At 42.4% G+C, this 72089-nt stretch overlaps 1 protein-coding gene across 2 annotated transcripts; it reads left to right on the top strand.

Annotated features, from left to right (window-relative positions):
• Nucleotides 1–24896: 24896 nt before the first annotated feature.
• Nucleotides 24897–43873, top strand: LOC110291615 (Fc receptor-like protein 5). Of its 2 annotated transcripts, XM_021158841.2 has the most exons (12): nucleotides 24897–24960; nucleotides 28618–28638; nucleotides 30420–30683; nucleotides 31959–32216; nucleotides 32479–32763; nucleotides 34648–34929; nucleotides 36147–36425; nucleotides 40825–40932; nucleotides 41778–41805; nucleotides 43138–43220; nucleotides 43407–43469; nucleotides 43821–43873. In XM_021158841.2, the coding sequence occupies exons 1-12, from the start codon at nucleotides 24897–24899 to the stop codon at nucleotides 43871–43873; spliced, it is 1788 nt and encodes a 595-aa protein (XP_021014500.1). The 2 variants fall into 2 exon arrangements, with proteins under 2 accessions (XP_021014500.1, XP_021014501.1); XM_021158842.2 differs by lacking the exon at nucleotides 30420–30683.
• The last annotated feature ends 28216 nt before the right edge of the window (nucleotides 43874–72089 follow it).

The following is a 72089-nucleotide window of genomic DNA, read 5'->3' as shown; positions in this document are numbered from 1 at the left end:
GAGGATATGGAATCCTGAAGTGGCCATCTCCTATGGCCAGGCAGAACTCCCAGTGGAGGGAGAAGGACAGCAGCCTGCCCACAAAACCTTTGACTCAAAATGTGTCCTGCCTAAAAGATGTACATGGACAAAGACGGAGCAGAGACTGAGGGAATGGCCAGCCAATGACTGCCCTAAATCAAGACCTACCCTATGGGCAAGAACCAATCCGCGACAGTATTAATGATACTCGGTTATGCTTGCCGACAGGAGCCGAGCATAACTGTCTTCTGAGAGGCTCCACCCAGCAGCCAATGGAACAAATGCAGAGAGAGACTCACAGCCAAACTTTAGAGGGAGCTCAGGGAGTCTCACGGAAGAGTTGAGGAAAAAAACTGAGGGACCCAAAGAGGACAGGTACTCCACAGGAAGACCAACAGAGTCAACTAACCTAGACCCTCAGGAGCTCCTAGAGATTGAACCACCAACCAAAGGGTGGGCATGGGTTGGACCTAGGCCGCTGCCCGTAAGTAGCAGATGAGCAACATGATCTTCATGCTGGTTCCCCAACAAGCCCCGCCCCGAATCCATTGCCTGCCTGTGGACCCCACTCCCCTAAATGGACTGCCTTGTCTGACCTCAGAGGATGCACCTATTCCTGCATCATCCCGGTGTGCCCGAGGGAGTTGGAACCTAGAAGGGGCTCCCCACTCTCAACGGAGAAGGTGAGGGTGGAGAAGGTGAGGGTGGACTAGGGGAGGGTCTGTGTGAGGGGGTACTGGGTGGAAACAGACAAGGTGGGGCTAATATTGAGATAAAGTGAATAAATAAACTTAATAAAAATTAAAAATTAAGTACAATAAATGTTTTCCTAGGCTTGTTCTCTGAAAAGGCCTGGAAATAATTACCAAACGTCAGCCATGAACAAGCACCCCATGCCTAGAGATGGTCTCTAAATACTATTTCCTGCTCATAGGCTTGTAGGCAGCAAACTGCAGAAATACTATGGAACAAATGACTCCATCTCTTCAACAGACACGTGGAGAAAGGAAGGAGAGAGGGAGGAAGTGGGGGGTAGGCTGGAGAGGACGGGAAGGAGACAACAGGGCAGGGTTCAGTTGGGTTTGGTTGGGTTTTAGGAGAGCAAACCCTAGGCTGGAAAGAGTAGGCATACATTTTTTTTTTGCAATCTACTTTTAGTAAGGGTTCAATCTCTCCTCTAGCCCACCACCCAGCAGGGGGAGTGGAAGAGGAAAGTTATTAGGATGTGGGGGAAGTGGACCTGCTCAGCACTGGTTCTTCAGGAGTGATCTTGATCTTCTCTGGCAGTAGTTTAGTCCCATAGCAAATATGACTTAGCAGCTGCAGACCAGTCCTCTAGGCAGGCAGACACCAGGCACAAACCAGCAGCTACAGTCCAGTCCTTTCAGCAAGCAGACACCAGGCACAAACCGTTCAATCCTAAACAGAACCCACAAGGCTCCCCAACTGGCCTGAGGTAAACTGCCACTGGGACCTCAAGAGCAGTTCTTGGCCGAGTGTCTTCTCTCAATGACTGTGTTACCACAAGCTGAGCCCAACCATGCTATGGAACCAATATGTTAGTGTCTTTAGGGAAGAATAGCAAGGTGGAGCAAACCAAAGCTCAGTGCTCATCTCCCACTGTCTTTGGGGTCATATTTATACTCCTTCATCAAGAAGAGTTCTTTCATGTGTCTGCTATAGCCAAACATCCTTTCACCTGTGTCTGCTTCAGGAAAACAGTCTTTCACTTATTTGCTTTTTAGTAAGACATCCCTTCATCTGTGTCCCCCAGGAAAACATCATTTGATCTAACTTTCCAAAGAACTAGAAGTTTCTACTTCAGGAAAGATGTCCCAGTGGTTAGAGCACTGGCTGCTCTTGCAGCAGACTTGAGTTCAGTTCCCAGTGCCCATGTGGCCTCTTAGAACTGTCTGTAACGTCTCTTCCAGAAGAGCCAATGTCCTCTTCTGCCCTTATCAAACAGCAAGCATATATGTGGTGCACTAACATATATATCCAAGCAACACACACACACACACACACACACACACACACACTAAAACACAAATCTTTAATTTAAAAAAACTGAAGCGAAAAGCAAAGAAATCACAGAAGGCAGGATATCATCAGACATTATTTTAGTCCTTTCTCTACAGCCCTGCTGCCTTTCAAACACATGAAAATGTGCTTGTTTATAATGCTTATTGTGTCTCAAGAAAAATTTCAACCTTGGTCTTTGATTTACTAAGACATTTCAAATGCCTGGAACTATAATGGCATATAGTGTATATTTAATATGTACTTGGAGAATGGTCTCTATCCGTGAGAAACATTGCCCTTCCTGTGTTGTATGGGACCCAGTGTGAACGATCCATATGGAAACCACCCTGTAGGCATCCCGCATAGTATGAATGACAGCTTTATCCCATCTGTCAGGTGAGGGAACTTAGCAATGCTAGAGAGAGCTCAGATATAGCCTTCCACCAGCCCACTGTTTGTTCAATCCCTTGGAGCAATTTTCTTGCAGTGACAAAAGGGAAAAAGCATCAGGCAGGTTGCCATGTTCCTTCAAACCCTGAGATCCTTCTCCCAGGAAAGCCATGGGCAAGTATTCATCGAAGACACGAGTGTTTCCATCCACTGACTGGGTTTATTCAGAGAAATCCACCAATAGAACATTCCCTTAATCTCCCATCTTCTTTCCTATCCATGTGGCTGCATTCACTAGCCCCTGTTCCTGAACTCAGGTAGCTCTGCAGCCTGGCTGTGCCACCCAGGCAAAGTGGAACTGTCCACACTTTACAGTCCTCAGCACTGCATGGCCATCTCCAGAAGATGCTGCCATATCTAACCCAGAATCTTTCTTTCCTTCCTCTTCCAGCTGGTGATGGAGGAAGCTTCCACCTAGCCATACTTATTTGGGAAAGAGATGCAAAAAGCATCAGAATGTGACACAGTCATTGTTAATTCTATCCACTGTTGCCTTCGGGTCACTCTGGAGCAGGCTCTTGTGTACCCCACATTCATGTAGCAGTAGTGGTATTCTAGAAAACACGGGGCTTTATGGTTAATGGAGCAGAAACTTCCAGTACATGATGAACATCTCAGGTCTCTGATACACTGTGCTCAAGTATTCAGTGACTGTCATGATTCGATTCTAGCCAAGAATTTTCTCAAAAAAGAAAAAAAGAAAAAATAGCTCATACATATTAACACACATATACAGATAGTTATCTGAAGAGAGTGTGCAGCTTTGCTTCATGACTCTCAACTTAAAGCTTGCAACAGATTTCACACATTTTGTTTAACCATGGCATTCTTAGGCCTTTTTTTTTTTACACAAATGTGGGGGAAAGGGTATTCTAACAGCCAAGGACAACTTTAACTGAACTGTAGGTTGCTCAAGGATGCACACACACACACATGTAGGATCTTTGCTGACTGCTCTGTCATTGAGTCAGAACAGAGCAGCCAAGAAGATATGGATGTTTCTGATACCTTCTAACTAAGCTTCCATGTGCTGAGCTGCATTCTTGGTAGAACAAGAGCATTGACCTAACATTCTTAAAAGTATTATCCCAGTATGCTACAAAAAGACAGTATGCTAGCTAGTCTTGATTGCTGATTGGGTTAATAAACAGCTAGGAAATTAATAAAGCACACCTCTGGCCATGTCTGTGATGGTATATCTAGAGAAGATTAGATCATGGGAGTTCTGGTATAACAAAGGATGTCATCGGTTTATGAATTCAAGCTTTTAAGATTGCTGGAGGTTTGAGATCTTTCTGTCTGCTGTTAGCAGTTGGTCACTTATCCCTGGGAGTTATATCTTGCCCTGGCCCCTTTCTATTGCTTCCTCACTATGTTTTCTGACTCTCACAAGATAATTACTCTTCCACCTATTCCTGTCTCTGTGGTCTTGCACCCAAGTAGTTGAGTGAAGGCTTAGCTCTCTGAAACTGAGACAAAACATCTCTTTTCTCCTGTAAGTTAATTTTGTCAGATATTTGGCCACAACACCACAAAAGTAACTGAGGGAAAACTCAGGGAAAGGGGATTGCATGTTAATAGCAATAAAATAAGTTACTAATCATAGCAGAAAATAGATAGTTTGCTGGGATAGGAGAACAATGAATGAATATAATTTTAGTCTAAATGGATTAATAACAGTACACACTAGGTCATATTATAAACACAAATATCTGGGTGATAGCATCGCTGGCTACTTTTTGATTAGATTGAAAACTGAACTCAGCAGTGAACTGAGACAGATAAAGTTGAGACAGTGTACTGTCTAGTTGTAAGCCAACTGACACAAGCTAGAGTCGTCAGCAAGGAAAGACCCTCAATTTTGAAAATGCCTCCATAAGATCAGGCAATAGGCAAGCCTTAGGACATTGTTTAAATCAGTGATCAATGAGGGAGTCCTCAGCCCATTGTAGGTGGTGCCATCCCTGGGCTGGTTGTCCTGGGTTCTATAAGAAAGCAGGCTGAGCAAGCCAGGGGAAGCAAGCCAGTAAGCAGCACCCATCCATGGCCTCTGCATCAGCTCCTGCCTCCATGCTCCTGCTCTGTTTGAGCCCCTGTCCTGGCTTCCTTTAGTTATGAACAGTAATATGGAAGTGTAAGCCAGACAAACACTTTCCTCCCCAACTTGCTTTTGGTCATGGTGTTTCATCGCAGCAATAGAAACCCTGACTAAGACAGTGATATTCCTCTTCATAGTGTGGGGAGGTAAAACTGTCAAAGCAGTTCACTATGCATGACCCACTCACATACACCATAACTGTTTCCTAACAGGACATTCCTTTCCATACAACATCTTAATACTTACTAGTTAAACTATAATAACCTGAGTAGCAGTATTTGAGAAGAAAAGTGAAAACAGGTCAGGACTGAGCAAAGATGCTGCTGATGACATGAAGCAGTGCCAAGCAAGGAGGTACTTAGAACAAATTCTTTCCTGACAGAGGAATCTGGATCGCATGACCACATAATAAGCAGGTCATCTCTTTATGAATTTGAACAAACTCAAATCATGCTTGTATCTTTATGCAGATTCACAGCTACTCTGTTTCTTTAGTGCCAATGACAATTGTAACTGGACCCCAGACCTTAGTAGGCCCTCAGACCTAAATACAACCAACTCCAGGATAGAAGTATTCAGGCCACAAAATTCAGCACATGGACAGCACCACCTGCCAAAGGAAAACAGACCTACTCCATCAAAGTTCATAATTCTTTTACAGTCTCTAAATGTACTAACCTCGCTTTTTGGGTTCTGAAGTTCTGCTTCTGGCTAACTGCTCTTGTTAACTGATGTATGTCAAACTAGGAGGTGGTTTGGTGCTTATAAAGCTCACCCTGAGAAAGGCTTGAGGCTACACTGGGACCGCAGACACCCAGTGTGGTTGCTAACTGACTAATGAAGATTTTCTGTTGGCTTACACCCATGGCCGAGTACTCTTCCCTGGTAGATACTCTCCACAAGATTTCAGGAGATCCCACCAAGATTACCGAGGCCAAGTCTTGAGAAATTAGGGGCCTTAGAGTCCCTTGGAGCATATAAGAGTACAGTGGTCAAGAGACACCTAGGGAGTACACAATCTCAGATGTTCTAGGACTTCCTTTGATCAGGCCCTGCCTAACACTTCAGAGGAGTGTAACACCTTCACACCAAAGGAAACACATGAAAGTTGCCTGGTCTGTTGCTTCAAGGGGTAAGTCTGGTTAAAGCAGATGCTGGACACAGGAGAGGTGAGACAGCAGCTGCTGACCCAGTGGGAGTGCTGCTGGATCTCTCCCAAACCCTATTTGTTCAGGAATGAATGTGTGGTGGCCACCTCTGGTTTCTTTACCATGTGTCTCTCTATGTGTCTTTCTATGTGTTTCTGTTGGTTCCGTTTCCCTGTTGGCTTTCTCTGGAATGAGACTCCCCACCCCACCCCCAGCTTAAGACCTGTGTGCTCTTGTTAGGGACCTGAATACTTTGGTTCTGCGAGGTCACTCAGAGAAAGCCCCCAAACCCCTGCCTGTCCCCACTCCTGGAGTAGGTGCTTGTTTCGCCACTTGGCTTCTGCTCATGTTCCCAGGGTTGTCCCTATCCCTGTGTAGAAGCAGGGAGAGTCCAGCCCTCTCATCCAGGGACTGCTGCCATCCAAGCAGAATGCACACACCCAGGGCTTTCTCTTCCTGGTGCCATGGATCTGGATGTAGGACTCTTGGCTACTTCTCCAGTACCACTTCTACCTGCATGCCACCATGTTCCCCGCCATGATGAAAATGGACTAAATTCTGAAACTGTAAGCAAGCCCCAAATAAATGTTTTCTTTAGTTGTTGTGGTCATGGTGTCTCTTCACAGCAATAAAACATTGACTAAGACAGGTAACCTGGTGACCTGCCAGTTACCCTGGAATACACTTCTGGCTGTGAAGAAACCTGAGACTTCTGATCCCCATGAATCTGATTCTTGCAGGTAAACAGGTATACACTATCTTGGATCTGAAAGATGCTTTCTTCAGCCTCCAATTGGCAGAGGTGAATCAACCCATCTTTGTTTGTAAATGGGCAGATGAAGAGGGAGTTTACAATGGGCAATTTACCTGCCAGGTTGCCCAAGGATTTAAAAATTCTCCAATCCTGTTTTATGAAACACTAAGTGTTAATCTCCTGCCCTTCTGCCAGAAGTTTCCCAGGACCATACTCTTACAATATGTAGATGATCTCCTCCTAGCCTTTAAAACCAAAATAAAGTATGAAAGGATTGCTACCGGAGTTACAGACCTTGATCTACAGAATGTTGGCTAAGAAGGCCCACCTTTGTACATCAGAGGATTCCTGTCTTGGATACCAGCTGAGGGGAGGCAGCCTGTCTCAGCGTAAGATTGCTGCCATTCTTCAGATCCCCACTCCAATGACTAAGAGACAGATTTGAGAGTTCCTAGGTCAGCTAGGTGATGCCCACGGATGCTGGACACCAGAGTTTACAGAAAGAGCAAGGCCTATAAACACCAGCACAAGGAAGTGCCTTAATCGGGACTGAGACTGAACAAAAGGCACTGGAGGCTTTAAAAACAGCTCTGAATTCAACTCCAGTCATGGAACTTCCAGTGTGTCAAACAAAGCCTTTTCATCTGTTTGTCCATGAAACAAAAGATATTAGAAAGGGGTTCTAATGCAAACATTGGAGCCACGGAAATGCCCTGTGACATACCTATTGTTTGAACCCCATAGATGTAAGATGGCTCATCTTTTTAAGAGCTGTGGTGGCTACTGCTAGGCTAATACATACATACATACATACATACATACATACATACATACATACATACATTAACTCTGGGTCAGGATCTTATAGTACTTCACCACTGAGGCTCTCCTCTGAGGAATGCCAGAATATTGGCTGTCTAATGCCCATGACACCCAGTACCAGGCCCTACTCATAGACCACCATCCATTCCTGCTGAGAAACCCACTGCCATCAGTCCTGATACCCTCTTGTCTGCTGATGCTCTGCAGGCGCTCATCCATGGATGTCACTTGAAATATAAAACCGGGTATGTGAGAGCTGCAGTGGTAGCTTCCTTTGCTTTGTTTCAGGCCCTCTGTGTTCTATACAAGGATGGATTTCCTCTCATGAGATTATGTTTGAAAGAACATACATACTACTTCCCCAGCTCAGAGACCAGCACTTGGCAAAACTCTTGCCATCTCTCTCTAAAGTCACTACAGATCCTCCAGACCTCTATAAAGGCTGTTCCTTGAACTAAGAGATCCAGCTAAACCCCAAGTCTACCATCAATTTCCCCTTATTCCAGACCAGTGATACCATCCAAGTCAACAGGTAGCCAAAAGGGCACTGGAACCAACAAGGCTTTCCCTATCTACAGCTGTGAAGGTTGCTGGCATTAGACCCTGAATCCACCATACCCAGGTCAAGATAGTGAAAGCTTTCTTGATGCCAAATGGACGGTCTCCAAATCATATACCCATTAAAATTGGGGCTTTAATAGGCTCCAGACCCTTTACTCCAGCCCTTCTACCTCTACCTCTTCCTGAGTCTGGTATTTTCGGTAATAGTATAGGATCATGGATCAACCCACATCACCCTCAGGCCTGGACCGAGGAACTGAGAAAGACAGTTATAGGGGAGATGATACATGAATTGTGTACTAGCAACCCATATTCCATCCTGACCTTTACTCACTGATGCCCACTTTAAGCGTTTGGTACTAAAAGTTTCCTGAATTAAACAACAGTTAGATTCCCCTGCAGAAAAATTCCTACAAAATCAGAAAAGCTTAGGCTTACTTCTTGTGAGAAAAAGAAGACTATGTATGGCTTCAGGAAGAACCTGTTGTTTTTATGCTAATCAGTTAGGAGTAATTTTAAGAAGTCTTGCCAGGGCTGGAGAGATGGCTCAGAGGTTAGGAACACTGACTATTCTTCCAGGGGTATTGAGTTCAATTCCCAGGAACCACATGGTGGTGCACAACCATCTGTAAAATGATCAGATGCCCTCTTCTGGTGTGTCTGGAGACAGCTACAATATACTTAAATACACAAAATAAATAAATAATTCTTTAAAATATATGGCCAATTAGCAGTGTGTCCATGATTTGACTCATTCACTAAGACCAGTGAGGAATGTAACTGGCCTCTAGACCTTAATAGGCTCCCAGATCTTAGCACAACGGACTATGGGCTGGAAGTACCATAAAAGTCAGCATATAGACAGCACCACCTATCTAAACAAAAACCAAAACCTACTCCATCAAAGACTATAGATCTAGGAAAGTCTCTAACTGTACTAACCTTGCTTTCTGGCTTCTGTAGTTCTGTGTCTGGCTAACTGTTCTCATTGACTGAAGTATGTTACCCAGGGTATAGTTTTGTGCTTAAAAGCGCACATGCAGGAGGATTGGGGCTATACTGGGATCCCAAACACCCAATGTAGTCTCCGAATAGCTAATAAAAACTTTCTATTGGCTTAAACTAGTGTCTGAATAGTTTTCTCTGGTGAGTACCCGAGTACCCCATAACACTGTCCATCAGGCTTCAGAGTAGACAACAGAATCTACTCTAGCTCATTTGTGAGGAGACGGATTTAGTGCAGGATATCAAGGAGGAGGCTAGAAAGGTTGACACCAAACAAGGCCTCCAGGTTCAACGCTGAGGATCAAACAGAGCTAGCAAGCTGGCTCCAGACCCTTACAACTCCTGCTGCCATTGGGAATGCTCTCAGACAAAAAGGCTATCATCAGCCTACAGAAACTCAGAAGAACAAACCCACCCATCTCTGCCATCCAGCTTCCTGGAGGCCCAGAAGGCTACAACATATTACACCAAGCCCTCACCTGAGTCTCTCTTTAGTGGAATAGAGGCTATGTGCAGAGACCTTGGCTTACTGAGCAAAAGGTCACTCTAAAAGGAAGTTGAGTTATTTTAAAAGTAGGCACTTTTCAGTATTTGACACAGAATCCATTTTAAATTGTGTGTTTGTGAATACATGTGTGTCTCTGCACACACACTTCTGGCATAACTAGGAAAACTGGGAGACAGGAGTGTGTCAAAGTGGTGTCTGGATTTTGTGTTTGTCCTTCTGTCTTCTATAACTCTCTCCCCTGACACCAATAGATTGCTTGCCCGTTTCTACTTCCAGTCTCTATTCAAATACTGCTTCCCCAAGAGCTTTTCTGCTCCCATTTGATTCGAGGCATGCCCCAGGCCCTACCAAGCTCCCCCACCTGTTTCCATATTTCTCTGGGCACTTCTCACCCTCTGACATTATTTTATGTTGATTGTCCTACCTAAAATTAATCTCTCTGAGGACAGGGGCCTTTACCTGCCAGGTTCTCTCACATGTCCCCAGTGAATCTTTCAGAGGCCAAGATATGGCAGGCACTGAAGCAACAGCAGTGAGACATGAGGCTTATGTGAGGCAGAGAGTGTCAGGAGGTGAAAACTCTATTCTATAAACTCAAGTATTTGTATTACCCCATTCATATTTTTTTTAAAACCATGAGCTCTCTTTTTTTTTAAAGATTCATTTATTTTTATTATATATAAGTACACTGTAGCTGTCTTCAGATACTCCAGAAGAGGGAGTCAGATCTCATTACGGATGGTTGTGAGCCACCATGTGGTTGCTGGGATTTGAACTTTGGACCTTCGGAAGAGCAGTCGGGTGCTCTTACCCACTGAGCCATCTCACCAGCCCCCCATTCATATTTTATAAAGCAACAAATGTTTATTGACATCTAACAGGTCTAACAGATAACCCCAGAGATCTTGGGGTTTCCAGACTAAAGGGAGACCAGGCTTCACCAATCTGGCAATCCTGCCATCAGGTTCCCAAATTCTCTGCAAAAGCAGAGACAGGATGGCAAGTGACCCAGGAGGCTGTGGGGCCAGCACTGAACATGGCACACGTGCATTCCTCATATAGTCCATCAGCCAGAGCTCCGCCACAGTTCCCTGCCTAATTCAGGGGAGGGAGATGACCTAGTTACAGCCCATGAAGCAAAGGCTGCCAGTCTGGACAGCACTACTATAGTTTAGCCAAGGGAAAATTTCAAGGACATTTTCCAAGAGCTTATCACTCCCAGAAGAAAGAGTTGACATATGGAACCAGAAAAATCTGAATTCAAATTTAGGCCACCCTGAACTATGTGACCTTAGTGGTTATTCAAGTGCTCTGACCTACATTCCAACTCTGATGAACTGAAATTGCTAAAAAATTCAATTAACTTGAATTCAGAAACTTGTATTGAATGTGTACAACTTTGAGTGCAGTACATGGAACATAGGAACATTTAACAAACGCTAACCATTAGGAAGAAGAGGGGGGAGGAGACAAGAGCGAACAGAAGCAGTAAAAGAATGAAGTTATAAACATAGGCACAATAAAGGTGGGCTAGCGAATATTCCTAAAGGCTTTGAACAGAGATAGATGCTGTGTAGAAGCATGAGAGAGCAGGTGTGTTCCAGAAATCACAAGGTTTCTAGTAGTACATTTACATAATAAAATTGGTTTCCTGGAAATCACTCAGCCCTGAAAGATTAGAAACAAAGAAACTCTAAAGTGCTCAGGAGCTGTGTCCTGAAAATACAGGAAGCCACCAGCATCTTACAGCTATGCGTTCAGCTCACTACACATTCAGCTCAATCTACAGACGGCCTTTCTGGGGGCTGTAGAGCGATGACTCTGCATAGCTGGTGATAGGGAGAGTTGGCTGCCGTCACTGCTATCTAGGTTCGGGGAGCAAGGCCAGAGCCACAGGTGTGCTGGATGGAAGAGTGTGACACTCAGTTCAAAGACAGCTGGGAAGACCGTTGTTGATTGGATGTTATCGAGGAAGTCTAGGATGATAATCCCAGATACTTGTTTGGGGCAGTCAGGCAACAATGATACCTTGAATGCATCGAGCAAAGCAGACCCAAGAGCTTATTAGCCACTTTGCGGTCTCCACAATTGTTCTTCATGTTGCTCTTTATTCACCAAAATCTAATGTTCTAAATATGCTCCCAAGACAATTAATTCCCTGTAGACCATCACTTTGTGATCTTAATCTTTTCCTTTTAAAGGAATTATATATATATATATATATATATATATATATATATATATATATATATATATATATTGCAACTCTTCACCGCCAGTACTTTTGAATAAAGCCACAGTCTCCTTGTCTCCACAATCTTTGCAGGTTGTGTATCTCACAGCCTTCTTCCACATGTCATCTTCTGTCAGCTCACAGCAGTCCATCCCAGACGACAAAGCACAAGCTGAGAGGAGATGTATGAACATCCCCTACCCAAATGTTAGTTTAAAAGCCACAGGAAGAGGAACCCCAAGATAAATATAGCATCCATGTTTATGCAAATGTAGGGTGAGTTATCACACTTCCCAGAGGCATGGGAAAAATAACACTCCAAATATTTACATGAGTTCTGGGAAAGAAGAAAGTCTCAGACCAGTGGCTTCTCATTTTTTACTCTTTTTTTCCCCCTGGTTTAAATATTAGAATTTCCACTAGAAAAAGAGGTTAGTTGATCTGCACAGGGTCTCTTTCTAAGAGCACAGCTATTCCAGAAGCCAGAGTTCTACCCAGAAAGCTACTCAGGAACTTCAAAAGAGAGAATAAGATGACCTTGTAAACTGACTGATGTACAATGAAAGACAAAATCCCTGTTCAAACCTCAAGGCGAAACAAGCAGGCAGGAGTGCCAATATCCAAGCCTTTGGCTGTCTTTTGTGGACTCTCCTTTGACATTTTCTATTTGGTAACTAATGTCATCCTAAGAAAAACCACAATTTTAAAATATGAATGTGAAAACTCCTGCTCTCCCTAAATTTCCCAGTACTAACATTACCTCTCAGGGTAAGAGTGTCTAGTTCATAATATGGAATTGGCAAAGTGAGACAGTCCCTATATGCTGTTTACTGCAGCTTGTAAACACATGCACTTTTCTTATTAGAACAATGGAAACACAACTTTTTAAAAATATATGTTTCATCCATTAACTGTATACATTCTACCAATAGTTATTAAGGAATGAGAAAGAGCTGAAGGTTAAAGCAGCCCCAAATGCTTCCTCTCCCTTCCTCCTGATTTACCAGACTGACTGTTTAGTTAACATAAGGAATAGAAATGACAGCGGTAAGAATATTCTTCATGGTGGTGCTTCTCAGAATAACACTGTCTTCTTTATGCAAGAAACACAAGTTCTGTTTCAAGTGGAAAGTACAGCTCCTTGGGGGCTGTCAGTCTCCCATGTTATACCAACTCTAAACTTGCTTTGAATTCCCTGACCCATCTATGGAAGATGGGTGTACCTGGACACCTGTATTCAGAGGACATCTGTACTAGCGCTTTTCTCAATGGTGTGGTGAAGTTCCAGAAAGGAACAACTTATGGGATTTTAGGTCATGGTTCCAGGGGATACCATTCACTGTGGCAGGGAAGGCATGAAGGGTTAGGGTTATGGGGTTAGGGTTAGGGTTAGGGCTAGGGTTAAGGTTAGGGCTAGGGTTAAGGTTAGGGTTAGGGTTAGGGTTAGGGTTAGAGCTAGGGCTAGGGTGTGAGGCAGGAGCAGGGGGTTTGCTCCCAGTGTGGCAGGGGGAACAGAGGCTGCCTGCTCACAAGTAGACAGATTGGAAAGGAGAAAAGGAGGATGCCAGCACTCTGCCAGCTTTCTTCCTATTCAGTTGTGCTTCCCTTAAGAAAAGTGTGAAACCTTCCAGTAGATTTTTGTTTGTTTGGCTAGCTCGTTTTGTTTTGTTTTTTGTTTTTGTTTAATGTGGTTGTTGTTGATGATGATGTTTTTCAAGACAGGGTCTCACTATGTAGTTAAGGCTGATCTAAAACTCACTATGTAGACCAGGCTGGTCTGGAACTCACAGGGATCTCCCTGCCTTTGCCTCCTCCTAAGTATGTGTGGCACTACACCCAGGTATTCAGAAGGTTTTTAATAAATCTTACAGTATTGCTCAAAATCGATTCAAGCTAATTCTCACACCAGCCCAGCAGCATACAGCTTACAGGTGCCTCTCTTCCCACCCACCTCCATCCCCTGGGAACTCTACCAAGCCCTCAATTTTCTCCTTCCTTCGCACCCTCTCCATCCTCTCTTCTGGCCTATTTCCATTCCTTTGTACCCACCTGCAATATCGAGGAATAGTTTCTGCTGGGGCTCCCAGTGACCACACTGGGATGGAGCTCAGGTTGATGCTTCACAGGATCCTTCCTGACCTCCATTATGATCCCTCCCATTCCCACCTTCAACCCTGTAATAACAGTTGTCTCTCCTCCTACCTCAACTCCACTCACTGGAGACTCCAACTCTGATAGAGACCTAGGGTCCCCCTGACACTTTCAGCTTTGCCTCTCCAGATTATTCTGTGTCTTATTGCAACCATATCCCTTGCGACCTACTTGCAGGAACCCCTTCTCCACCACACTCATACCCCTGAAGAACCCTGCCTCTAATGTGAGCAGGATCCCCTTAGATTTTTCCTCAACTCTATCTCATCATTTCCTCCTGGCCTATTGCTAGCTATCCCTCTCTGCCATCACTGACCTGCAGAAGCACCCTACACCATGGAGTCCACATCCACCACACATTCCTAAGATCCAGAGAGGACAACAGAAACAAAAGATTGAAACGCCTATGGACTTGACAGGGTGGTATCCCTGAATTTAGGAGACAAAAGCAGGCAGATTTCTTTGAGTTCAAGGCCAAGCTGGTATACAGAATGGGTTCCAGGATGTTCAGAGCTACATAATAAGACTGTCTCAAAAAAAAAAAAAAAAAAAAAGCAAACACCTCCCCTAAAACAAACAAACAAACAAAAAAAAAAACAAAAAAACCAGAGAGAACACCCACACAACAAAGACAAGACCAGACATTAACATCTAGAATCACCTTAATCATCCTAACTCCAGATGCTTAGACTCCAGTGCAAAACACAAACATTAACTCCCTAGACACTATGCTTCCACCAATGCAGTGCACTCACTACAAGAGTTAGGCCCTAAGAGATGTAATACAACTAAAGCATAAGATAAGGACTTCTAAAAGCAACTACAAATATGTTCAAGGGCCTTAAAGAGGATAAAAATCCCCTAATGAAGTATGAAAATACAGAGAGTGGAGTGAAAGAAGCAGACCATGTCATGAAAGTAGAATTTGACAAAGAAATAGAATCAGTGAAAAACCTAAGCTGAAAAAAAACTGAAAATGAAAAATTTAAGAAGGCTAGCAAAAACCTCAGAGATAAAAGTCACCATGTACAACATGAAAGACAGAATCTCAGGCATAGAAGACAAGGCAGACTGGTTGAAAGTTCAGTCAAGACAATGCTAAACTAAAAGTATCTGGGCACAAAATACCAAGAAAATCTGGGACACTATGAAAAAAAAATCTATGAATAATAGAAATAGAGAAAGGAGAAAAACTGAGATCAAAGTAACAGGAAATATTTCCAACAAAATCATAAAAAAAAAAAATCTCTCTGACCTAAAGAAAGAGGTTCCCATCAAGGTACAAGAAGCATACAGAACACCAAGTAGAACTGACCAGAAGAAAAAATCCCCATGACACATAATAGTCAAAACACTAGACATATACAACAAAGAATATTAAAAGCATCAAGAAAACTCATCAGAATAACAGTTGATTTCTCAGAGGAAATTTTGAAAGACAAAAGACCAAGGGGCAATGCCTTTCAAGTACTAAAAGACTATGTTAGCCAAACTAATATACCCAGCAAAACTCTCTGCCTTTATTGAAGGAAAAAGAAAATTTTTCCACAATATAAATAGCCTGTAAAAAATTACATCCTACAAACCAAACCTAAAGAAAATACAGGAATCATTTGCCACGCACTCCGATCAAGTCAGCTTGACAGGCCTGAAGCCTTAAAGCCACTCACGAGGCAGAGAGTTTCATGGAAACTCACCTCCTGGAGTTTTGGCGTTCTCATTAACCCATATACTCATACCCTATTCCCAAGTTAATCTAGTGTATGGATCCACGTGCTCTCTTTTAGTAAGTATTATCTTATTATAAGTGCCTTTTAAGATTGAATTCTGACATAGCTAAGCCTTCGCCAGTGTTCCAATGTCTTAGAAAGTCCTTGAGCTGACCATGGGCTTGGAATTCAGTAAGAATGTTGCCTATTCAGTGACATTCAGAATTGCCTCTGGTATTATGCTATCACTTTGAATAAAAGCTAAGTCACTGCCCTACACAGGAATTTACCATCATCTAGGAAGAAGGAAGTTTAAGACTTAAGGAGGAACCAGAGTAGATACTTAGAACTATAGATAGCTGAGTTACACCCATATACACGTATTTACAATGGCCTAGGGGGGAGGTGGACTATACAATAAACTAAAATAGGAACTATGGCAAGGGCACGAAGCCCTTGACCCTGGCTTCTAAGATTAAGTGGACCTTAGGTGGAGCTCTTTTTGATCCCAGTTATTAACAATGAATTCTATCCCAAGTGGTTCCTGTCAGACCTTCTGTGATTGTATTCCTCTGTTTTGTGTAAGAATCCAGTAACCTCTTTGTACCTTGCTGGTGTCACTCAACTTCCCTATTTTCTTCTGTATAAAAAGTTTGATGCTCGATTTGACAAATTACATTCAGATTCTACACAACCTCTCCTGTGTGCATCTGTCTGTCATTTCATCCAATGCTTTGCCCACCTGCAACTAGAGACCCGTTCCACGCAGACAAAGGGGCCCAGAGGGTCTGCAGCAATCATTAATTCAAGCTGAAGAGATGAATGTGCATAACAGAGACAGAGGAATGAAATACAAAGACAAAGAAATTATTGAAACATAAAATATCACCGAGAATACAAGCAACAATACAAATATTAGTAACATGATATCCACAACTAATATTCACATTTCAGTAATAATTTCAAATATCAGTGGCTTTAATTCTCCAGCCAAAAGACACACACTGACAGAATGGATTAAGAAACAAAATCCATCTATCTGTCGTCTAAATGAAACACATGTTAGTTTTAAAGAGAGGTACCAACTTAGAGAAAAGGATAAATAAAAATTTCCAGTCAGGGATATGGCTGACTGGAAGGTGGAAGAGACCCAAAGGCTCACCCGCTACTATGTGGCCTGCCCACAATAGAAGCCACTACAGTGCAAATATGCAGTGAAGAGGTGGGAAAGAAAGAGAAGAGGAAAGGTTTGAGCACTCTGGAGAGGCCAAGGTAGAGAGAAACAGCCTGATGGGAGTAGCTTGCCCTGCCACCTGAGAATAAGCTTAAGTCTATGTGAAGCTGGGTCTATGTGAAGCTGTGTCTATGTCCATGGTTCATATTACCACCAAAGGCCGTGCAGACATCGCTGGTCTGAGCTGCCTCCTGAGAACATGTTTATGTTCAAGAGCTGGAGCTGTGCAGGGCCCGGGCGTAGTGGCGCACGCCTTTAATCCCAGCACTTGGGAGGCAGAGGCAGGCGGATTCCTGAGTTGGAGGCCAGCCTGGTCTACAGAGTGAGTTCCAGGACAAGCCAGGGCTACACAGAGAAACCCTGTCTCAAAAAACCAAAAAAAAAAAAAAAAAAGAGCTGTGCAGGGAAGCTGATTCCACCCTTCACTGGATAAGAGGAAATGCAGCAGACAATGGAAAGGCATCCCATACTCATGGAGTGATAGAATAAACATTATTAAAAGGATCATTTTACCGAAAGCTATTTACAGATGCAAGGCAATCCAAATCCAAATCCCATCTCATTCTTCACATAGAAAAAAAAATAAATTTCCTAAAATTTATATGGAACAACAGAAGACCTCAGACAGAGATAGAAATTAAGTTCCTATTGCTGAATATATGATTTTCTTCAGATTCAGGGCTTAGAGGCCCTTGACCTATAACTAACCTGAATACCTTATCTCTGACGACTAGTGTTCATGGTATCAGAAGGCATCATGCAAACTTCCAACGGTGAGAGGCAACCAACAGTCCTAGTCAGCTATGACCAGCATGACACAATAGCCTATGAGTAGCAGTGGTACATGTCTTAGTCAGGGTTTCTATTCCTGCACAAACATCATGACCAAGAAGTAAGTTGGGAAGGAAAGGGTTTATTGGGCTTACACTTCCATACTGCTGTTCATCACCAAGGAAATCAGGACTGGAACTCAAGCAGGTCAGAAAGCAGGAGCTGATGCAGAAGCCATGGAGGGATGTTCTTTACTGGCTTGCTTCCCCTGGCTTGCTTAGCCTGCTCTCTTATAGAACCCAAGACTACCAGCTCAGAGATGGTCCCACCCACAAGGGTCCTTTCCCCCCTTGATCACTAATTGAGAAAATGCCTTATAGTTGGATCTCATGGAGGCATTTCCTCAACTGAAGCTCCTTTCTCTGTGATAACTCCAGCTGTGTCAAGTTGACACAAAACTAGCCACTACAGTACACATATGTTGGCAGTAATCAACAAACAGCTCTGTCATTGGACTTGAGATATATTCAACAAGAGAGATACTATGCTTAATACTGAAAACCTTGCTAACTACTTAATACAAGTGAAATCATGGTTCTTGGATGAGTATCTCTCACCACTAATTTACTAACCAGCATAATCCCTCCACTAACCTTTAATTAGTTGTCATTTATACTCATGGATAAGTGTAGTCTTCTCTTTGGGAGAGATGGAGATCTCTACAGAAAACCACAGCCAATCAAAATGCAACATTGTGGAGCCCAGTCCCAGTGAATACATCTGAAAAACACTCCCACACCTAAGGCTCAAAGAACACAGCAGAAACTGGGGCAGAAAGATGGTAAAATCAGAGGATCAGGGGCTTTGCTGTTGATTGTGTCTCCTACTAATATCAGAAGCTGCACCCATAAAGTCTCACCAACTTGACTACCCAAGCATGATCTGAACAGAGATGACATCAATAGACATGCCAAATTAAACGAAGAGATGCTCAGAAGGCCTCCGCCCTACACAAAGAACTGCAGGCAACTGAAGTCAGAAAAAACTTGAAGCAGAGCGATTGTCCTCCCCAAGGAAGAGCACAATAACTGGTGGTCCAGTGCTAAATGACCAGCCCTGAAAACATGCATACAAGTGACATTATAAGGACCTGACAGGCTATACATAGGAGTATATATATATATATATATATATATATATATATATATATATATATATATATGCAAATACATATGTGCATGCAATAACAATTAATAAAGAGAACATGAATTTAAGGGAGAGTGGAGAGGGGTATATGGGTGGGCTTTGGGGGAGGAGAGGTAAGAGAGAAATGTTTAAATTAAAACAAAATCTCAAAAATAAATATCAACAAAAAGGACATGTCAAATCTTGAGGAAAGATAACTATTTTAAGTGTTGTCACATTTCACAAAATAACTCCAAACTTTAAAACAAAAGAAGAGGTATGAACAAAAGGAAGACAGAAAAATTCACCATTATGGTGAGAAATGTTACCATAAATTTTCTCAATAATTGATTGAAAACAAACTGAGACCAGGATATTTGAACTGCCATACACAATAGATGATCATATGATTGACAATGAAAGTCAGCACCAATACTTAATCCATTTTTTCTCTAAATAAAATACAAAATATTTAGGAAATCTTGCTTGTGCTAATCTATAAAGCAAACTTCAATAAATTTGTAAACTGAAATTGTAAAATGTGTTCTCAGACCACAGTAGAGTTGAACTAGAGATCAATAATAAAAGAAAAAGATTTCTAAGAGTTATAAAATATAACAATATGCTTCAAGTTATACCACTGACCACAAAGGAAATCTGAATGAAATTTAAGTATTTTGAAGAAAATGACCATAGAACTATGACATGTTGTTGCATGTAGTTTAAAGAACCAGGCTATCACCTTTGCCCAAGACCACAGCAGTGCTACCAGCCCCTCCCAGCTCCCTTTTGTTCTACCAGCTTAGCTCCAGGATTGACTACAGCCAGCCCTAATCCAAGACCCTTGAATCCGTGGATAAAAGGCACACACATAGCTTGTCACTTTACAGTTTGCCTTCCATGGCACAATTGCTGGACACAGATAACTCCTACATGGAAAGGTGTGCCCTTACCAATTTTTTATCTTTGTTTCTCCTCCTGCCCTAAACATAGTGGCTTGTTCCACCAGCCCCTGCCAAACATCTTTGGCCACCCGCCTGTCACAGAGGCCGCAGGCCCTAGCTGCCCCCAAGGCCTTACATGATAGCTTCATTCTTCTTCCTCCAAAGCATGGCAGAAAAAGCCCCTCTCCTTCTTTGCATTTCCCTTGTCCTCCTGGGGCCCAGAAGTCCCATCAGTACCCTGTGCCGAGCAATTGGCCCATGACCTTCTTTATTAACAAATCAAGAGCCAATTGGTGAAATGACTTTAGCGACAGAACCTCTCCCCTTATAACATGTCAAAACAGCTGTTGCAGTTTCAAGCCTCACTTAGATGAAACGTAGAGCATAAACATATTCGTTAGAAAAGAAAATTGGTTTAAAAAAACAAAGGCATAAATGTCTCTCTATGAAGTTCTTCAAACACGAATTAAATTTTAAAAGGAAGAATTAAGAAAACAACAAAGATCATAAATTAATGAAACAGAACATGGAAACACAGTATGGAAAGCCCACAAAGCCGAAGGTTCTTCAAGGGAGCTAACTCAATTCATGAGTCCTTACAGAGACAGATAAGAGGCAAAAGGAGGTTTTTTTATTTTTTATTTTTTTAGCAGACATGATTATCAACTAGGAAAGGAAAGGGGACTCCCTGCTGTGTCCTGTGAGATGATGCGGACATCACAGACATTGGGGACACTGTAAGACAGTGTAAACTGTGTTGTGATTTGGAAACACAGTCAAGCAAATTCCAGGAAGTGCAACCCTACACACACACAAAAATAAGGTATCTGAATAAACCCATATTACTTTCAAGACCCAATCTGTAATAAATCATCCTCCTACCTCCACACCAAGAAAATAAATAGTTAGCTTAAATAGTGAATCCATCCAAATATTTAAGGGACAAGTGACAGTCATTTTACAAAACCTCTTCAAAAGAATGCAAAAAAAATCTGGTTTATGAGACGACTATAATTTTGACACAGAAATTAATAAAGAAAGAATTGCAGGCTTGTCTTTCTTGTGAACACAAGTGCCAAAATCCAAAAACCAAACTTACACGCCAAAGTCGGTAGACATATCACAGACAAGCAGAATGAAGAGCTGACCTCACATTTGTAATTATCGATGTAATTTGCCATATTGACAAAGAGAGAGAGAGGAAAGAATCATGCCATCATAACATAAATGCAAAACTGGTGGTAACAAAAACTCAATAGCCATTATTTAGGACAAACTCTTATGAACTACAAAATAGAAGTCTATGTTCTTAATCTGTTGAAAAATATTTATTAAAGTGCTGTGCCCTGAATGTGAAATGTCTCTCACTGGTCCAGGTCTTTGGAAATTTGTCCCCAGTTGCAGTAATCCAAGTCTGCAAGGCCAAGGTCATCCAGCTCCCCCACAAGATGTGCATCCAGTTAACCTTTCTGCCATGAACTTGCTTCTGTTGGGTGTCTCAACAGAAAAGTTACTGATTTATAAGTGTTGGGCTGATGAGAAGCTCAGGCTGGGGAAGTTGACTGATAACATCTGTGGGCTGTCAGTCTGCTGATAGGTGTGCACGTCCAACACCACAAGATTGCCCTGGAACAGACTTGCAGGCAGATGCTTCCATCCCAGTCCTTTTCTGCACCACTTCACTTGCACACAGTCCCTACTCCCACATAGACTGTGGGTCTTCCATTGTTCTGATTGAGGGACGAATTCTGCTACTTGAAATGTCTGTTTGCTGCCTTTATTTCCAAGTTGTTTCCACCAATTCCAATCTGACAGTTACTAAAACACCGTACATCCTCTACTGAAGAAAACTATAACTGAACTCAGTACAGAAGGAAACTTACTCAAATGAATGAAGAGTATCTGCCAACAACACTTCCAGAAAACATTGCATTTAATGGTGGGCTATTAATTGCTTTCCCTGTGAGACTAAGAGGATGCTGCCACCTCAACACCAGGCTGAAGTTCAACCTCAGGGTGCTAGTCAGAGGGAAAGGGATTTAAGTATTTAAAAAGTAACAAAATTGTCAGTATTCCCAAGCAATCGAACTGTGCATGCAACAAATTTAAAAGAATGAATCAAATTTCTGCAAGTCCAGCTGCATAACGTGTTCAAACCATGGCTTCTTATGCTTCATTTACTCACTACCCCAGGTAGTCGGTACGTAAACCAAATACACATCTCAAATATTTACTGGTAGGAAATTATGAAGAAATTTATTTTTAAACAATTCTTTTATATGCATGTTGTTTTACCATTTAACAAAGATGAAAGCAACTTTGTATAGTGATGAGATGGGTGTGTTTGTTTTACATGAAGAATCACCTCTTGGTTGAATGTTCACATACATTCAATATTTTTCAGAGCTTGCTAATAGTTTTATAATCATCAGTGTATAGAACACTGCTTTACAGAATTATGATGTCCAAGATGTCAGAAGTATTTTGGTGCCACTTCAGAAACTGGAAATCCTGTACTGGTTCAAAGCAGAAATCCATCCAATGAATCAGCAACTCAGGCAGCCATTTTAAAAATATGTATGTACTTCCAGAAGCCATGGCCATGCACAGGGAGGCCAGCAGGGTTTGGTGCCCTCCTTCTACTCTGTGGGTTTCAGGAATCAAAGCCAGCTCTTCAGATTGACCATAAGTACCTCTCTCTACAGAGACGGGCCAATCCTTTAAAAAAAATTTACAAAAAAAAAAAATCATCAAACTTCCCAACGTAGTACTATCCAAGTATGTGCTAATCTGTCACATGCTCCAAGTATGTGCTAATCTAACACATGCTGAAGAAGGCTGTTAGGAAAATGCTCCGTCTTTGTTTTCCAGAATTAAACCATTATATGTACAGTAAGAATGCTGCAGCTTATAATATATAAAAAGCTTCAGGGAGAGCTTGTTGGTGCTGGGTAGAGTGGTGGCATACACATTGTAAACCCACAGGATGCATGTTCAGTTCCAAGGCCAGAAGGAACTCCCTTCATGCAACAGGGGCAACCACTGCCAGAATGTCCTATATTTATCACGTTTGTTTTGAGTTGATTTGGAGTCAGTATATCTTCAAAAACATTTTGCTGTTGCCAACGTTCTCACAATCCCCACAACCAGTTACGTGATCCTGTATGAAACTGTTGTGCAAACTCTATGCACTAAATACAAATAAACATGCTCACTTACAATACACACAAAAATTAGCTATAATGATATTATAGATATCTAGAGACAAGCTGAGAATGTCCTTACCACCTTTGCAGTATACAAAGTTTATGAATGGGGTTGTAAAAATCCCTAGCCATAAATGGAAGGCCTGTGTGATGGTTTGTAGATGCTCAGGCCAGGGAGTGGCACTATTAGAAGGTGTGGCTCTGCTGGAGTAAGTGTGTCACTGTGGGTGTGGTGTTTAAGACTCTCATCCTTGCTGCTTGGAAGCCAGTCTTCTCCTAGCAACCTTCAGATGAAGATGGAGAGCTCTCAACTCCTCCTGCACCATGCCTACCTGAATGCTGCCATATTCCCACCTTGCCATATTCCCACCTTGATGATAATGGACTGAACCTCTGAACCTGTAAGCCAGTCCCAATTAAACATTGTCCTTATAAGAGTTGCCTTGGTCATGGTGTCTGTTCACAGCAGCAAAACCCTAAGACAGACTGATAAATTCTTCTATGTCAAATCTGAAATAATAATTCATAAGAAAGCAATAGCAATGACCAAGAAGAGAAGCCAGAGTAAGAAAAGATGTTTCACAAATGTGCCCAAAAAACTTATCTTCCGGATAGAAGAAAGAAGTACAAAACAAGATGAGAAAGGTGAGAGATTTGAACAAACACTTCACATTTTAGGAAAAGTTACCTAAGATACCATTTAAAACATGAAAAAGTCTGCTAGGCATAGTGATACACACCTTTAGTCCCAGTGCTTAGGAAACAAAGACAGGCAAATCTCTGTGAGTTCAAGGTCATCCTAGTGTACAGCATGAACTCCAAGCCATCCAGAGATATATAGTAGTAATACCTTCTCTTTTAAAAATTAATAAACCATATAATATGAAAAAGTTAGAATCTCATAATTCATTGAAATGAATAAATAAAATGTACAAGATGAGCACATATCTGCTGGGGGAGGGCATGAGCTCTCCTATGCTGCCTGGTGGGGTCCCATTGACTTGGTCATATCGGAAAGTCATTCAACAACACTGTCTGAACTGGACACAGTATTACATGATCTATAACCAGGAATACCACCCTCAAGTGTATGCCCAGTAGAAATGTGTGCCCATATCTACAGGAGACACGCAGAATATTCACAGCCATCCCTTCTGTCTCAGCTTCCTTTTGAAATTCTCCTCCTGAGCTCTGACAGATTAATCTCCTTATCCCTGTATGCTTTCCTCAGGACTCAGTGATATTGATGTGACAAAAATACCAGAGGCATTGATAAATATGAAATTAAATATCTCTTTGGGAAGATCCAGGTCTGAGTCCAGAAAGAAACTAAGAAAAGTTGTCTTTAAGAAAAAAAAAAACTATCATTTTTTCATTACAGGGAATTTTGTTGACACAATGTCAGAATAGAAACTCGACTTAAAAAAATTAGATTTAAATTTAAAAGCAATCCATTCACACGGTAATTTACAGGGGGAAAACAGCAGAGAAAGACAAAATGAAATACCTATTTCCCCCTTAATTTCTCAAACACAACTGTTGATTTTGTGCATTCTCTAGGAGAAAATGGTACCCTTAGAGTTGTTCATATACACATACATTCCATTTCTTACCTCTGCTCCATCAAGGATGCTCTGCAAATTCCAATCCACACCTCACTTTCTCTCTCCCAGCAGCTGAGATGGTGTTGCTCTTTTACGTGTATGTAGCTTCGCCTTACCATTAATGGTGTTATCATACCAATACCACAGCCATGATCATGTCTGATACTTACGTGCTCAGACAGTGATGAATGACAGCCATTTTTTATAGAACCATCTTCTCATAATCTCCTTAAGGTAATTTCCCCAGCAGCCAAAGTGTGGTGTTGAAAGCATGTGATTATTAAAACCCCAAAGTTTTCACTTTGTCTGTAGGGCAGGAAACTAATTAACCGTTAAATACGGCTACTTCTACTTCCTTTTTCTGATTCAAGCTACACTCAACTGTTTTAGAAGAGCAGTTCCCCAGATTTCTCCTTGGAGCCGTGACTGACTACCATTGTGAGCCAGAGGAAAGCACTACCTGTGAGCAGATGTCTGGTTCATTCTCACCCTGTGTGGTGTTCACGCAGATGTGGCTGACTCTACTGGTTGTGAGTGAGTAGATGGCTCAATATGGGGATAGAGTGGGTCGGACAGCATCTCTCTCCACCACAGGCCTGGTACTCTCTTAAGTTTTAGCTCCTCAGTTTCCTCGTGTGAGGCTGTATTCCCCGACTTTACTGTACAGCTTAGAATTTCCTCTCCTGAGCCCAAAGAAAGTAGTCACAGGTTGAAAAAAAAAATCCTTCAATGGACAGAGGAAGAAACAGTAGCAATGGCACTAGAGTTTCGCTTGCTTTCTTTTCTTTAACAAATATTTTATGAAGCACAGAAAGTGAATCACACTTGCTTGTTTAAATGAGAACTATATTTTAATCCCGTGTAGACAGGCTAGACCCTGGTCTTGTGCCTAAGATGATAAGGGATCTACATAGAGGACAGCTCCTTCTGCACATTAGCGAGAGCCATGAGCAGGACTGGGCACCTTAAGAACAAGAGGGGAAATCAGGAAGGAGAGGTACCTACAGCAGTGGCTATGTCACTGCCCATGGATATGCATGCATTTGTGTCAGTTCATGCCTACAAAGGGTTTGCTTCTTACTAAATTTTAAATGGAATTAAATGTGGGTTCATCTATTTAAAAAAGTTCGTAGGCCGGGCAGTGGTGGCACACGCCTTTAATCCTAGCACTTGGGAGGCAGAGGCAGGCAGATTTCTGAGTTCGAGGCCAGCCTGGTCTACAGTTAGTTCCAGCACAGCCAGGGCTATACAGAGAAACCCTGTCTCGAAAAACCAAAAGGCCAAAAAAACAAAAAACAAAAAAACAAAAAACAAAAAAATGCTCTCGGCAAAGCCAGTGCACACACAAGAAACAGCTGAGAAACACAATTCTAGTAAAATAAAATCCCAGTGGATGGCACAGACAGATAATCATCTACATACCAGTCAGGTGATCAGACTAAGCAACAGATAGGGCAAGGCCCATCAGAAACAGAAGCATATCCAAACATGGTACTTAAGAAGGCAGGGGAAAGGAGGGAAGGAGAAGGGAGGGGAGGACAGGACAGGACAGGACAGGACAGGACAGGACAGGACAGGACAGGACAGGACAGGACAGGACAGGACAGGACAGGACAGGAAGGTGTTCATACAGTGTGCTGTGGGCTAAGGTTAGAGTTTGGATTCAAATCTGTGTTGTCACCTACTAGCCACTTAACAAGCTTTCTTCTTTCCTTCCTTCCTTCCTTCCTTCTTTCCTTCCTTCCTTCCTTCCTTCCTTTTTTCTTTATTGAAAATAGATTTTTTTCTCTCATAATACATCCTGATTATTTCCCTCCCTCTACTCTTCCCAGTTTCTCCCCACTTCCCCTACCATGTCAATCCACTCTCTTTCTGACTCTCATTAGATAACAACGGGCTTCTAAGAGATAAGAACAAAAAAATAATAATAAGTAAGATAATACAAAAACTATCACATCCAAGTTGAACAAACCAAACCAACAGAAGAAAGGAGTCTAAGAGTAGGCACAAGAATCAGCCCCACTCGTTCTCACGCTTAGGGCTCCCATTAAAAGCACAAACCCGGAAGCCATAATATATGCTCAGAGGACCTGGTGCAGATCCATGCAGGCCCTGTGCTTGCTGCATCAGTCTCTGTGAGTCCTGGTGACCTCTGCTTATGCTGATTTAGAGGGCCTTATTTCCTGGTGTCCTCCTCGTCCCTACTGGATTTACACTCTTTCTGCTTCCCTTTCCTGAGCTCTGAAGGGAGGGAGAGACTCCTACCCCGATAATGTCAGGTCCTCTGATTTCGTTCCCATCTACTGCAGGAGGAAACTTCTCTGATGATGGCTGAACAATGATCTACAAGTAGATCATTAGCAGACACTCACTACATTTCTACCTTGTTTTTTAACACTAGTAATATTTGGTGCTTTCATTGAGACCTCCTCCATATATGTATATATTTTATGAAGTCTCTACTGCATTAATTTTCCATACCACCCCTCAAATACTCCTTAACTTTAGCTGTCTCTCCCTGTGTTCCCTCACTCAGCTCCCTCCCCATGAGATCCTCCCATCCCAGCCTCTCTCCATCCATCCATAATTATATATTCTATTTCCCTTTTCTAATGAGATCTCTGTTCCCTCTAGTCTCTCATCCTCTATACCCACCTTCTGTGGTTCTAGGGATTGTAACTTGGTTATCATTAACTTAACAACTAATATTCACGTATTAGTGACTACATACCATATCTGTCTTTCTGGGTCTGAGTTACCTCACTCAGGATGATCTTTTCTAGTTCCATCCATTTGACTGCAAAATCATAATGTGGGTTATTTTTTGTTTTGTTTTGTTTTTTGTTTTTAATGGCTGAGTTATACTCCATTGGGTAAATGTACCACGTTTTCTTAATTCATTCTTCTGTCTGTTGAGAGACATCTGGGTAGTTTTCTGGCTATTATGAATAGAGCAGCAGTAGACATAGTTGAGTCTTTGTGGTACACTGAAGTGTCCTTTGAATATTCCCAAGAGGAGTATAACTGGATCTTACAGTAGATCCAATCCCATCTTCCTGGGGAACTGCCACACTGATTTCCATAGTGCCTGTACAAGTTTGCAATCCACCAGCAATGGAGGAAGAGTCTTCTGCTTATTAAATATACTTGACAGCATGGACTGCCACTTGAGTTATTGATCTTAGCCATTCTGACAGGTATAAGATGAAATCTCAAAATAGTTTTGATTTTCGTTTCCTCGTTGGCTAAGGATGTTCAACATTTCTTTAAGTTCAATCAGCTTTCTTGTCTATGATATGGAACTTAAGTTAGAATGTTTCTGCCAAGATTACATAGAATGACATGAAAATGCATACCAAATAAAAACCCTCAAATACAAAAGCCATGATAACCATGATATGTAGGTAACAGTGACTAATTATTTGGTCTCAATAAAAATAAAATAGCCGGGCGTGGTGGTGCACGCCTTTAATCCCAGCACTCGGGAGGCAGAGGCAGGCGGATTTCTGAGTTCGAGGCCAGCCAGGTCTACAAAGTGAGTTCCAGGACAGCCAAGGCTATACAGAGAAACCCTGTCTCGAAAAACCAAAATAAATAAATAAATAAATAAATAAATAAAATAAAATAAAATAAAATAAAATAAAATAAAATAAAACTTGGATTTAAACTGTTCTTCTATCATTTCCAGTAGACAGGGACGATGTGTCCCTCACTCACAGCTGGATTTTTATTGCATTTCCCAACAAATGGATGGCATTCCAGAAATTTCTTTTAAGTGAGAGGATCAAATCCATCCTTCTTCTAAATAATGCATAAATTAATAACCCTGCTGAGCTCTGCTTACTTCCTCTCCTCGATACTCATGTCTCCAACCTGACCGATTTCTACTATTGCAACCCTAGGGTTTTGCCTTTCTGGGTTTTGGAAAGGTGTTTGTTTGTTTGTTTGTTTGTTTGTTTGTTTGTTTGTTTGTTTGTTAATTGATTCATTACTCAAGAAAGCTTACAGCTTTCATGGGCAAAATCTTCACAAATCTGAACATTTGACTAGCAATTGTCAATATTTTCATAAATGAATTTTTAATGAGAAGTAATTTGTAAAATGGGTATGGAAACATTATCTTTTTGAATAGAAAAAAAATAAGGTCTTCCTCTGTGCCCTCATCTCTAATTCTTGGTGTTTATTTTCCAGTCCCTGTCAATGGACAGTATGGTGAGTCCTTTCTACTGCTTTGGGAGTTCTTGGTAAGAGCTTCTCCCTAATGTCAACATTTTTCTGCTCAGGCCATCAGGGACTTGAAAGTGATGGCTACCCCCCTGGTATGGCTCCAAGCCAGAGCAACTTCATGCTGCCCTCCAGCACTTGCTGGGTTAGGTGGTGAATGCACAGGCTGGATGGGTCTTTCTGAGGCCCTGAATTGAATCCCATTGACAATGGACTCCACTTAGCAATGAAAAAAAAAATCATCTTTGTCTCTGCCTTAAATACGAAGGGCTCAGGATGGAACCCTTTCTGATCGGTCAACTAGGCAAACTGTGAAACATTCGAGAAGCCAACAGTAACGCTGTTTCCTTTGCTGTTTTAAGAGTAAAATTCTCCAGGAAGCGCAGGAGGAGTAAGAGAGTATCTAACCGTTGGAGCCTGGAAAAGCGTAGAGGAATAGAACTAGAATGAAAATGTATGTGTATACACACACACACACACACACACACACACACACACACACACACATTTGTATATAGCACAGAACTTAAGTGTGTTTTAAAATAGCAACAGAAGCTAAATCACATCCAAGAAGCTGAGAACTCATAAGCCACACAGTCAGAGTAGGTCCTAGAATAGCTGTCTCACACTAGAGTGGGGTGACTAGTAATTTATTCAGTCTAAAAGGCAGTAGGCCCTAATCTGGCATTCAAAGTCTGGATGGTTCCTGGAGCCTCTGGTCCCCAGTCCATGATGGAAGCTTGGAATGCTGGTTCTGCTGTCAGTGGCAGAAGCAGAGGCAGCAGCTACAGGGCAGATCACCTCAAAGGGAAGGCCAGGAGAGCAAGGGCGGGATAAGCTTCCTTCTGAAAAACTGTTCTATCTGGGCTGCTACCCAAGAGTGCTGCCCACAATCAAAATGGATCTTCTTACATCAATCAAGACAGTCCATACAGCTCTTCAGGTAAATTCCCTTCTCCAGTGATTGTGGCAGGTTAGCATGAAAGCAAAGAGAATTATCACACATTTTCTCAATCCGGCATCATTACCAATTTCCTGGGTCACAGGGGTCTTGGGTATTTGAGGATCCAAAGTAATATCGAGAAGTCTCTCCCTTCTCCCCATAGCTAGCCACCGGGTCACTCGAGTGTCTAGTTCCCCTGGGGATCAGCAGGTGACTGTCCATTCCTTATTCTGACACAACTAATTACTGTGGGCTATGTAGTTATATCATCCTCTACGAAACAGCAGTTAAGTGCACGATCTCTCAAGCTTTTCTAGTGTAACGCCCGATGATAAAACGATTCACTACCTTAGGGGAAAATGCAAAGTTGTGATTGTAATGATTCTGAAATTTTTTGAGGGTTTCTGAATGACAAGATAGCAAAGGAAGAAGAAATGACTTTATCTAGGATCCATTCTCAGAGCAGGCTTACTAACCACACAGTGTTTCAGTGCTAGAACTATCTCCAGAAATTGTCTTGCTCCTTGCCATCCCTGGGCAATCACTCACCCTGTGGGTGGTGAGTGCTCCTAAATGATGCTTCTTCAGCCTTCAGTGAGCCTCTAGGTGGGCAGGGGCAGGGCATGAATGGGGGGCACGGGTGACACAAGAGGACATGGAGGGGGGATGGACATGAGACAGGGGAGGGGGAAGGAACACTGTGTTCTTGGGAACTGTCCAAAGCCAGGTCCTTCTCTCTCTCTCTCCCTCCCTCCCTCCCCCCAGGGCTCTTCTGGATTGGAAACTGTGGGGACATCTGCTACAGACTCATTTCTCTCCTCCTCAGAAGCTGCACAGCAGTCTGTGGTTTCCCTTCAGCCTCCATGGACCACTTTCTTTCAAGGAGAGGCCGTCACGCTGACTTGTTATAGATTCGGCTTCTACAAACCCCAGGAAACAAAATGGTACCAGAAAGGAAAAACAATGACGCAAACCCAAGGTGATTTGGTAATTAAAGCACCTACCTTAAAGGTCCGTGAGTCCGGAGAGTATTGGTGCCAAGCCGACAGCTTACTTCCAAGCATGCACGTGAACTTAAAGTTTTATGAAGGTGAGACAGAAGTAAAAGAACTGAAGCTTCAGACACCACATCTGTCCAATTTGCCCTGAAGAGTTAATTACTACTTACCACAAACAACTCATGAACAAACCATGCTATTTCATGCTATGGTTACAGAGAGATTAAAAGTGTCTATAGAGAACCAGATATGGCACAGAATTCATGTAAATTTAAACATAAAAATTAATAAAATTTAAGTAGTCTGAATAAAGTCTGCTCAGCCCAGTAGGCAGTGACTTTGACAAGTGCATACAGAAGGTCATAATTGTCACTAACTGCTCACTGAGTTCTAGTTCTATACACACTCACTCCTATCCCTGTGGTCCTTAAAGTCTAGCACAAATGAGAAGGCTTGCTCAGCTTTGTGACCACACAGAGACTCAGGAGCTACTCAGGATTTACAGACTCAAATCTTGAGATTATTGAGCCCCAAGAATATGTACTGTTTATAAGCTGCTCATGTAAATAAAATTTGAGAAGCAATTTACTTGCATACTTCTTGAATCCATTTTGTTTATTAGGAATAGTAAGCACCATAAGGACTTTTGTGTGGTGTGTGTGTGTGTGTGTGTGTGTGTGTGTGTGTGTGTGTGTGTAAATGTTAGATAGATAGAAATAAATGGATTGATTTTATAGGTACACAAAGAGAGGAAGGGGAGAAAGGGAGGGAGGCATTTTTGGTTTTGGTCTTGAAGCCTTCTGTTTTAAAGTTGAAGTAGTGTCAGCCTTGTGAAAATAGCCTTTGATTTTGTGAGCAAGAAAACATACTATTAGCAAGGAAAAGAAAAAAAGTAATACTCTTTGATCTCATGATTCTCTTAAACATTTACCTACCAAAGCACACAAATCTGCACACCCCAAAATAAAAGGCACTCGATTGAACGGGAGACCCCATTAAATGATCTTGAGAGTATTGAGAGAAAACTGTGGTTTCTGAAAATTTAGCTGCAGTGATGGTTCAACTTGAGGGGGCACTAGACAAATGAAAGACAAGCCGGCATCATTTAAATCCCCTTAGAGCGACAGACATACAGAAACTCTGGTGTACTAACATGGAGAAGGGAAGACTGTGTTCACAATGATGCAGGGAGCTTTCTAACTTGCCTTCTGCTGCCCAGCTTTTCTCAAAGTGCAGGTGTTTATTTTTAGCTCAGAAAAAGAATTCATACTTTCTCCACTTCCGCTTCCTGTAAAGCCTGTGTAGAAAGGCAACAACAAGGAGAACTGGGAGGATGAACCAAGTGGTGTGCCTGATGTGTTCCACAGATTTTCCGATACTGCAAGCTCCACCTGCTGTGTTTGAAGGAGACTCTGTGTTTCTGAGGTGCTACACAAAGAAAGGCAGAGAAGCAGAGACCCTGACATTTTACAAGAATGGTGAAGCTCTGAGATTACCTTATAAAAGTTCTAAGCTCTATATTCATCATGCAAATCTGAAGGACAACGGTCAATACAAATGCACTTGGAGGAAGTGGCCTTTAGGGTTCCTCTATACTTCCAATACGGTCAGAGTTCAAGTCCAAGGTAGGGCTTTAATTATTCTGAACAGGTTAGTCAGAGACAGGCTTCCTTTGGTTGTAGAGGTAGAATAGGAAGAAAGAGTGGGCTGCCAGTCCATTGAACAGAAGGGAAATCTTTGGGTGGAAGGATGCGGGTAATCAAAAGCAGCACCTCCCTCTAGTCAGCACTCGGGGAGCGGTACCACTCCACACCTCAGTGCTGAGGATGAAATGGGGTTTTCTGCAGACTACTTAACTGCTCAGTGGATGATTGTGATCCTTTGTAGAGTTGTTCCCACGTCCTGTGCTGACGGCCAGACCCTCCCATCCCATAGATGGAAGTCCAGTGACCCTGACGTGTCAGACCCAGCTCTCTGCCCAGAAGTCAGATGCCCGGCTCCAGTTCTGTTTCTTCAGAAACCTCCAGCTTCTGGGGTCAGGTTGCAGCCATTCCTCAGAGTTTCACATTCCTGCCATATGGACTGAAGAGTCAAAGAGATACCAGTGCAAGGCAGAAACAGTGAATTCCCAAGATGAAAAACAAAGTACAGCGTTCATAATTCCAGTGCAGAGTGAGTATCATTCTGAGTTTTTTCCAGGCATGGAAGCTATTTAGAAGCATTCACCAGTTTGGGTCACTAGCCTCTATAAAAGGTATTTTCCTCATGCCTGTGGGAGTTGTATGGCCGTTGTGGATAGCTAAACTGAGGAGCTTGGAACCAAGAAAGAAAAACAAACCAACAACAAAAAACATGTTTGTTTTTTCTCTCGATGCCTTTAGGTAAAGGCTTTTCTGGTCTCAGCCTGACATAAGTTTTCCTTCCAACGCTATGATCCTAAACTGTAGACTACTAGGTGTTGCATGTAGCTTTTGCTACTCACCATAACTCCAGGAATGGGCCACACTACCAGCCCCAACCCAGCTTCCCTTGAATCCATAGATAAAACACACACACAGAGTTGTTCATTTTCAACTTGCCTTCTGGGCACAATTGCTGGGCATTATTAAACTCTCGCTGCTAGTGTTATCAATTTTCTTAGCTCCGCACCTCCCACAAGCCCTAAACTTTAGTTGCTCTGTTAAATCTCGTCCCTACTAAACATCTCTGACCACCTGCCTGTTGGATAGCCACTTGTGTAGCCACTCTATTTTGAGACCTCACATGACCTGTCAACTTTTATCCATCAGAAGCATGGTGAACTCTGTTTCTTTCCTCCGGGAACCTAGAAGTTCACCTATTCCTTCTGCCCAGCAATTGGCCCATGGCCCCTTTATGGACAGATCAAGAACCAACTGGGGAACAGGATAGCATCAGAACCATCCCTACGATGGGGTCAGCCCTCAGACTGGGCTGAATGTTCTGTTCAGCCAAAAAGACAGGTGTCCAGAACATGAGGTGCCTGATGCAGACTGGTTAAGGACAAGAAAGCCAAAAGATGAAGTCTTGCAGAATAAACAGATCCATCTTGATGCCCTTAGAGATGGTCTTTCACAGACTAACACTTTTTCCTAAGGCTCAAAAGAAAAAAAAAAAGATAGCTTTCTTAGGCGTGATCATTAGTGAGTGGCTTTGCCCGACTGAATTTGGTCCATCTCACAGGAAATCTAGTTGAGCATAGTAGGGGACACATAGTCTAGAACACCCAGATCCTGGGTCTGGAGGGAAGGGAAGTGAGAGCATCACCTATGAATTTGTTCCCATTGCTAAGAAACCAATCTGACTGACTAAATTCTATCAGTCTACTCTTTGGTTGTAAGCAATGGGTGCGCCTGTGGCTACTGATTTAAAGATGAACAGTTCAAAGAAGAAAGAGAGGGCATTATCCATCAGTCACATCACAGTTATTCTTAGCACAGTCTTTCCTTCAACCTAATTGCTGAACCATCCCACCATTCCCATCCTCTAGTCAACTATCATAGTTTGTTCGTTAAGTCTGGAAAATAATCCAAAGGCACTGTCCTAAAACAGTATGCCTAAAATCGTTCCCAGGATGGACAATCCTTCCATGTGAGTCGATCCTGGACACTAGAGAAGTTAAGAAGTGCCAACTCAAGGCCAGCTTATTACTTATGACAATGCTTCATTTCCAGTCATACACGACTGGCACTGTACTCAGGACTATCATGTTTGATGCCAACTCTCCTGCTTCCTTCCTCCACTTTTCCTAAGTGTTGAGCCATGGGTAGCAGCTCTGGAATTATCAGGATAGGGCAGACACGAGGTCAGGTTAGGCAGAATAACCTATAGTCCCGCCACAAATCCTTGACAAGGCCCTCAAGGAATGTGGGGCCTTATCAGCTGGCAGAAAACACAGTCTCCACTGTCTTCTCACTTCCCAGAGACAAGCCTAATGTTACTCTAAGGCCCTTCCCCACGTGGTAAAGCAGGTTTTGTCTTCTTCCCACCCCTTGCCCATTGCCAAAAATCCCATACATGTCATTGTTATTCATTTAGGAGCTTCTGCGGAATTCCAAACACACATCATCCCAGCCTCAAAGTTGGTGTTTGAAGGGCAGTTGCTGCTACTCAACTGCTCAGTAAAAGGCGTCCCAGGACCACTCAAATTCTCCTGGTATAAAAGAGACATGATGAATAAAGAAACAAAGATTCTTAAGTCCTCCAAAGCAGAATTCAAGATCTCCCAGGTGAACATCAGTGACGCAGGGGAGTATCACTGTGAAGCTAACAACAGCCGCCGAAGCTTTGTCAGCAGGGCAGTTCCCATCACCATAAAAGGTGCGTGTTGCCAGTTATCATCTGAGGAATGGATCCTTCACATTACACATGGAGATCCTTAGGGAGGACTTGAGACAGTCAAGTGGAAGTAGATGTTATCAGTTACCAATAATTCAATGTTCTGAATAACCTGCCAAGCATTAGTCAAAGACTAATAGGAAAGACTTAGAAATATATGGAATGGGCTGAGGGCAGTGGGAACTCTCAGAACATCAGATGGAGGAGAAATGCTCAGTGACTAGGAACATAGCCTTTGTAAGTCCTCCTCAGTTAAAATGAAATGGCTCTTTATAAAGGAGGAACAGATGGGATGCTAGAAAGAGTATATCTTGAGAGATGCCACTTGGCATCTTACTGTAACCAGAAGGATTCTCAGGGACCCATCCTGACCATGCTGCTATGTCTTCAAACCCTAGTAGCTCTCTTATTCCCACTCTTGGTCTCCTACAGTGAGATGCTATGGAGAATGTAGTAGAGCTTCACCAAGAAGCTGAGGGCTTCTCCCTCTGGCCCAACATCTGCCTGTTGGTTTTAACATGAGACTGAAATCCCCTGTTCACTGAGCACTTGCAAAATTATTCCCATGTCCAGGCCAGTGGAGCAAGGAGAAGCTATTGTCCACCAGAAGTAAGCAGCCTCCAGAAGTCATATACAGGGTCAGGTTGCGTGCTCCTAACAGGCTACAGTTACCATCCACAGAGGCTCCTTACTTATCCTCCTCCTGCTCAGCTTCTAATATTCTGATAGAATGGATGGTTCTGGGTACCTGGAAGAAGGTAGTACTTGAGGAGGGCATCCTGCAAGAGTATGTGAATTTAGCAGCTTAAGGGTCCTGGAGCAAAGCACGGAAGCTACCCTAAGTAGAGAAATGGAGAGCAGAGACTGACACAGAGACTTAAAACTCAGGAGAGGAAATGGTTCACAGGGGAGCAAAGAGTTGATTGGGAAAAGGGTATCAGTCCTGTAGCAGCAAGATACAAACTTGTCCCCTGAAGGTACCATCTCTGTAAAACTGAGGAGAGTTGGCTGACAAGGGAGCCAGAAGGGACAAGGCAGATGGGAAAGGAACTGATGGAAGGCCAGCATGGACGTCAGGAGATTGCCGATGTCCATCTAGCCTGGGAGGTTGAGCTGTCCCAAGATCTGGAAGAATGGAAACCAAGCATGTGCATTGGAACAAAACAGAAGTAACCTGCAACCCACTTTCTCTCCTCCAGTCGCAGTATCTCAACCAGTTCTCACCCTAAGCACGGGCAAGACCCAGGCCCTTGAGGGAGACTTGATGACACTTCATTGTCAATCCCAGAGGGGCTCTCCATGTATCCTGTATGAATTCTTCTATGAGAATGTCTCCCTGGGGAATAGCTCTGTACTCTCTGGAGGAGGAGCATACTTCAATTTCTCTATGAGCACAGAGCGATCTGGAAGCTACCACTGCACAGCAGACAATGGCCTGGGAGCCCAGCACAGTGAATCTATAAGGATCTCTCTCTTTGGTAAGTCCTGGGTTCCTGCTGATACCCACCGCTATACAGATCTCCCTCTCACCAAGCCCTTTTGGAAATTTGCCCCCACACCTTTACTTCCTTCCATAATCATCTCAATCCTGTTCTAGGCTCCCTTCTCAGTCAAGCTCGTTGTCTGTGCTTATCTACCTCCTCGCTAGGCCTGACTTTTGCCTACCTCAGAAGCCTCCACAGCTCTTAATAAATGTGTGTGGTCATCACACGCTGTCTTCTTATGCCCTGTAATGTTTAGTTCCCAAGCTAAGAGCACCAACAGGGGCACCCAGTTCTCTACAAGCACCTATCAACTTCCCTACAGAACAGTGGTATGAACAAATATTATGCAAAACCTTAGTTTTTCCAAAGAGTTCCAAGCAATTACAACTCAGTGTAGGTTAGGAGGAGACTGGATTTGAAAGAAAAGGAGAAAATGGCTTCCTTGGGAAATGTGTTCCTTATTTTCTAGGGGTTTCATGAGCCTCTTTCTAGAAGCCCATTTAAGCAAATTTAAGTTTACTGCATGATGTAGTTTTCTAGACCTTTGTTAGAGGGTGACAGGATATGCATCAGATCCAAAAGAATAGCTAACTCTGGTGCCTATTAGCATACCAGAGTGCATGCTGGCCTCTAGGCTCCCTCAGCAAGGGCCTGTTACAGAGTCCTGCTCTGGCACCCTGGCTTCTCTCAGTTCTTCTCACCCCATCCCCTGCCCTAAACTTCTCCAACCCATGAGTTTCCCTTGCCCCAGCTTCTCATTTCTATATATAATCCTGCTATTTGACCATGCACTCTCTTGGTTCTCTTTGCCCTTTTGGCTTTTGGCTCTCTCTCAGTCTGCTTGCCCCTCTCTCTTTTGCCTCCCCCTTTTGGTCTTCCTTTCTTGCTCCTCCTGCGCTCCTCTCATGGCCCAGGTCACTCTCATGGCCATATGCAGACCACTACTTTCTCTCCCTGCTCTGAACTCTTCCAGGTGTCTTTGGCTGTACTCTCCCTCGTAACTACAATCAATCGGTCAGTCGATTGATCAATCACTTCTCCTCAGCCACACCTTAGATCAGTTATATTCTCCTTTTGTTCAATATCTAGATCATGGTTGGTCTCTGTCAAGGCCACTGGTTAACATCATCATGGAGCCACTGAAGGAACAAACGTGCTTGTATTTGCACTCAGGAGAAAGTAAAAACCTAGCTGGTGTTTTGTTTTTGTTTTGTTTTTCAAAGCAGTAGAAGAGCATTGTAGAAAAATATTGAGTCTGATATGTCAGACACATCTCCTTTGTATCACAAGGAAAAAGAAACCCAGGAGCCCTGGGTAGGTGCCAATTTTTCATAAGGCTGTTTTGAGAGTAAATAAATAAGAAAGACAATAGAGGCGATTCAGGGGAGAACTAGAAGATTTCTCACAATGGGATATATTTCTCAAAATAGAATTATTGGGTTTTGTGGGGGCGGGGTTGTAAAGTCTGAGGATATGAAAGCTTACATAATGAGGATCTAAGAAAGTGTTTTAGAGTTTAAGTTAGATGTGCAAATGCGAGTTATAAAGGTTAGAGGATGTGAAAGCTTAGAGTGATAAGAAAGTGAGTTAAGGTATACAAAAGGAGGGAAAATGCTTCCGATTTCTTCCCCTCGATATGCTACTGCTGTATTAAGACTTCAAAATTCCAAAGTTTTGACATTGATGACTGGAGTTCTGCTAATATTGTAGACACAAACTCAGAATTTTAAGTTTCTTTTGGTTGTCTGCTAAGTATAGATTTTAAAGAGCTTCTCATTGTGCTAAATTTACACACACACACACACACACACACATACACACACACACACACACACACACACACACACAGTCTTCTGGATAGAGGAAAGAAGCCACTTTTTCATGGTTTGCAATCATACTGAAAATCAAGATCAAGCAATCTTTTGCCATTTCTGCCTCCATGGAAGGTTTCTGTTTTTCTTGAGCTTGCCTTAAAGAGTGGTTATGCTGTTACTCCAAAACTATTTTCCAAGCCTCTACTATGACACAAAGATGTGAGTATGTGAGTTTGAGTATGTGAGTATGTGAGTTTCAGTATAGACTACAAACAGTGGTAATGCTAACATGTCTAAAACTTGTCTCTTTTTGTAAACTTAAAAAAAAAAAAAGATTGTAGTAAGCTTCAGGGGATCGACTTGAATCCACCTCTCGTGGGTCAAATGGACTCCAGAGAAATACCCTTACCAATCAATAGCCTAAGGGTCCCAACCCATTACCTATTCCAGAGGGTGGGGTCCCTTACTCTTTCCCTGGTTTAGGGGCTCCTTTCCCTCAACTACCAGGACCACGGGCCTAAAAGTCTCAAACGTACACAAGAAAAATTTCCCCCCAAACTCTTTAATTTTACATTCTATCCTAATGTGTGTGTGTGTGTGTGTGTGTGTGTGTGTGTGTTCTAGCAGATTTCCAATCAATTAAAGACTATAAGCTGCTCTAACCACTGCCTGTACATCCCTAGCCCCAGATGTTCTTGCAGAGCCTAGACACAACTTGTTCTTCCCAGACTTGACCAACATTCCAGCTTCAGTGCCCTTCCATCATTTGATAAAGATCAAATCTTTAGCAGGACCAGTCCTGACTGGGTCTCCAGCCTTCTACTCCATCACAGTTATTGGGCCTGTCAGACTGCTGCCCTATCCTCTGCAACAATTCAAATGGACCAACCTGTCTTCAGTCACTGCACACACTGCCTGCCTCATAACCTATACATAGTCCTTCCATATCAGATATGGCCCCTTTCCACTGTAGGTTTTGGCATACTCTGTGGAGCCCACTTCTTTCTCTTCTAGCTGTCCTCATCTCTCAGATGGCTAGCTTTCAGCTGTGTCTTCATTTTCAGATTCCTCAAACATATTTGTGTTTATATGTCAGGTACTTCAGAATATATACAACACTATGCAAACATTCTCACTTCCCACAATTGGGATAAATTATAAATGAGCGCTGAAGAACCTAAGAAGGCCACTAAAACCTAATAATGACATTTTGCAGTCAGAAATGCCTTTAGTCCCCTATAGCCTCCCCCGCCCAGCATTTGAAATGTAAATGAAGAAAATATCTAATAAAAAATTTTTTAATTAAAAATAAAAAGAAATGCCTTTAGTGTGGAGGGCTGTGTTCAAATGGAAGAAACCGATGGCTAGTTCATCTCCCTCAGTTCCAGGGTCCCACCCTGCCCTAATCTCAGATGTTCCCAGGGGCCCAAGCTGTAGTGGGGGGGGGGGCATGGTGAAGCTAAACTGTGAGACCCTGGAAGGCTCCCTTTCCTGATCTTGTACCATTTTCATCCTGAAGATGTCACCCTGGGGTGCAGGTTAGCCCTCTCTGAAATAGGAGAGTCCTTCAACTTCTGTCAGACTGTGGAATGCTTAGGGAATGGAGTAGTTCTACTCCAGTGAGGCTGGCTATGTCCCAGGACCCCAGCACAGAGAGGCAGTGATGGTCAGTATCACAGAGACTTGTCACAAGCAAGCGCTGGTGGCACCTGCTTCTTCTGGCCGCCAGAAAGCTACTTCCTGTTGGTATATGAAAAACTACTTGCGAATCAAAGTCATTAACTTTTGGAATCAAATGTTTTTTATTTACTTTAATTTGCTTATAATAGCACTTTTCCCTTGTAACTGCAACAAATATGTTAGAAGCAGAAGCTTCTACTGAAGTGTCCTTTCCATTCAGTTCCAGTGTCCCCTCCCTGTCCTCACACTCAGGGTGTCTCAGGAGCTCAGGCGGTGGTGGCTGATACAGTAGAGCTTCACTGTGAGGCTCTGAGAGGCTCTCCCCCAAGTCCTGTACCAATTTTATCGCAAAAATGTCACCCTGGGGAATATCTCAGCTCCCTCTGGAGAAGGAGTCTCTGTCGACATCTCTCTGACTGCAGAACATTCTAGAAACTTCTGTGAGGCTGACAATGGCCTTAGGGTACATACTTTTCATCACTGGTAAATATGCTTTAACATACAGTGTTCAGCATGGCTGATCAGGAAAGCGCTTCTCAAAGACAGGTCTCTTGAGCTAATGGCTCTCTAAATCATTGTGTTTTGGTTCAGGAGAGCCAGGCTTTAAAGAGTATCTCAGAACTTAGAATCATCAGCCAGCTGCTCCTTCTCTCTGGCCACAGTCTATCTTGACCCTCGGCCTTTCCTTAGGCACAGAGACAAGCTTTCTCACAAACAAATGAGCTATCTTCTGTGCCACGTCTGTCACTACTAAGGCTTGGTACTCCTGGTCACAAAGGTTCTTCTCCTCCCCAACACCAAAACATCAGATTCATGACTCAGCCACTCAAAACTGCCCATCCCTTCCTGGCTTTATGCTTAGGTATCCTCTGTCTCCCCCTTCCCCACCCCCCACCCAGACATGAAAAAGAACAGAAGTGTTCCTATGGCTGCCGGAATCACTGTGGGACTGCTCATCGTGGCTGTTGGAGTGTTTCTGTTTTATTGCTGGTTCTCTAGAAAAGCAGGTGGGTGACTCCCTAATCACACCCTTCCTGTCTCTGTTCCTGCTTGCTCACACTGACTATGTGACCATCCGTAGGCTCTCGAGAGCTCCTCCTCTTCCGTCGTATGATTCCTTGCCTTTCCCTCTGGGTCCCTCAGAAGTCCTGTTAACCAAATACAGAGTTGTTCCAAAAGCTACCTGAGCGCAACACACCTTGATGAGACTCCATCTACCTAACCTCAGAAAGGGCCAAGGCTCTCCTTCCTGTGTTTATTATATTCCCCCAAGGAAGGAGAAGAAGAGAAAAACACTAAGAAATGGAAGTCAAAACAGAATTCAAACTAGATTTGGTAGATTACTGATCCTTAAAATATATAGTATTTTTATAGATGGTCAAGTCTATTTTCTGGTCTAAGACTATTGAACTATCTGTAGTCATTAAAGACCACTATCTTTGAAAAATCCAGGTTAAAGGAGGATGGACTGAGCTTAAGGAAGTAAGGACTGAGGTTAAGGGAGGATTGACTGAGGTTAAAAGAGGATGACCAAAGTTAAGAGAGGATGGACTGAGGTTGAGGGAAGATGAACTGAGGTTGAGGGAGGATGGACTTAGGTTGAGGGAGGATGGACTGAGGTTAAGGGAGGATGGACTGAGGTTAAGGGAGGATGGACTGAGGAGTCTCCCTTCACTTGGGGCCAGCATGAAAAATTCAGTTGCTTTTACCCCTCTCCCCCTCTGTCGGCATAGCAAAGATTCAGATCTCAGTAACAGAAGCTCCTGGCAGTCTCCATGTGAGCCCCACCTAAGCTGCCTCCTAGTCCCCATGAAAGACCCCTCTTCCTGAAATTCAATGTGTTCCTTTACAGGAGGAAAGCCTGCCTCTGATGACTCCAGGTAAGAACTTGGACATATTTCAGGAAGTAATGTAAACACCCACAGGACAGAAATTTTAAATCAAATCTCAAATCTTATTACCTTATTATCACCAAGATTACAATTCCTATACTCGTTCCTGTGGTGGGTTGTACCCAATTGATGCTACCCCTCCCTTGGGTTGCCTCAAGCCAATTCCCAGAACCTCCACCTTAGCTACACCTTAGAAGCCTCCTTCTCATATCATGTGGTAATTGATTTTCATTTATTAAATCACTTCCTTGTACTACTGTGAGCTTGGTTGTCTAAATGATCACTTTGGCAGTTACCAGGGAAACGGGTCCCCTTTGGAGATCCTTATTCTCATTAATAAAAGAATTTAGAAACAAGCTAAGAAGAAGAAAGCTCAATACAAATTTACTAGAATTTAATTAAAAAACAGGTAGATGAAAATCCTGGTGTTACTAACGAGGAAAAATGAAGGAAAAAGTCATGCCTTTGAAGTCGAGCGGCATAGGATAGAAATAGTTTATTTTAAAACGAAGCATCACTCTCAAGAATGGAACCAGACTAGCCAGCCAAGAAGAGAGTCCCAAAATCAGCCATCCACGTGGCTCCTGATCTTTATAGCACCACTCCCCCCATTTGTAAGTCCTGGGCTTCGGATCACATGTGTTCTCTTTGTTAGATGATGCCAAAATGAGGAAAGGCTTCGGGTCTTCCTTCCTCTGCAAACTGGCTTCCTTCATGTTAATCGCATCACACAGACATTGAATCCACCCATACCTTCAGATGACATATCTTAATTAGCCTAGAAATCTCTAGGCATGGCCTGCCTGATCAAAATCTGTTGCAATGACAGCCAAGAATGTGGAACACATACCTCACCCCTAGAGGAGTCATTCTGCAAAGAAGTAGGATCTGTGAGAAGACTGCCACCATGCCACCATCTTGCATCCTGAAGGCTCGCTTTAAGAGTCATCCCACAGCTCACAAAGTGCCATCGAGCCTCCCATAGTGGCCTCGTCCAAACCACAGGAGTTCCTTGGGGTCTTTGTTTGTAGAAGATTGTTATCTCTGAAAGGGGTCTCAGCCTGTTTTAAATCTTGGCTCTTCCCCTTTTCTAGTTTAGTGGTGATGGTAAGCCACTTCGCTTTATGAAACACTCATTGTTTATACATATAAAATGGGAACAAAACAGAACTAAATACTTACAAGTATTGGCATGGTGCCTCTTACATACCATGGGGGCACAACATAGAAACAGAACAATGTTGGTTGAGAGCTCCTTTGGAGGGATCCCTATTCCCTTCCTCTCACTCCGGGAAACATCAGTGTTTGTATCTCTTACAGGAGCCCTTCAGATTCAGAACCCCAGGAGCCCACCTATTACAACGTACCAGCCTGTATAGAACTACAGCCAGTGTACAGCAATGGTGAGGACAAGAGCCCGCTGGTCTCGGGGTTGGCAGAAATCACAAGATACATATTGGAGCAGCATCGGGAAGACGATAAAGCCTGAAGGGCTATAATCCTTCTAGAGAACAAACTGGCCAAGGGGTAGCTGAGAAGAGAGGGAAGCTCCTTATTCTCCTCTGAAATTCTGCCTTCTTCCTAAATAGATCCTGAAGAAAACGTGATTTACACAGAAGTACGGAGAACTCAACCAAGACAAAAACATGCAGGTAAAAGCTGGGGACCTCTCCGTCCCTTGCTATTGTTCAGCCTTGGCTTCTCAGCAGGTCTGGGCCAGCCAAGCACAGAGCCTCTCTTCACTAGGACGCTAGGATTCCTTAACTTGCACCTACATTGTTTGGAGTTAATCCAAGGCCATCATGCAGTGCTGTTGGCTTCTTCATTGTCTATGGATGAACTCACGATAACCCGAGTTACAAAACCATGACCGAGTCCCCTCTGAGCATCTGTGTCAGCACCTATAAGGTGGAATAGGGCTGTCATCCCTGCTTTCCTAGTTCTGGGCGGCTGAAACAGAACCCTGTAGACCGGGCAGCTGAAATAACAAACATTTGTTACAGATCAGGAGTCTGAAAGCCCAAGATCAAGGTGCCAGATGGCTGAGAAAAAGTAGGACATGTCTCCTCCGAGGTATGGTTGTGGAGAGGTTTGTTGTGGATATGAGGGGGGAACAGCCAGAGGGATCTGGATGAGTCCAGACTGAACTGGGCCATGGGGTGGCAGGACAAGTGGACCAAGAGAGACCCAGGAGCAAGGCAAGCCAGGGGGAACGGTGACCAGTCTCTGCTTTGATGTGTTAAATGCGCACCTTAGTTAGCCATTTGTCCTGAGTTTGAGACTTAACACTCTAGCCTTTTGGCTAATGATAAAAGATGATGGAATTTCTTCTATAACTACTTTCTGCTGACATTGGGGTGTTGTCAGGGCCCAAGAAGACTGGAATATTGATCAAATATTCCAGGAAGGGAGAGATGAGGGCAGGTTGGGGAACATCTGTTTCACTTGCTGCCCAGGTTCTGAGGGACCGCCTGGGGTTAGGGAAGTGCAGGGATGCTTTGGAGCAATCTGGCATATGGGTTGCAAGGAACACCTGGGGCTGGCACATTGCAGGCAGTATTGCAGCAGTATGCAGCTGTTTGGAACCTACTGGGACAGATATAGACAAGGACAGAAGGTAAATTTAAGGAGTTTAGGAGACACTTTTTATTTTGGGTGTATACTTGAAAGTTCCAGGCCCATGGTCCTGGTTGTTGGGGTAGGGAGCAGCCCCAAAACCAGGGGTGGGCAGTAGGTGGGAAAACTTAGGTTGCTGATTGACAGGAGTAATTGTCTGGAGTCCATTTGACCTGTGACAGACAGGTGGATACAAGTCATGACTTCCTGAAGCTTACAAGAATTTTTTTAAGTTTACAAAAAGATAAGTGTTTTCGACATATTAGCATGACCACTGTTTCCAATCTGTACTGAAATCCGCAATATAGAAAAAGCAGTGGCATCAGGCCTTTGAGGCAGAGTAAAAGCTTGGGACCATCAAGGCATGATTCTGAGTTCAAAGCATCAACACTGCTCCTATATATCCTGAGGCCTGGTTATATAGAGGTGGTTTTAGCGTGATTGAGAAGGTTGTTAAGCCTATGCTTAGAAGACAATTTTGAACTTGTGACTGTAATAGCAGCAGTGCCTTACCAGGGCTAGATTAACAGCTTGTCAGAACTCCACTGATTAATGTTAAAACTGTGAACTTCAGAAGTCTTTATATGACAACAGCATAGAGAGAGAGGAAGCTATCTGAAATGTTTGACATCACTTTAAATCACTGTCTTACACCTTTACAAAATGTGCGCTTGCACACCTGAAATTACTTTCTTAGACCTTCACAACTCAAGCTTTCACGTTACCACAACCTGCATTTACAAACTTCCCTACAAATCACTTTCCCAGATCCCCACAACGTATATAAACGTTGGGCTTTTTCTTTTCAGCTGATTATTTACCATGAGACACAAATGGTTGATTATTGAGAGAAGTCGCTGCAAAGCAACTTCCTTTAAATAAAGGAGCCGTACAGTTCATGAAAACCTGTTGTGAGTGTTTCTCTATCAGTGTGGTAAACTATGACTTTGTCTCTGAGCCAGACACCTAGTAGCTCTAGAAAAGTGAGTCCTGGTGCCTGCTTCTACATAGAAATGGCAGCTGCAGCCTCGGGGAGAGGAACTGGGTACCTGCCACTGTTAACATACAGCTACAGTTAGCCATCAATATCATCAGAGGTCTGAGAAGGGTAAATTATAACAGGAACTACAATCCAAATGTATGTGTGTAGCAAGTAAAATGGCAGAGAATGACTGCCAACTGGACATTTGTGCTAGGCTCCTGTGGCCTCCGTGGCTTCACTGAGAGCAGAAGTAGCTGGTCTTTGGTTGTCATACAGGACAGACAGTATTATATCTTTCACTGTTACACAGGAGAGCATTGGCCTTCAACTGCCAGACCCAAGAAGTCTGAGATATTCTTCTGTGGAGGAACTGGGAAAAACTGACCCACTTTGGCAAGGCAGAGTAGAGCAGTCAACACAATAGTGTACATAATCTGTGCAGAGCCCTGGTGGTAGGTAAGGCACAGGCAGTTTTAACCAGTGGTTAGTGCGACAGCAATCCAGGTAAAGTAGTCTGTATCCCATCTTCTTCTTTCGAGAGCTCAGGGTTGCCTCTAGGAGCTTGCAGTTCTGTCTGTCATGGAAATATTTTTCAATCAAACATGTTAAATGGTGTATTAGTGGATCTCTGTAGAAGTTAAGTCCTGGATCATCCTCCCACCCCCATGCTCCCAAAAATAAGACTCAGATTCAAAATAGATTTGCAGATACCTTGGCCACACAGTTAGGTCTTTAGTTAGATCTCCTCTGACTAAATCATAACTAAAATAACTCAATTACTTAACCTGCATTCTACCATGTGGCTGGTTACCTGTGCTCAGGTACCATGAATCTATCTCCTCGAGTCTCCCTGCGCAGATCTTCAGAGCCTGACCCTCCATCCCAGAATTCTCTCTCCTCCTGCATGTCTCACCTCCTATTTCCTGCCTAAGCCATAGGCCGTCAAATTTATTCTTGGCAGGTGCCACATCCGTATAGACATAAGATATCCTCTCTACAGATCTCTGAAGATATGTGCAGATATCTACAGACCTCTGAAGAGTTTGAGGATCATTATCTGTTGTATATTCATGAGTTAAACAAAATTAACTAGTTTCTTGCTTTTAGTTACTAGTCTTAGGCTTAACTTGAAAACATATATTGAATACTAAATAAAATTTGCCCCTGTAAATGAATTACATTTGTACTTAACATCTTTATGTGCACAGTTTAGAGTACATTAAAGAATTTGATCATTTATAAGGTGGCTGACCATTAACTTGCATGTCTTAGTTATCTTTAACAGTTTACAAGTTAGTAGTTTTATAATATCAGGATTTTACAACTTTATCTCTGCTAAGTTTGAGCCTTAAAACTTTGTGTTGAAGATTTGATTGAAGATCCTTTAGCATTAAAACAAAACTTTAAGCCATAAGTGTATTCCATAAAAGGACTAGAAATTTTACAAAACCATAAGTACAGTTCACATAGAGACCAGAAACCATTTTGGCTGTCGTTTGTTCGTTTTCTCCTTTCATGGTGCACCATTACAAAATATCAGTTTCTTGTAAGACTCTGTTTATCTAAGTAACTAAACTTAGAAAAGTCAGTAAAGACAAAGAGGCTAGACATAGGTCTAGTCGGTTAGTTAACCTGTGTAGACCTTAGGAATGTATAAACCTTATTTATCAAGCATATGTTTTTTTTATTATTTATTGTTCTAGAAGCCTGATGTTGAGCAGTTAGCAAAGACATGAGTGGTTAAATATACATCCCTAAAACAGTCCCTGTTCACCCGAGTAGATTTTATAACCTTAGGAACCTATTACCGCATACAAATTCATCCTAACCTGAATGTTTAGAAGCCCTGCTGTTGCCACGCGTGTTTGAAAGGGAGATACGATGATAAACAGAGGCCTCGGCAGGACTGAAACGTTGTACAATTGTTGCTTTATGCCACATGGTCACCTTAACCAAGATGGTGGTAAAATTACATCGCATGTACACTTTTTGACCTTGGTAAAGATGAGCTGCCAGACATGTGGTTGCTATTTAAAACCATCTATTTTCTAGTAGACCTATTTTTTAAACAAGAGATAAATCTAATTTACATATATAGAATATTCTGAACAAGAGTTGAGTCCCAAATATAGAATGTTGTAATAAGATTATACAGATATAGTTTTTTTTTTAACTATAAGCCCTTCTGTTACAAGTGTTAAGCTAAATTTTGTTCAGATTTTTAACCATACCCAATGAACTTACAAACCCTGAGATAGTTTACAGTAAGAGATTGGGGGTGGGGGGTGGCGGGGGAGGAGAGAAATTGTAGGGATAAAGGTTGTTTATGAGAGGAAAGTAGAAAAAAACCTTAGAGATAAGAAACTTTTGGAAGTGTAAAGAAAGTTTAGATATAAGAGATTTGAGGTTGTTTGCTTGTTATGCGGTGGTATAAGCTGTTACCATAGGAGAGAATTTAAAGATTTACAAAAGTAAAAAGTTAAGGACCACTGCTTTAAAGATAAGTTTAGCTTTGTTTTTGCTACTATGATTAAGTTACAATGTAACCTCTTTGTTTGCTAGAACAAATAATTAAAAACAGATACAAATTGTCTAACTCAGATATGCTTAATAGATACTAGCTCTCAATCTTGTCAGAGATCTGCTAAATATTAAATGTTTAAGCTTGCTATGACAGACAGAGACTCCCAAATCCTAACAGTGACCCCTGCCCCAAGGTCTCCAAGAAGATATGGGCACAGCAGCAAAGGACTCTACCTGGACTCTATCTCAGAGGTCTGATGACCACTGAGAAAGACTGTTCCATTGCCTTTCCTGCTGCCAGGGCTCGGCCTGGTCTGTGGACAGAAGACACCTGGAGAATTAAATGTCTCATATTGCCTAAGACAAGGTGAGTCATTTCTCCCATGTTCCTCCTCCACAGGAAAAGGCCTCTTATCTTCTGGGCCTAATGGCCAGACTGCCTCTGCCCAAGTTTTGATGGAGACCACAGAGACCTGGGAGAACTGTTTAGGTAGTAGACTATAGACTAACCTCTGCCATTTTAATTAATATGTGATATCTAGACTATAATTAATTCTTCCCAGATTTCTGATTACATTGACAGCTAAACTAACTGCAACTTGACAGCTAGAAAACAACTAACTCCTTACCCCAAGGTGATCCACCAGCATATTAGCTCATTAGTCAATTTGTTAACTACTTAAGACTACCAGATCTCGTATCAAAAAGGTAGACAGGTTTGCCTTGCTCACAGGTTTCATGATAAAAGATACACAAATTTCCCATGTAACCTTTTTGCAGATATAACCTTCTGCTACTTATCTAAAGAAAATCAGTTTACAGTGACTACTCCCCAGTGATTAGATTTATACCTTATGGTAAATAATTAAATAAGAGGCTTAAATTATAAAGCTCTAAATGGGGGTCTGGAAAGGTGTTTTGAGGTCAGTAATCATAAGATATAAAGGTTAAAGGACATACAAACTTAGATGGTGATGAAAATTGATTTAAAATACAAAGTGCTTCAGATTCCTGCCCCTTGCTATGCCACTGTTACATTGAGAGTTCAAAGGTTCAAAATGGAGTTCTGATAAGTTAACTTAACTTTAATCAAAGATCCCACTATACAGTCCAACTTTTGTAATCGCAGGTTCAAATTTCAAGTTTCCTCTGATTGTCTTTTAACTATAGGCTTAAGGTGTTTCCCATGTTAACTCTATATGATCAGTTATCATATGCACAAGGTGAAGATTTTGAGTTTACTCTGTCTCTTAAATGTAAACTTAAAAATGTTTCTCGTTGTGTTAAATTCATATACATCTACACAGAGGAAAATAATTGGCTTGCCCCTTCTACTCCACAAAAGGTTTTGGTCTTCCCTAAGACTGTTTGTGCTGTTAACAAATTATTATAAACTTATAACCTCCAGGAAAGCCACTCAGATCTACCTCTCATGGACCAAGTAGGCTCCATCTAGATAAGTACACCTGCCAGTCAATAGCCTAAGTTCCTACCTCTTACCTATTCCAGAGGGTGGGATTACCCCCTCTTCCCTGGGTTTAGGACTCCCCTCATCTCAACCTCCAAGGCCTAAGTGTTTCAAATGTACACCTAAGAAAAAGTTTTTCTCCCAAACCTACTTAACTTTATTCTGCCTCCAATGTATGTGTGTGTGTGTGTTTCAGCATCTTGCCAAGTCCAGGCATTTACTCAAAATCTACATCCAGAACAGCTCCAGAGAACAAACCCAAAGCTGCGTCAGTCTACCCTCACCGATGCTTCTACTGGGCCTGCACTTTCCTACCCATGGATGGCCCCACAGATCATGGACAGCAAGGAAATAGCCAACTCTCCTAAGACTGGGCCAACATCCCCATCCCTATTTGGTTTCCCAGAGCCACACCACCCCAAAGTCAGCAGGAAGTAGCAAAAGATCACAAGGACCCTATTCCTGTTTTGTAACCACCCCCAGCCTGAAGCAGGCTGAGCCAGACCTTGACCTTGATGCCACTAAGGAGATTACCTAGGGTGGAGCCTTCCTCCCTAGATCACTCTATTGTTCAGCCATTGCTGCTGTTTTCCTTCAAGACACTGCTACCTGCTGGGAGGCTGCTGAACTATTCCAGAGACTACACCCTAACCTGCAGCTGATTCCAGGCTCCAAGAACGAATTGGCAGAAATGGATCTCCCCCCCTCCCCCCTTTATAAGCACATTTGCCATTAAACATTTGGGCTTTGATCAGAAACCTTGACTTAGCTCCATTTTTCTCTCGACTGCCTAGTTCCCCTCTCCTTTCAACCCCAGCTTGCCTCCCAGGTTAAACCCGGTCCATGTGAGCCACGGGTCGGCTTCCAACAGTCTGGCATCCAAACAGGGACCTGAGGAATGGCAGAAAAATGCTGGAGGAATGCTGCTTGGTATGGAGCTCCACGGGAAGAAAAAGAAAAGGATTGTATCGGGCACCGAAGTAACAGGTACACATGCTAGCACTAGCTTAAAACTTCATTTTTTAAAAGTACTGCTAGAGGTGCTGGAGGATATGGGCTAAGTTTGGAATTGGTGCTAACCCAACGCTGGTTTCCACTTAGGTTCAGCAGCGAATTATTTGGAACTAGGAACTGATCAGGCGATTGTCCGCAGTTTTCAAAAACTGCTTTAGGCGAGAGAAAAAAGGGTTTAAATTAAGTAATCAGGTGGATGTCCGCAGTCAGGAGCTGCATCAGGCGGCAGGAACAGGGTTTGTAATAATAAAATAATATAGAGGAAAATGGATTTTCAAACTCTCCCAGAGGCAGAAAAAAATTTGGGGGATGCCCTGCCCTTTTCTCTCTGACCCCTACAGCAGAAGTTCTCTGCCCTATTTGTGTTGTCTAATGTCTAGTCTAATGTTGGTGCACCGGTCCTTTCACGTGTCAATCCATGTGTGTTTGTGTCTAGTTGTCTGAATGACTGAATGTTCTGTGTTTCATGTTGGAAAATAAAGATGGCTAAAACTTTATCTGCTGGTTCAGCAAAGCCAAGAGTGGCCACTAAGGAGATTACCTAGGGTGGAGCCTTCCTCCCTAGATCACTCTATTGTTCAACCACTACAGCTGATCTCCTTCAAGACACTGCTACCTGCTGGGAGGCCACTGAGCTATTCCGGAGACTACAGCCTATCCTGCATGTCACCTGTGGCCTGTTCCAGGCTCCAAGAATGAATTGGCAGGAATGGACCTCCCCCCCCCCCCTTTATAAGCACATTTGCCATTAAACATTTGGGCTTTGATCAGGAACCTTGACTTAGCTCCATTTTTCTCTTGACCACCTAGTTCCCCTCTCTTTTCAGCCCCGGCTTGCTTCCATGTCAGCCACTGCTTCCAACACTTTCACCATCACTGCCGCAGACCCTCTGGGTCCCTTTGTCTGCATGGAACGAGTCTCTGGGGCAGGCGGACAAGGCGTCAGCAGGTGACAGACAGACCAACACACGAGATTGTGTAGAATCTGAATGTATTCTCACAAAGTGAACACCAGTCTTATATAGTACAGAAAATATAAAAAGGTAACAGGCAAAGAACATTGAAGTTACCTGATACAAAACAAAGGAATGACTTCAAAAGGATTTACAGGAACCAAGTAGATGTTTACAGTAAAGATAAAGCAGTCCTGCCTAGGGTCAGCTTAGTGACAGGTAAGGATTTCACACTCTAGTGCTATACCTTTGAACCTTGTGAAAGCTAGCACCAGGGGGTTCTGCTCTTAGCAGGCCTCATGAATAATGCAACATCACAACCCCCCCCCCCCCCCATTTCCTAGGCCTTGCCAAACTCCCACATGAGTGTAACTTTTAAGTAACTGGAGAATCTCCATATGTCAGGAGAATTCACCAACTTGCTTCTAATATACAATGCAGCCTGTACTGAAGATTTCTATCTCAGTGGGATTCCCTTGCTCTATTATGGTATTCCCTTGTTTGGGTGAGATTTGCTACTGTCCTTAGTAAATATTTTGCAGACCAGCTCTGAGCTACTGGCTCCGTCCTTTGTAATGCTCAATTAGTTACTGAATAGGTTAACTTCCTTACTGCATTCTTACAGGATTCTAAGCCCAGCTTCTGGGACCTTGGAACACTAGGGAGACTTAACTATAACAGAATTTAATCTTAAAAGGCATTTATAATAAAATATTAAAAGAGAGCTCGTAGTTCCATACACCAGACTAACTCGGGAATAGAGTATGAGTATATGGGTAAATGAGAATGCCAAAGCTCCAGGGGGTGAGTTTCCATGAAGCTCTTTTCCTCGTTGAGTGCTTACAGACTTTCAGCCTATCAAGCAGACTTGAACGGAGGGCATGGCCCATCGCCTCTTTCTAGTTTCTCAGTTTTTTAAATTAAACCAAAATGGAGGAATGTTAGCATTTCTTCTAAGCTCCACCCAACAGTTACCTAGGAACAGCCAGGTACCAGTCTGGCTTGCTATAAAAAGACTCTCTCTCTCTCTCTCTCTCTCTCTCTCTCTCTCTGACTTTCTCTCTCTCTGGACTCTTTCTACCTCTCTGGACTCTTTCTCCCTCTCTGGACTCTCCCCCCACTCCCTTTCTGTCTCTCCACCTGTTCCCAACCGGCCTCTACTTTCTTTCCTCTCTCTCTCTCTCTCTCTCTCTCTCTCTCTCTCTCTGTCCTCTGTCCCCTCTTTCTCTGCCTCTACTCCCTTCTTAACCCCCTTTCTCATGTCACAAAATAAACCTTATTTTATACTAGATCTGTTGTATGGCTGGTACCTTCCTTGGTGGGGATGGGGGTAAACCTCAGCATTGGCCCTCTAAGGCACCTCCTCCTACTGCATCATACCATGTTTTACAAAACATATCAGTCAGTGCTCAGAACCGCTGAGCCATCACTCCTCCCTTTAGTGCTGCCTGTGTGAACATGGATGTGACACCATCTGATGGAGCACGGGTAGCCTCTCAGGGCCAGTGTCCCTGAAGAACACTGACTCTCAGCCCCCAGCAGCCGTCAAATGCCAGTAACAGTGGTGAAGTTCTTTGTTTTTTGTTTTCATAGGTTCTCTTTACATAGCCCTGTCTGGTCTTGAACTTGCTATGTAGACCAGGCTGGCCTCTCTTGAACTTGCTATGTAGACCAGGCTGGCCTCAAACTCACTGATACCCACCTGCCTCTGACTCTTGAGAGCTGGGATTAAAGGGTCCTGCACTACCGTAGCCTGTTAGGTTTCTAATGGGAACTCCTTTGTGGCATGCAGACAGATAAATGTCTTCTTTCTATGTTCTTCATGCTGACAAAATCATCACTCCTTTGCCTCAGAGGAGCAGTAACCACATCACGGACAGATTGCCCTAAAGGCCCTGCTCAGTACGCACCACACCACAAGCCAGAGCTTTAAAGGATGAATCTAGAAACAGACACGAGTGTTCAAGCCTTAAAATCTTCCCTTTGACATCAGTTTTCTAGCAGTACTATAGCAAATTACCCCAAACTGCAGCATTAGACAGTATAAATGGAGACTCACAGCTCTGTAGAGCAGTGTGACAGGTAAAAATCAAGATCTGGAAGGACTGTGTGCCTCTCTAGAGCTGAGGGGCAAATCTGCTTCCTGTCTGCTGTAGTATTTAGAAGTCACCTGCTTTGGGGGAGTAACTTCTCCCAGCTCTCACTTCCTTTGTCCTCATTACCGATTGAGTTACAACTCTTACCAACCTTCACAGTAGGCCTTGCTCCGAGCACTGCAAGGAAAACGTCTGAGTGTAAGGACTCATATGAATGTAATAATTCACATGATTAGACTTGCATCATTAAGGATTCCTTCCTCACATGAATGATCCACAAACTAAAGGCCCGTATTCTCTGCCTCTTCACAGGCTACAGGGCCAGAGTCTGGATATCAGGGTGTCACAGCAGGCACTACACAGTCTTACAGAGCTGTGGTGAGCATGGCCTGAGGACATAGACATGGGAATGCTGTGTAGCAGGGGCATGTTGCACAGCTGTGGTAATGGCTGCATGCCTGCAGTCTCACTGTAACATGCATAAATCATGCAGTTTCACTGTAACATGCATACATCATGCAGTCTCACTGTAACATGCATAAATCTCCACTTCTACAGGTGGCTTCAGGGAGGGAGCCTGGCTTTCTTCCTTCCAGAACCAGAAAGGGGGCTGGGCGTGGTGGCGCACGCCTTTAATCCCAGCACTCGGGAGGCAGAGGCAGGCGGATTTCTGAGTTCGAGGCCAGCTTGGTCTACTAAGTGAGTTCCAGGACAGCCAGGGCTATACAGAGAAACCCTGTCTCAAAAAAGGAAAAAAAAAAAAAAAAAAGAACCAGAAAGGGGGACCAAGTCCTTGAGCAGACTTTTCTCTATAGAAAGTGCTGTGTGGCTTTATTCACTGTGTTTCCCAGTCTGGGTTTCTAACTTTTACATAAAGTCAAGCTGTTTGCATCTCACTTTTCTTCTGTGATACATATGAGGCCATTTAACCGTAAGGTTAAACCATAAGCCCCCATTAGGTAAGCATTATTACTACTATTTTGTAGATGATAAAACTGAGACACATAAACCTTCAATTATTGGACAGAGCACCAAAAAGAATGTTTCCAGGATCAAATTCTGAAGTTTCCAGCAACCATAACAGTATTACACACTGAACAGTTTTCATGTATTGGGTTCATTTCTAAGGCCTGTAAGTAAAAACATATTTTCTCCCTTAGCACTACACCTATGTATATGACTGCAGCATATATGAAGACAGTGAAAGGGAACAAAGATACTGTCCACACTAGGAAGATAACAGGTATTATGCAGATACAGATATATATATACAGTACACACATACCTGCATGTAGACACACGTGTCTTCACAGTAATTCTATATGCAGATAGTGAGATGGCTCCCATCATGCAGATGAGAAACAGAGGCCAGGGAAACTGAGTGCTGTGGCCCTGGCATAGTGGTGGCAAGGCATACCCAGGGCAAGGCATGGTACCTCGGCACCCCATAGATGAATCCACAGATCTCCCATCTCCTGCCTCAGCTGGTACACCCTTAGCATTCTCCTCAGGAGAGAGGGTGCTCTTCAGTGAGGCTTTGGTGCATCCTGCACTCTCTGTGCCAAGTGGCCAGGTCTCAGGGCCCTACTGAGTCCTACTGAGTTCCCACCCACCCCTAGAGGTAGTCATATCTCTTGACTTCCCCATGGACCTTCAGGTTTGATGGCTGTTGCTCTCCTAGATTAGGACCGTTCAACTGTAGCTGGAAGTTCTAGGGGAGCATGGTGTCAGTCGGGTGGCCCTCTGTACCGCTCCACCAAATGGGAGCACACACTCTGGACAGCAGACGCATGAGGAACTCCTTATGGCACGGCTGCATTTACTCTCTTCTAATTGTCTAGGAGTTAAGGTCAGCACCTGGTGTGAAAGTCAGGATCAGCAGCACCTAGGACTCCATAGTGCATGTCGAGCTGTAGAAAGTACTGTGCAAATGTAGGTAAACCATGAGGAAGAGAGCAATATGGAATCCTATACGACCTGCAAGAAACCCAGAAGCACCCTGCTCTTTCCCAAGTGAAATGTGAGAACATCTGGGCAGGAAAGACTGTCTGCCAAGAGTTAGGGCTTCAGCTTTCCATGTGCTCGTGATCACCCGAGGACGTGGTGGACATGCAGGTGCTCATCCCCAGCCTGGGTAGAGCCGAGATTCTGCATCTCTAATAAGCTTCCAGATGGTATTGGGATCATACAGAGAGCTGAGACCCCAAAGTCTTGGCAGAACTATCAAGCAGACCTGGCTACCCTCTGCCAAACTCCACAGGGATGTTTACAGGGATCACACTCAGTGTCCTGGGCCATTCTTTAACTGAAAGATTTAAGTGGTGATTTAAGTAAGAATGGCTTCCATAGGCTCATATATTTATGTGCTTGGTCATCAAGGAGTGGCACTGCTTGAGAAGGATTAGGGAGTGTGGCCTTACAGGAGGAAGTGTGTCACTGGGGGGCGGGTTTTGGGGCTTCAAAAGCTCAAGCTGGCTCCAGTGAATCTTTCTCTGCTGCTGCTGGATATAGAACTCTCAGCTCCTTCTCCATCACCACATCTGCCTGCATGCTGCCCTGCAGGATCCTCACCATGATGATAATGGACTAACCCTTTGAACTATTAACCAGCCTCAGTTAAATGCTTTCTTTCATAAGAGTTGCTGTGGTCATGGTATTTCTTCACAGCAATAGAACATTAAGAACACTAACCACTGAACTAACCAAGCACCCTCAGGGTGTCTTGGTTTTTGCCAACTACCCTGGCAGGGAAATACACCAGCTTTGTTTCTCCTCGGGTCTCATACTGTGAATAATTTATGAATGAATGTGGCCTCTACATTCGGATAGCTCGCTCCATCCCTGAGATAGTGTCCCCTTTTATGCCTGTCATGCCTTCTCTCGATTTCTAATCCTGTTTTAACCATTATTTCCTAAAGAAACAGAACAACTACAAAAAAAAATGTGAGTCTGTGAGAGAAGAGGTGAAGACAGAGAGACTGGAAGAAAGGGGTGAGGTCCATGCTCTGATTCCAGGAAAGAGGGTGGAGAGTATCACAATAGTTTGAGGGGTTAAAGGGATTTTGAGAACATGTAGGCAGATTAAAAAACAAAATCAAAACCATATTATTCACCTCAGGCAAAGGGTGATAGACAAGCACCCAGGCACAAGCAGGTACACATGGGCTGCACACAAGCAGGTGGCACACAGGACTCAGGATGCACACAGGCTCACCCACAAACACTGTCAAAGGTAGAAGCTGAGGTCTCTGTCCTCTAACCACAAGGCCATTTTTATAGAATCCATACAAAGGTGGCATTCTGACCTCAATACTTACGTAGCAGATTATGTCACTGTTTCCTTTTGGGCTTCCCAGAATGCCCAGCATCAGCTACGCTTTGACTGACTCAGATCATATTATACATCCACATCACCGCCATGTTGTCTAAACAGAAACTGATCGCCTCTGTTCTCTACAAAGAGTGGAGAAATGAAGGAAAAAAGAATCTATGGAGAGAGACAAGTCACAAGATCTATAGTCAGCAAATTAAAACCCTAGGAGAGCCATTTTTCAGTGTTAATTTGTAGTCAGAAGGCGTGTGTCCAATTCAAGCCATCAACCAGAGGAGCTCCTCCTGGCCTGGGGAAGGTAAGCCCTTTTCTATGTAAGCCTTCAGCTAATGGGATGTGTGCTGATGCAGTATTCTGAAGATGTCTCTTACATTCTCAGAGACTGGAACTTTAACTGGACCCCACAACCAGTTAATAGTAAACCTTGAAGTCACTTGAGATTTAACACTGCCATTCTACTGTACACTCAAACAGTTTAACCTGCCTTTAAGAGGACAATGTACCAATCAACCTGATCCACCTTGGATGCCCCATGCAACACACTTTTACAACACAGAGTGATGCATAGCTACAACCTTATGTACTCTTTCTTGTCCCTGATTCAGAGTAATGCATGTGTATCATCTTCTGGAAGCTGCAAATACAGAAATTGAAAGCAACTTCCATAAGGGTTAAATGCAATCATTTATGGATATTGATTGATAAACAATGGTGTTTGTTATCTGGGTCAGTTGGGCTCAGTGGGAGCCAGTGATTTCATCCCTTGTAGAACTAAGTTTTGTAAAGAACCCCACCCCTTCCCTGTGTGATGCTTTCTAGACTGTTAAATAGATAAACAGTGAGGCTGTTTGTTTAGGGACAGACAGATACCACACCCAGAGACACATAATTTATACAACAGACAGACATAGAGATAGACACAGGGACAGAGATTCCTAAGACAGCCTTCATGCAGGCGCAGATTCTGACTCACATAACAGACAAGCTGAGGATGGAAGACACAGGCGGCACAAAGTAGATAATTTAGATCTGAGCCCATTCTTGCTTAAAAGACTCTGGCAGGGAGGGGCAGCTGGAGAGATGGCTCAGCAGTTGAGAGCACTGACTGCTCTTCCAGAGGTCCTGAGTTTAATTTCCAGCAACCACATGATGGCTCACAACCATCTGTAACGGGATCAGATGCCCTCTTCTGGTGTGTCTGAAGATAGCTACACTGTACTGTACTCATATACAGAAAATAAATCTTTAAAAAAAAAAGACTCCAGGGGAAGTCTTAATTTTTATTCTTAAGTTTTTTTATTTCTTAATGTGCCATTGATGTATTGTTGGTGACTTGAAGTTAATCACTGATTTGAAAACCCTGTGTAAGATGGAGGGCATTCACATCATAATTTAATCCAGATATGCTTTCACAGGAACACCCAGAGTAGTGCTCTGTTAAGTATCTAGTCAACCTAACACACAATTAGCCACCATAACCATGAATAGGGGGCCTCTGTGGGTTTCAATTTGGTGATTCAAACAAAACAAAAAACCAGGTCCATTGAGATGGTTCAGTAATTAAATGCACTGGCTGCCAAGCCTGATGGAGCTGGTCCATCCCCAAGACACACATGGGGGAAGGAGAGAACCTTGTAGAAGCTTAATTGGGCTTGGGGTTCCATAGAGATAAGAGCCTGTCATGGTGGGGAATCATGGTGGCAAGAGGCAAGCATGGCGGGAGGAAGGTGAGTGCTCAGAGCTCTCATATAGACTGCACCAGTCTGCAGCCCAACCATGAATGAGCGCATGTCTCCAGCATTCTTTGTTGGTTGTTTTGTTGATATTTGCCATTCTGACTGGGGTGAGATAATTCTCAAAGTCATTTTGATTTGCATTTCCCTAATTTCTATAGAAGGCAAACTTTTTTTTGAGATATTTCTTAGCCATTTTTTTTTCTTTAAGAATTCTTTGTCAGGGACTGGTGAGATGGCTCAGTGGGTAAGAGCACCTAACTGCTCTTCCGAAGGTTCAGAGTTCAAATCCCAGCAACCATATGGTGGCTCACAACCATCTGTAACAAGATCTGACGCCCTCTTCTGGAGTGTCTGAAGACAACAGCTACAGTGTACTTACATATAATAAATAAATAAATTTAAAAAAAAAAGAATTCTTTGTCAGTTATCATTTCTGCAGTAGCTCATTGGTTTTTAGTCTTTCCTTTTTGAGTTCTTTGAATATCCTGGATATTAATTTTATCTCAGATATACAGCTCACGCTTCCTCCTCACCCAGTTGATAATTTCACTAGCTCTACAGAAGTGTTTTACTTGTATGAAGTCCCAATTGTCAACTGTTGGCCGTAACTGTCGGGTAAATGGAGCCTTATTCAGGAAGTTCTTCCCACACCGATAACACGTAACACACACACACCTGTTTTCTTATATTGGCTTCAGTGTTCCTATCAGGTTTCATGTTTAGGTCTTTGATGCATTTTGGAGTTAGCTTTGTGCAAGGTGATAGATATGGGTCTAATTTTATTTTTCTGCATATGGACACCCAGTTTCCCTAGCAGCATTTGTTGAAGATTTTCTCCAGCTTATGCGTTTGGTGTCTTTTTCAAATATGAAGTAGCTGAAGTTATGTGTAATTGTACTTGGGCCTTCAGTTTTATTGCATTGGTCTATGTCTGGTTTGTGCCAATATCACATAGGCTTTATCACTATGGTGCTGTAATATAGCTTAAGATCTAGAATGCTAATCACTCTAGGATTGCTCTTTCCACTCAGCACTGTTTGACCACTAGGGATCTTGGCAGTTTCACATGAATGGATAGATTTTTTTTCTATTGATGTGAAGAGTGGGATGGAGATTTTGATGGGGATTGCACTGAATCTGTAAATAACTTTTGGAAAAATGGCCATTTCCACAATGTCAATTCTACCACTTCATGAGCATGGGATGTCTTTCCATTTCCTAGTCTTTCTTATCTCTTTCTTCAGGAGCTTAAAGTCTTCATTGTAGAGGTCCTTCCCTTCCCTAGTTAGGCTTATTTCTAGATATTTTATCTTCATTGGGATATTATGAATTGAAGTGCGTCCATGATCTCCTTTGCTATAGATTTGTTATTGGTATATATAAAAGCTATTGGTTTGTTAAGTGGCAATTTCTAGTTTCTTTGGAGTCTCAGTTATGTCATATGATGTTTTGCTGAAACAGACACAGGTGAGAGAATATTTTGCCGAAGCAGACATGTAAAAGAATGTCTTGCTGAAGCAGAAAGGTGAGAGGATATTTTGCTGAAGCAGACATGTGAAAGAATGTGTGGTAATTAGAAAGACTATAAATATAACCCCAAAGCCAGTGTGACGAAGCTCTTGCATTTGTTCTCTTCGCTCTTCTCTTCACTGATGAGGATCTTGCATTGGCTCATCTCGATGCTGATTTTCACTTGTGGTGACTTTGTAGAGAGTAACTCACCAAAGAACTTCCTGTGATGTCCCTGTGGCTTCTTGCCAGTTCTGCAGACTCATGCTGATTGGAGCCTCTCATTTTCTTCTAGATCAAACTGCCACTACTGATTCTTGTTTGGTATTTGCTGAGTAGACAGCACTGCCGCTGCTGATTCATGCTTGGTGTTTTGATGATGGTCTGAACTGTGGACAACAAACATTGGAATAGCTCAAAGAACTATTTCTAAAGATGTCCACAACCCTTATTTCCTATTAGTATTTCTTTTCCCCTACCCTTCGAAGGTAGAAGGTAAGGTTGAAGTGTTATAGAACCCTAATTAAAATAGGCTCTGAAAAATTGAAGCCTATAGATTTGTGCAAGTTGATTCTGTATGCTGCCACATTGCTCAATTTGTTTATTGCTTCTATACATTTTCTGGTAGAATATTGGGATCTCTAATGAACACATTCATGTCATTTGTAAATAGAGAATCTTTGACTTCTTTTGTATTTGTATCCCTCTACTTTCTCTTGCCTTATCACTCCAGCTAGTATTTCTAGCACGAGTGTTGAAAAGGAATGGGGACAATAGACATCCCTGTCTCATTCCTCACCTCAATGAGATTACTTCAAGCCTTTCTCCGTTTAGTGCAGTGGTTCTCAATCTGTGGGTTACAACCCCTTTGGGAGTCAAACAACCCTTTCACAGGGGTCACATATAGATGTTCTGCATATCAAATATTTACATTATGATTCATAACAATGGCAAAATTGCAGTCATGAGGTAGCAATGAAAATAATTTTATGGCTAGGGTCATCACAACATGAAGAATTGTATTCAGGAGCCACACACCATTACAAAGGTGGAGAACCAGTGGTTTAGGATGCTATTGACTGTAGGTTTCTCATATACAACCTTTATTGTGTTGTATGTTCCCTCCTATCCTACATTCTCTAGGACTTTAATTATGAAGCCATGATGGATTTTGTCAAAGTATTTTTCTGTATCTATTAGGATGATCATGTGATTTTTGTCTTTGAGTCTATTGTGTGGTTTATTACATTTATTGACTTGTCTGTGTTAAACCACCCCTGCATTTATTTCATGGATAAAGCCAACTTGTCTATATGTCTTGATGTATGTCTATACTCTGTTTGCAAGTATTTTGTTTAGTATTTTTGAGTCTGTGTCTATCAGCTCTAATGGCCTGTATTTTTCTTTTGTCATCATCATCGTTGTCGTCATTGTTGTTGGTGGTGGTGCTGCTGCTACTGCTGCTGTTGTTGTGTCCTTGTCTGTTTTGGGTATTAGAGTGATGCTGTATTGGTAGAAGTTTGGGAATACTCCCTCTGCTTCTTTCTTCTCTCTCTCTTTTTTAATAGTTTGCCAAGTGATGACTTTTCTAATTTTCATGAGCCTGAGTATTCAGTGGAGGTTTTTTTGCTGTTTTATTACACTAAACTCAGATAAGAACAAAGAGTACCTTTAAAGATTTTGAATTTGTAATATTTGTATGTGTTTCAGGATGTGGTCTACTTTAGAGAAGTATCCATGGGCCGCTGAGTAGAATGTGTATTCTTTGATGTTTGGGTAGAATGTTCTGTAGATGTCTGTTAATTCCATGTGATGTATGATATCAATTAACTTTGATGTTTTGTTTTGTTTAGGCTTTATTTGTTTTGTTTTGTTTTTGTCCACATGACATATCTATTGGGAAAAGTAGAATGTTGAAATCACCTACTTTTAATTGATGTAGGACAGCATAGTAAAGCCAAATTTTCAAATTATCGGCATAGATGAGGAGAAAAATCCCAAGTGAATGACATAGACTAGATCTTCAACAAGACCATAGAAGAAAAGCTTCCCGAGACCAAGGTAGGACACTCCCATACAAATACAAGAAGCACATGAAACACCAAATAGACAAGATCACAAAAGAACATCCACATAGTTAATTTGTGGCTTTAAATTCCTTAGTACATCTTTTTACAAAATTGGACTCCCCTGATTTTGGTACGTGTATGTTTAGGATACTACTGTCTTCTTATATAACTGTTACCTTGATTAGAATAATTTATCTTTTCTGGTTAGTTTTAGTTTGAAGTCTATTGTGTCAGATAATAGGTTAGTAATGCCTGCTTGCTTTCTGATCCCTTTTTCTCCAAGGCAGTACCTATATTTAAAACCAAGAAATGTTTCTTGTAGACAACAGATAGATGGATTTTTCTCTTTTTATTTTTAAGATATATTCCATTTTATGTCTATCTTTTCATTACTGATTTTATTAATTTGGATACTGTCTCTGTGCCCTCTGGTTAGACTGGCTAAGTGTTTATCTATCTTGTTGATTTTCTCAAAGAACCAGCTCCAGGTTTTGTTGATTCTTTGTATAGTTCTTTTTGTTTCTACTTGATTGATTTCAGCCCAGAGTTTGAATATTTCCTGCCACCTACTCCTCTTGGGTTTATTTGCTTCTTTAGAGCTTTCAAGCGTGCTGTTAAGCTGATCTCTCCAGTTTCTTTTTGGAGGCACTCAGCTATGAGTTTTCCTCTAAGCACTGCTTTCATTGTGTCCCATAAGTGTGCCTTCGTTTTCATTAAATTCTAAAAAGTCTTTAATTTCTTCCTTTATTTCTTCCTTGACCAAGTTATCATTGAGTAGGGCATTATTCAGCTTCCATGTGTGTGTGGGCTTTCTGTTGTTTTTGTTGTTATTGACGACCAGCCTAAGTCTGTGGTGACCTGATAGAATGCATGGGATTATTTCAATCTCCTTGTATCTTTTGAGGACTGTTTTGAGACCAATTATATGGTCAATTTTGGAGATGGTACCATGAGGCGCTGAGAAGAAAGTATATTCTTTTGTTTTAGGATAAAATGTTCTACAGATATCTGTTAAATCCACTTGGTTCATAACTTCTGTTACTTTCACTGTGTCTCTGTTTAGTTTGTTTCCATGATCTGTCCATTGATAAGAGTAGGGTGTTGAAGTCTCCCACTATTATTGTGTGAGATGCAATATGTGCTTTGAGCTTTAGTAAAGTTTCTTTTATGAATGTGAGTGCCCTTGCATTTGGAGCATAGATGTTCAGAATTGAGAGTTCATCTTGGTAGATTTTTCCTTTGACCAGTAGGAAGTGTCCTTTCTTATCTTTTTTGATAACTTTTGGTTGAGAGTTGATTTTATTCGATATTAGAATGGCTACTCCAGCTTGTTTCTTGGGACTATTTGCTTGGAAAAATGTTTTCCAACATTTTACTCTGAGGTAGTGTCTGCCTTTTTCACTGAGGTGTGTTTCCTGTATGCAGCAAAGTGTTGGGTCCTGTTTATGTATCCAGTCTGTTAGTCTTTGTCTTTTGGGGGAAATTGAGTCCATTGATGTTAAGAGATATTAAGGAAAACAGATTGTTACTTCCTGTTACTTTTATTGTTAGAGGTGGAATTATGTTTATGTGGCTGTTTTCTTTTGGGTTTGTTGAAAGATTACTTTCTTGCTTTTTCTATGGTGTAGTTTCCCTCCTTGTTTTGGTGTTTTCCATCTATTATCTTTTGCAGGGCTGGACTTATGGAAAGATATTATGTAAATTTGGTTTTGTCATGGAATATCTTGGTTCCTCTGTCTATGGTAATTGAGAGTTTTGCTGGGTATAGTAGCCTGGACTGGCATTTGTGTTCTCTTAGGGTCTGTATGATATCTGCCCAGGATCTTCTAGCTTTCATAGTCTCTGGTGAGAAGTCTGATGTAATTCTGATAGGTCTGCCTTAATTTGTTACTTGACCCTTTTCCCTTACTGCTTTTAATATTCTTTCTTTGTTTAGTACATTTGGTATTTTGATTATTTTATGATGGGAGGAATTTCTTTTCTGGTCCAGTCTCTCTGGGGTTCTGTAGGGTTCTTGTATGTTCATCAGCATCTCTTTCTTTTAGGTTAGGGAAGTTTTCTTCTATAATTTTGTTGAATATATTTACTGGCCCTTTAAGTTGGGAATCTTCATTCTCTTCTATACCTATTATCCTTAGGTTTGGTCTTCTCTTTGTGTCCTGGATTTCCTGGATGTTTGGGGTTAGGAGATTTTTGCTTTTTGCATTTTCTTTGACTGCTGTGACAATGTTTTCTAAGGTATCTTCTGTACCTGATATTCTCTCTTCTATCTCTTGTATTCTGTTAATGATGCTTGCATGTATGATTCCTGATCTCTTTCATAGGTTTTCTAACTGCAGGGTTGTCTCCTTTTGTGATTTCTTTATTGTTTCTATTTCTATTTTTTAGGTCTTGGATGGTTTGGTTCATTTCTTTCGCCGGTTTGATTGTATTTTCCTGTAATTCTTTAAGAGATTTTTCTGTCTCCTCTTTAAGGGCTTCTACCTGTTTACCTGTGTTCTCCAGTATTTCTTGAAGGGAGTTATTTATGTCCTTCTTAAAGTCCTCTATCACCATCATGAGAAGTGATTTTTAGATCTGATCTTGCTTTTCTGGTGTGCCAGGACTTGCTATGGTGGGAGAATTGGGATCTGATGATGCCAAGTAACCTTGGTTTCTGTTGCTTATGTTCTTACACTTGCCTCCCACCATCTGATTATCTCTAGTGCTACCCTCCCTATCTGACTGGAGCCTGTCCTTCCCGTGATCCTGGGTGTGTCAGAGTTCCTGAGAGTCAAGCTGGCTCTGGGACCCTGAGATCCTGGTATGACCAAGCTCCTGGATCCTGGGATCCTGAGATCCTGTGGTCCTGGGTGTGTGAGTGCCTGGGAGTAGATCTTTCTTTGGGTGTTGTGGAACTGGCTGTGGAGTTCGCACCCAAGGTCTGCTCAGGGCACTGGCCCAGATCTGAAGGTGAATTTTTGTTTCTTAACCCATTCTGTCTGTCTGTGTTTTTTGATTGGGAAATTGAGGCCATTGATATTAAAATTATTTATTTAAATATGTGTGTTGATTATGGCCTCACGTTGAGTTCTTGATGATAGTTTGTTGGTTTTTTGTTTGTTTGTTTGTTTGTTTTAATTATGGGGCTTCATATGTCTTTTCACTGCCTCTTAGCTTTGTTCATTCTTCTCAGCCAAAAACAATGCTGTCTGTATTTTCCTTAGGTTTGTTCTGTTGGATATTTTTTTTAGGCTATTTATATCACGGAAATTTTTCTTTCTCCTTCAATCATGGAAGATAGTTTTTCTGGGTATAGTATTCTAGGTTAGCATCATAGTCTTTTAGGACTTGGAATGCATTGCTCCAGCTTACTCTGATCTGTTATCCTTTATATGTGACTTACATTTTTTTCTTTTACTGCTTTCAGTACACTTTCTTTATCATATATATTTACTGTTCTATGATATGCTTTGGGAATTTTTTTATGGTTCTGTCTATTTAGTGTTCCATGTGCTTCTTGTATTTGTATGGGTGTATTTCTTTCCTACATTTGGGGAAGTTTTTCTTCTATGATCTTGTTGAAGATCTGGCCAATGCCATCAACTTGGGATTTTTCTCATCTATGTCTATAATTTGAAGGTTTGGCTTTTTCATGGTGTCCTACATTTTCTTTGTGAGATTTTCCTGTTCTGTTTTGTTTTGTTACTTTTTTTATTTTTCTAGTTCATTTGGTCTAGATCCTCTACTTTATTTTGGAGAACTAATATTCTATATTCTGCTTGATTCATTTGACTTGTAAAGTTCTACTGTGAATTTCTACTTTAGCTATTATTATCTTTTTCAATTCTATCTTCATTTCAGCTTGAGTCTTCCTCAATATTTCTATCTCCTGATTGAATTCTGTTCTCAAGCCTTGGATTATCTTTCTCATTTCCATCAGCCTTATGGTTTCTTGAAACCACCAGTTTGTGGTTTCTTGGACATCAGTCAAACAATTATTTTTCTTAAGCTCTTTGTTCTTGATTTCAGCAAGCTGGTTCTTTGTTTTATCTTTAAACTCCTTGTGCTCTTTGAGGAAGTTTATGATGGTTCTTTCAAATTCTGTGTTCTGAGATTCATCTAGGTAATTCTCACTGTCAAACATTTCTACAAAACGGGTACATTTTAGAGAGAAGATGGTGATTTGATTCTTCATACTGTTATTGCAATGCGTAGAGCACGAGAACTACCTTTGTTAGTTCAAGTTTCCTATGGACAGAAAATGTTGGGGTGGAAGGGAAGATGTGGGTGCAGGTTGGATCTAGATGTTAGAAATGGCTTAGTGGAATTGAAGTCAGGTAGACAGAGGGAACTGGGATGGAATAGAAGATGTGTTTCCTGTTCCAATCATGGAGTGATGGGTAGAAAGGTTGGATATGGCATGGAAGAGTCCTATAGTTTGGGGATATGTAGTGAGAGGATCCTGCCTAGGGATCTTTTACAGTGAAGGCAGGATATGTTGGTGGGAAGGTTAAGAGATCAAGGCTAAATCCTCTGGATTGTGGAAAGGGTATAAATGGGAGGTCAGGGATACTCACTAGACTAGACCCTTGAGGAAGACATGGGAAATCTGGATATTTGGGGAAGTCTCATCTTCACAAAGATGGGATATCTTTTGAGGTTGTAGAGTTGGCCCAACAAGGAACTGGGGGGGGGGGCAGGGGCTTTGGGTAGGGCAGATTCCAGCAGAAACCTAGAGCTTGGATGTGGTATAGGCAGTTTAGTCAGAGTAGGCCAAGGCACAGAATGTGAGACCCAGGCTAGAGCCTGGAGGAGGACATGGGAAGCCTGGGTGCCTAATGGGGTAGTGTAGAAAAGGCTTAGAGTGGATCTATTCAGTTTCAGGTAGCACAAAATTTGATAGAAGCCTAGATGTTAGCTACAGTGCGAGCAAGAGTCTCTAGTCTTCCATTTTATTTTCCTTCCAAGCCCAATACCCTGAAGACAAGTTTGTATGTAACTATAGTTCAAGGCCAGGGGCTGGCCCCTGTTCAATGTACCAGGTTAAGCTACTTACCAAAGAAAGCAAAGAAAAGTAAGATGAGAGGCAAGAAAATATTTTATCAAAACAGTTGTTTAGAGAGGCACAAAACACTGGAGCCCACCTTCATGGTCCTGGCATGAGTTTTAACATTAAATAGAGGAAGAATTGAGGCAGTGATGAGAAGCACATTTAAGTAAGCCATCTTGGTCCAAGAGTGTTCCAGCTACTCACTCTCTACAGTCTGATTCAGCCATGTGGCCCAAAGAAGTCCTTCTTGCTAAGGGAGCAGTCTTGTTCCCCATGAGATGATTGCTCCTACTTAGGCTATCTCATGATGGAATGATTTGTTTGTAGGTTCTGATGTGTCTGGAATACAAGATGAACACAGATTTAGAATCTTGATGAGGGTGTGGCAGCATTCTTTGATTACACACGTTTGTTTCTTTAGCCTTGAAGAGAGCTGAGAGTATTATCATTTTTGAGACAGTTTTAAGCCTGCCTTCTGACTGGTGATTCTCCAGCCTCAGCCTCCTATGTCTAGAATTATAGCAATGCATCACACGGCTGCTCAGACAGATGCTCCTTCGGTAATTAGCATGCCTAAGTTAACTGTCCAGCTAAGCATAAAGTTTGAAGGAACAGGGGTGGGGAAACAATGAAAACTGAAGTCCCAAAAGCCAGACTTTCACTCAGCTCTGAGTCACCTTACAGGCCCCAGATAGGAGTTGGTGCTTTTCATTAAGAGCAATGTCTAAGAGCCTGTTATAGATTCCCTTTAATATATTTCTCCTGCTAAAGAGCATCCAGAAATGGAATGCTCTCCATTTTGTCACAAAAGCTCCCTATTTTAAATGACGCTGAAGAGCTCACTGATCATTCCACAGCCCTATTTCACAAATGTGCTCTATCCAGTCCACTAAGCTGCATGAAACTCCCTGGGTGTTCATTGCTGGCTGGGGTTCTTTCTAATACAACAGTCAAAGCCTTCCCACCATTCAGCTCATGAGCTCTTACTATTTTGTTTCTTTTCTTTTTTTAAAACTTCATACAAGAATATATTGTATGTTGAGCATTCATTCCCCCACCCCCACCCTCTGACTCAGGGCTTCTTTCTCACCAGTCCCCTGATAGTTTCATTTCTCCTTTCACAACACACACACAGACACAAACACACACATACACACACTTAATGTGGTTCAGTGACAGAATGCTAAATGAGACCAACCACATCATATTTGCATAGGATCTTTTAGTTCTAGAAACTGTTTGTTCTTTTATAAAAGAGGGTTTTCATTGAGTTTCCTGAATCTGGAGGCTGAGTCTTTTCACTGGGAGCTGGAAACTCCTCACATACAAGAGTCACATTTGTTCCTTTGAGCCTGCGTCTTACTCCACAATACATACTCTCCTGAACATTCCAAACTGGTGGTCACCTCCTCTGGTCTTTAGGGTTTGCTAAGAACCATTATGAAATAATCCCCAGTGTGTTAACACTTCTTCTAGGCTCTGCCCCACAGTTACCAGGCAACAGCCAGGTATGCCTGACTCATTATAAAAGGGGCTACTTGCCCCCTTCTCACTCTCTTGCTCTCTTACTCTTGCTCTCTTACCCTCTTCCCTCTCTGTCCCTTCTCTTCCCCATTCCCCTCCCCCTTCTCTCCACATGTTCATGGCTGGCTTCTACTCTTCTACTCCTCTCTATTTTCTCTCTCTCTCTCTCTCTCTCTCTCTCTCTCTCTCTCTCTCTCTCTCTCTCTCTCTTCTCTCTCCCTCTCTCTCTCCCTCCCTCCCTCCCTCCCTTCTCAACTTTCAACTCTCTCTCAACTCCCTTCCTCATGCCCTAAATAAACTCTACTCTATACTATATCCATCCTGTGACTGGTCTCTCAGGGGGACGGGATGCTTCAGCATGGGCCCACAAAGGCACCCCCTTCCCAGCAGCATACTGTGCCTCTACCAAACATATCCCTGACTTCTCTTTCTTTCTTTCTTTCTTTCTTTCTTTCTTTCTTTCTTTCTTTCTTTCTTTCTTTTTTTGTTTTATGAAACACAACATCCAGGGCCAGGCAGCTGTCAGAGAGGAGGAAGAAGCAATACCCAGGAATGATCAGGAGGTTTTCTGCACACTGTTACTCTCATCCAACTTTTTCATATTTTATAGGAAAATAGATGATAAAATGTCATGCATAGATTTAAGACATACCCAGGACCTGAAAGGGCCTCTGCTTAGTGGGAATGAACCTGGAAAGGAGCCCCTGAGCCAGAAGAGAAGTGTACACCAACAACTCTCCTTGCTCACTGGAGAAGCCCAGGCCAGTGCAGCCCTCTCCATCTCAGACTCCAGAGTCTAGCTGACCCCTCTTCCACAGCACGCTTCAAGACAGTGTGATATCCTGTGTTTCAGGCATGGATACCACGGTGTGAAATCCTCACTTCTCTGCTCCAGGACAAGGTCTGACATCTGTCTCCATCCCTTTCCCCTTCAGCCTCAGTCTCTCCCTCTTGAGAAGACCTAGGGCCTCACCCATTTGTAGCATAGAGTGCCTGAGCTTGGATCCTCAGCCTCCTCTTCACTGTAAGCTAGTTGCATCTCTCCCTTCATTCTGATTTTGTAAATGTTAACAGATATTAAATGTCCTAAAGAAAGGCTAGAGAGATGGCTCAGTGGTTAAGGGCACTGACCACTCTTCTAGAGGTCCCCAGTTCAATTCCCAGCAACCACATGGTAGCTCACAACCATCTGTTTTGTGATCTAATGCCCTCTTCTGGCCTGCAGGTATGCATGCAGATAGAGTGCTAATAGACATAAAATAATATCGAGGAATATTAGATCTTGTCACAAGCCATTTCTGCATCTACCAAGTTGACCATGTGATTTATGTCCATGAGTCTATTTAATTTATAATATTTATTGATTTATTATATTCTGAACATCCCTGAATTTCTGGGATAAACTCAACTTCATCGTGGTAATGGCCTTTCTGATGTATTCTTAAACTTGAGTTGCAAGTATTTTACTAATCTATTATTGTCTAATATTGTCAGGGAAACTGGTCTGTCTGTAATTTTATTTTGGTGAATCTTTATCTTTTGATAGCAGAGTAATACCAACTTCATTATAAGAGTTTAATAATGTTTCTTCCTTTCCTAATTCCCTCTTTAGTTGGGAAATTTTTAATTTCAGTTTATTGTAGGTTATTTTCATTTGATTATAGGAATTTTTTCATTTCCTTCTTGACTTTTTTTTCATGGACCCATTTGTCATTTGTTACTGCATTGCTTAATCCCCTGAGTTTGTGCGTGCTCCAGGGTTTCTCTTGCTGTGGATTTGTAGCCTTATTCCCTAAATAGGATATTAAATATTAGAGCTCTTGTATCCGGGCTATTCCCACTCAAGAGAAGGAGTTCAGGAAGAGTTCTTCATGAATTTGAAATTTGTATTGAGCCAATAGACCTGGCAGGGGACACATACTCTTATAACTACAAATCTCGAGGTAGCCTCAAGCTGAGTGAGCACAGGGTTTATAAAGGTAAAAAATAAAATAAAATAAAATAAAATAAAAATAAAAGCACAAGCTTGTTATCTCCCATTGACGTAGCTATAATGGCTGTTAGCAAGCATGACAGGATGTGGACCTTTAATAAAAGCAGGGCACAGCTGTGTCTCCATAGTATTTCTGTTTGAGAGATGAGCAGAAAGCCTTGTAGTTACAGAAGCAGAACAATGCAGGTTAGCAGAAGTTCCTGTCAGTACCATACATGCCTGAGAGTCAGGCAGACCTCAGCTTTAGCAGTTACATCTCTCTCATCTCTGAGCAACCACAGCTGTTTGATATTACCACTATGGTGCTGTACTACTACCCAATAATAACTATGGCCCCTTTGGCTGCAATAACTGTTGGGAGATAAACAACCAAGGATAGTATGGAGTGAGACCATATCTTAGTTACTAAGATTAAGAGTTGGAGGAAGCTGGGCAGTGGTGGCGCACGCCTTTAATCTCAGCACTTAGGAGGCAGAGACAGGCGGATTTCTGAGTTCAAGGCCAGCCTGGTCTACAGAGTGAGTTCCAGGACAGCCAGGGCTACACAGAGAAACCCTGTCTCGAAAAGAAAACAAAAACAAAAAAACAAAAAAAGGAAGAAACTCATTCCTTCATTAAAAAAAAAAGAGTTGGAGAAAAATAAAAATTAAATATTAGACTGACATTGAAATGAGAAAAAAGTGGTGGCTAATGTATCTAGGAGGAGGAAGACGAGATATTGTTAGTTAGGGTCCACAGATGTAGAGACGGTTAGCACTATGGAAGGTTATAATTAAGAAATAAATAGCTAAGGGGATAATAATGAGCAAAAGAGAAGATGTGGGAATAAAAGAAGTAATAGCTGGGGCTGGAGAGATGGCTCAGTGGTTAAGAGCACTGACTGTTCTTCTAGAGGTCCTGAGTTCAATCCCCAGCAACCACATGGTGGCTCACAACCGTCTGTAATGAGATCTGATGCCCTCTTCTGGTGTGTCCGAGTATAGCAACGGTATACTCATATACGTAAAATAATTAGATCTTTTTAAAAGGGGGGCAGGGGTAATAGTTAAACTGAAGGATAAATAATGCCTTAGAGTAAATCGTGCAGAAAACCACAAGCAACAGCTCTGACTGTAAGCTGAGCAATGTTCAACAGAGGTAAAACCATCACGAGACCTATCTGAGAAAGTGAAATTTAAGTAACAGGAAATAATAAATTAAAGACTACATATGGGGCTAACCGTGGACACAGCTGTGTGGACGTGAAGGGTAACATGTCCAGACGCGTCTGGTTCTAGCAGTTGCTATGCCGTGCTGGACGGTGGGGAGTCAGGTGAGGACCTGCGGTGTCTGAAGCTTCAGCATTCTGGGGGTCTCTTCTGGGTCTTTTGTGCATCCACATTAATTTTAGAAATTTTCATCTAGGTCTATGAAGATATTATTGGAG

The sequence above is a fragment of the Mus caroli genome, unplaced genomic scaffold, assembly GCF_978045245.1.
Source record: "Mus caroli unplaced genomic scaffold, Mus_caroli_1 scaffold_3, whole genome shotgun sequence".
Classification (NCBI taxonomy): Eukaryota; Metazoa; Chordata; class Mammalia; order Rodentia; family Muridae; genus Mus; species Mus caroli.
The sequence above is the reverse complement of the archived record's forward strand: the minus strand, read 5'-3'. Positions and strand labels throughout refer to the sequence as shown.

What these genes read in the sequence shown, in the direction of transcription:
- LOC110291615 (XM_021158841.2), top strand. Translation starts at nt 24,897, where the DNA reads ATGTCTGGTTCATTCTCACCCTGTGTGGTGTTCACGCAGATGTGGCTG. An exon ending in ACAGCCAGTGTACAGCAATG is followed by an intron (nt 43,221 to 43,406) that starts GTGAGGACAAGA and finishes CTTCCTAAATAG; the next exon opens with ATCCTGAAGAAAACGTGATT. An exon ending in ACCAAGACAAAAACATGCAG is followed by an intron (nt 43,470 to 43,820) that starts GTAAAAGCTGGG and finishes CATTTGTTACAG; the next exon opens with ATCAGGAGTCTGAAAGCCCA.